Below are 72,089 nucleotides of genomic sequence, written 5' to 3'. Positions count from 1 at the left end.
CCATCAATGGTAGGCCGCAGAGCAACCGAGGAATAAAATCCGAAAACTAATCACATCTGCAGCAAGGTAAGAAACTGAAAAAAAGAATTTTCCCCGACCCCTCCCCCTCTCCCCACATAAAACAAACCGGAGAACATTTACACAGACTTTAACACACACTAAAAGTTAAAAAAAAGACCAAAAAAACCCCACGACTGTTGGCGGGGCTGCCAATCGAGCGGCGCCCCTGGTGGTGGCCCAAGAAATCATGGATGCATTGGTGATCATTTTAAAAAGTTTGCGGATGACACAAAGATGGATGGCAGTGTGAGCTGCGAGGCGGATGCTATGAGGCTGCAGGGTGATTTGGATAGGTTGGGTGAGTGGGCAGAAGCATGGCAGATGCAGCTAAATGTGGATAAATGTGAGGTCATCCACTTTGGTGGCAAGAACAGGAAAGCAGATTATTATCTGATTGGTGTCAGATTAGGAGAAGGAGAGGTGCAACGAGACCTGAGTGTGCTTGTACATCAGTCACTGAAAGCAAGCATGCAGGTACAGCAGGCAGTGTAGAAAGCCAATGGCATGCTGGCCTTCATTTCGAGAGGATTTGAGTTTAGGAACAAAGAGGTCCAACTGCAGTTGTACAGGGCCCTAGTGAGACCGCACCTAGAGTGTTGTGTGCAATTTTGGTCTATTGCTATTGAGGGAGTGCAGCACAGGTTCACCAGGTTAAATCCCGGGATAGCGGGACTGACATACGATGAAAGAATGGATCGACTGGGCTTGTATTCGCTGGAATTCAGAAGGATGGGAGGGGATCTTATAAAAGCATATAAAATTCTTAAGGGATTGGACAGGGTAGATGCAGGAAAAATGTTCCCGATGTTGGGAGAATCCAGAACCAGGGGTCACAGTTTAAGAATAAGGGGTAGGCCATTTAGGACTGAGATGAGGAAAAACTTTTTCACCCAGAGAGATGTGAATCTGTGGGATTCTCTGCCACAGAATGCAGTGGAGGCCAATTCACTGGATATTTTCAAGAGAGGGTTAGGTTTAGCTCTTTGTAGGCCCCCCTCGGTCATGACTGACCATGGGTGATGCATCCTAGTTGTTGGCTGCTTGCTCCAAGCCTCGGCTGGAGCAGCGTCGCTTGTGGTTGAAGAGACCAATGCTGAAGTGACAGTCTCTGTGTCAAAGGTCACATTTGTGTGTGGTCTCTGGTCTGTTGAAGTTGCTGCGCTCCTTTCTGCGTGCCTGCTTGTCTGCCGCTGCGTTCAACAGTTTCTCTTCCCCCGGTTTGAGATGTTGGTTCAGGGTATCTCTCCACCTCGTGCGGTCAGCTGCAAGGCTCTCCCAGGACTCCACATCGATGTCGAGCACCTTCATATCTCTCTTGCTGACATCCTTGTAACGTAGCTGGGGGCGGCCGATGGCTAACCTCCCAGATGTCAGCTCTCCATAGAGGATGTCTTTTGGAATACGGCAATCTTCCATGCGATGGACATGGCCCAACCACCGCAGTCTGCGCTGCCTGAGTAGAGTGTACATACTGGGAAAGCCAGCGCGAAACAGGATCTCGGCGTTGGACACTCGTCTTGTCAGGATATGCCGAGGATACGGCGGATGCTTCTCAGGTGGAAGGTGTTGAGTCTTCTCTCCAGTCCGGCATATGTAGTCCATGTCTCACTGCCGTACAGCAGCATGCTGATGACACAGGCGTTGTAGACTGCTATCTTTGTCTTCACTGTCAGATTTGTGTTTGTCCGCACTCGAGTTGTGAGGCGAGCGAGAGTTGTAGCTGCCTTCCCGATCCTCTTGTCAATCTCTGTGTCCAAGGAGAGGTTGTCGATGATGGTGGAGCCGAGGTACGTGAACTGATGAACTGATTAGCGCTTAAGGCTAAGGGAATCAAGGGATATGGGGAAAAATCTGGAACTGATATTGGATGATCAGCCATGATCATATTGAATGGCGGTGCTGGCTCGAAGGACCGAATGGCCTACTCCTGCACCTGTTATCTATGTTTCTATGTTTCTATGTATGCAGAATGTTTTGTTTATGCATTCATTTTTTGGGATAAGGTGTAATAGAAAATACACTGTATAAGGGTTTCGGTGTCATTGCCTTCAGAAGATTGGGGAGAGTTTTCTTATTAAACTTCTGAAATTCTTCTGGGCAAGATACACTTACGGTGGGGCAGCACATTGGCCCAGCGGTAGAGTTGCTGCCTTACACCGCGATCCTGACTATGGGTGCTGTCTGTACAGAGCTGGTACGTTTTCCGCGTGGTTGAGTAGGTTTTCCCTGGGTGTTCCAGTTTCCGCCCACACTCCCTGTACTGGTTTGTAGGATAATTGGCTTAAGTAAAGTCATTCCCTAGAGTGTAAGATAGAACTAGTGTATGGGGTGATCCATGGTCAGCAAGGGCTCGGTGGGCTGAAGGACCTGTTTCTGCATTGGATCTCTAAACTAAACTAAACTAAATTAATCTTCTTTGATTCTTTAAAATTGTGTTCTCGGGTTGTTGTGTGCCTCAAGACCTTGGCTACCCTTGAACAAGCAAAGGAAGTTAAAACCTGTACTAAGCCAAATTCCACTAAGGTTCAGATGAGAAGGGACTGACAGTAAAGAGAATGAGAGAGGGCTGACGATCGAGGGCTATTTTGGGGCTAGAGAGGCAATGGGAGTGGCTGTCTGGAGATAGCTACCTTGCAGTGGGCACTGTAGCCATGGGTGTGCGGATGTAGAAGTATCTCAGATTAGAGATGGTAGATACTGGGACTTACATGAGTGGATTCCCAGACAGTATGGATGCAATTGAAACATAGTTATCCTGAGAATTTCCACATGAAACTGTACTGGGATGATAAGGACTAAAGAAGCGTTGCACTGAAAATTACTTAAGTTGAAGTGTTTTTTTCTTTTGAAATTGCATCAAATATGCAAGGGGGAATCATAAGTATATCTCCAAAGTTTATGGGGAGAAGGCAGGAGTATGGGGTTGAGAGGGAAAAATAGATCAGCAATGAGTTGTGCAGTCATTTGGATTACTTAGGCAGAGGTAGTCGGGTGAGGAGAGGTACGTGTGTTCATGGGCGGAGAAGGTCAGGGACGATGGAGGGGGCCCTGCTGCAGCCTGGAGTTTACCTGGATCTGGAGCTGCTCCAGTACATCGAGCAAGTGGACTTTTGACTTTTTGTAAATAGCGCCAAAATATGGTGACTCGTGCATGTGTGATCTATGCAGAAATAATTTCACTGTGCAGTGCACACATGACAATGAAGCACCATTGAACCAGTGAAAGCCAAATATTAAGCCATTTCCAATTGCCTCTAACTCTAAAATATCCATCATGAAATAGAACCCTTTAAAGCTGGCCTGTTTGCATTTTGCATTTTGCCATTTATATTAGCAGATGACAGCCAAATTGTTTTCTCTTAAAAATGACATTCAAGTTTCCTCTTGTGAAGAGTGATGTAACTGCTTGAGGGAAATCCTGTGTAAACGTAAACAGCTTCTGATATTGCAAGCTTGGTGAGAAGAAGAGAAATGGACAGTTTCTGCCTCGGAGAATTTTCAAGGAGTCATCTAAGTTGGTTGCCAAATAGAGCCCACAATGAGAAATTAGCATGAAACTCAGTTTTCATCTAGTTGCTAATTAAGCTGTAATCATCTATTCACCAGATAAAACATAGAAAAGTACAGCAGAATGGCAAGGCCCTTTGGACCACAATGTCTGTACCAAACATGTTGCCAAGATAAACTAAACTCATCTGCCTCCATATAAGTTCATGTTCATAAGTTATAGGCGCAGAATTAGGCCATTCGCTCCATCAAGTCTACTACGCCATTTAATCATGGCTGATCTATCCTTCCATCTCAGCCCCATTCTCCTGCCTTCTCCCCATAACCCCTGACATCTGTACTAATCAAGAATCTGTCGATCTCCACCTTAGAAATATCCATTGACTTGGCCTCCACCGCCGTCTGTGGCAATGAATTCTACAGATTCACTGTCCCCTGACTAAATAAATCCCTCCTCATCTTTTTAAGGTACGTCCTCTTACTTTGAGGCTATGGCTTCTGGTCCTAGACTCTCCCACTAGTGGAAACATCCTCTCCACAATCACTCTATCCAAGCCTTTTACTTTTCGGTAAGTTTCAATGAGGTCCTCCCTCATGCTTCTAAACTCCATGATTCATATCTCCCTAACCCCAATATATCCATGTGCCCATCTAAAAGCCTTTTACACACTACTATTGTATCTGCCTCTACCACTGCCCCTGACAGTACATTCCAAGCACCCACCACCCTCTGTGTAAAAAAGCTTGACCCACACATCTCCGTTAAAATAGATGCTACAGTACTTGCACACCTAGATAATTGTTTCCATGGGAGATACAAGTTATTTTCTCAGAGTGAGTGGTAAACCTCTAGAATCCTCTGGGTTGTGAAAGCTAGTTCACCGGGAGATGTAAAGAGGAAGCAGATACATTTTTGAAAGATTAGAGAACTAAGGGTGAATTAGTACAGTAGAGAAGTTGAGGCTGGGTAGTCAAGTCAAGTCAAGTCAATTTTATTTCTATAGCACATTTTAAAACAACTCTCATTGACCGAAGTGCTTTACATTGGTGCAGGTACTAACATGCTACAAACAGTGGTACATAGATTAACAATACATACATAGATAAATACATACAGCGCTCCCTCAGAGGACCTCAAGAAAGGTTTGAGAGTAGAAATAAGTTTTAAGTCTAGACTTAAAAGAGTCGATGGAGGGGGCAGTTCTGATGGGAAGGGGGATGCTGTTCCATAGTCTAGGAGCTGCAACCGCAAAAGCGGGATCGCCCCTGAGCTTATGCCTAGACTGCGGGATGGTAAGTAACCCCAAGTCGGCCGATCTGAGGGACCTGGAGGTGGTGTGGTGGGTAAGCAGACTTTTGATGTAAGTGGGGGCAAGCCCGTTAAGGGCTTTGTAAACATAAAGAAGGAGCTTGAAATTGATTAGGAACCGCACAGGGAGCCAGTGGAGAGAGGCCAGGATCGGGGTGATGTGGTCCCTTTCTCGTGTGCCCATCAGGAGTCTTGCTGCGGCATTTTGGACCAATTGCAGGCGGGACAGGGATGATTGGCTGATGCCAGTGATGGGAGTTGCAATAATAAAGGCGCGAGGAGATAAATAAGTGGATGATCTTTTCGAGGTCGTCAAATTGGAGGAATTGTTTTATTTTAGCGATCGTCCAAAGCTGGAAGAAGCTAGCTTTTACCACGGCATTGACTTGTTTGTCATATTTGAACGCGGAGTCAAATATCACACCAAGGTTTTTGACGTGAGGTTTGAGTAATGGGGTAAGGCTTCCAAGGCTGCCTGCTATCATTTTGATTGAGTCCGAGGTGCCGAGTAGGATGACCTTAGACTTACTCTCGTTTAGTTGGAGGAAGTGCTGGGCCATCCAACACTTTATATCCTCGAAGCAGTAGATAAGGCTGAGTAGATTAGATCGTTTGTTGGGTTTGAGGGGGAAATAGAGTTGTGTATCGTCTGCATAGCAGTAGAAGGAAATGCCATGCCTTGAATTGACTTGGCCTAAGGGGAGCATATACAGGGAGAAGAGAATGGGGCCTAGGATGGAGCCTTGTGGAACCCCGCAGCAAAGGCTAGCTGGGGAGGAGAAAGAGTTGCCTATGTTTGTAGAGAAACTCCTATCTTTGAGGTAGGAGATGAACCAGCTCGGGGCAGTGCCATCAATACCAACCCCGTACAGGAGACGGTCAATTAGGATGGTATGGTCGACTGTATCTAATGCTGCGCTGAGGTCGAGAAGGAGCAGGATTGCACAGTCGCCGGAGTCAATGGTGAGAAGTAGGTCGTTATGTACCTTCAACAAGGCAGACTCTGTGCTGTGGTGGGCCCTGAAACCTGATTGGAAGGTTTCCAGGATGGTATTTTCGTGAAGGTAAGGCATGTTGATTTAAAATGACCTTTTCAAGGACTTTTGAAAGGAAAGGCAGTTTGTAAATAGGTCTGTAGTTGCTAGGCAAGGTGGGGGTGAGGTTAGGTTTTTTCAGGAGGGGCTGGACCACCGCGTGCTTGAAGCAGGTAGGAACCGTGCCAGTGGCCAGAGAACTGTTGATGATGGCGAGGATGCTGGGACCGGCTATTGCAATGACATCCTTCAGAAGGGCAGAGGGGACAACGTTGAGGGGGCAGGTAACAGGTTTCATAGTGGTGACCAGCTTTACAAGGGAGGGTAGAGTAACGGGTTGGAAACAGTCTAATTTTGAAGAACAGACCAATGAGACAGCTAGGTCACGGATGGGAGGGGAAATATTCGATCTGATGTTCTTAACTTTTCTGGTGAAAAATGTAGTAAATTCTTCGCACTTAGCAGGGGACCCAGCTAAGCTGGTACTGGGGGCAGGACATATGAAAGAGGTAATGGTACTGAAAAGGACCTTGGAATTATGGCCGTTTTGGGAAATAAGGTCGTAAAAGTATTGTGTTCTCGCAGACTTTACTGCTTCCTGGTATTTGAGAAGATTGTTTCTCAGAAGTTCGAAGGAGATTTGAAGCTTATCAGATTTGTACTTCCTTTCTGATTTTCTGCACTCTCTTCTTAGGACTCTGGTGGTGTCATTGAGCCAGGGCCAGTCTTTAGGCTTAGGCTTTTTCATTTTAAGAGGAGCAACAGAATCCAAGATGGAAGAGCAAGTGGTATTGAATAAATAAATTAGGTCATCAGTGCTGAGATGGAGGGGAGACGCCTCGATGGTGCAGATGTCGGGGACGGCTATGAGAGCCTCAGAGAACTTACTGGCAGTCAAAGAGTTTACGTAGCGGGAGTAGCGAGCATGGAGATGGGATTTTGAGGGAGAGAAAGGCAGAGATGCATCGAATATAATTGCACTATGATCATTCAGACAGGCATCAATAGTTTCTGTATTACAAATTGGGAGTCCAGACGATAGCACCAGGTCGAGTGTATGGCCAAGCTTGTGCGTGGGTCCAGTGGTAAGTAGAGTCAGATTGAAGGAAAATCAGCCATGATCATATTGACTGAATGGACAAGCTTTGGGGGGGAAATATACTGCTCCTACTATTTTTATTATATTCCCAACAGATAACAGCATTATATTTCACAAGGCAGGCATAGTTCATAGTTGTACAGGGTACAGTTTCCAGTATTGTATCAAAATGCTTGAGAACAAGGAATAGTAAAACCACTTTAAAACTCTAGCATTTTTACACATGGAATAAAATGATGCCATATAATGCGTACATTGCAAAATGGCGTACAAAAAGGCATGGTTTTACACATGTGGTTTTTGGTGTAATTTGAACTGCTTATGTACCTGTGTCTTACAATAACTTCATCCCAAGTACCTATCATTCCATTCCTAATCCTTCCCAGGCTACGTGCTATTTTGTTCCATCAGATTTATCCTGTTGTAATTTGACAGCTTTACTGAGATCTAGTATATCATAATATGCAAGCTATAAGGTTGAGCAGAAGGTGACAGTGTTTGTTTAAAAATACACAATGGATGAATGACGATGTGAGCTAAAAATGACAGGTTTTGTTCACGGCACCTTTTGATGTCTCTACATAAAAATTACAAGATTATTTTCTATTCTGATGCCTATTGTGGCAAACCCAGATTTTTTCATTTAGAATTCATAAGATCTAACAGTCTGAGGACTTCAAGTTGTCCACATGTAATGGCTGGACACGTGATAGGTTGAGATCGTTTTTTCAATATATTTGGTTTATCTTTAGTAACAGCCTACAAATAAGTAACTAAAGTTAGACATAAAATGCTGGAGTAACTCCATGGAACATGCAGCATATCTGGAGACGAATGGGTGACGTTTAGGGTCGATGCCCTTCTTCAGACTGAGAGTCAGGGGAGAGGGAGTCTACAGATATGGAAGGGTATGTGTGAAAATGACAAATCAAAGCAGAATATGTCAAAGGAAATGTAGAATTGTTAGCTGAGAGGAAGGTGACAAGGAGGCAAATCAACAGAAAAAATAATCAGTAGGACATTGAAACTAGTCAGAGAAGTAGGGTGGGGGAAGGACAGAGAGAGAGGGAAAGCAAGGGTTACTTGAAGTTAGAGAAATCAATATTAATTCCGCTGGGTTGTAAGCTGCCAAAGCAAAAGATGAGGTGCTGTTCCTATGACCTCCAAGGAAGAAATGGCCTAAGTAGTTCAAATGAATGCACAAACACAAAGTTGAAAAAGAGAGTCCAGATTAAAATATGGTCGTAGAGGGAGAGCAGTAGGAATCACAGAGGGAGAGCAATGAGAGAAGGTTTTAGCAAGTGTTGTCTAACACGTGGCTGTCTAAAAATAAAAAATGCTTAACCTGGTTAAAAAATGTTAAATGCTTAACACCTTTAATCAAATTCTTACCTCTGGAGTTTTAACACAAAGCAGCAAAAGCAAATGGATCTTTAACAATCTATATGAGTTAGGTGGTGCAGGATTAGCACTGTGTATAAATATAAATGAATAATATTGTGTTTTTATCACTATAAAGTTAAAGCAAGGTAGTACATAAGTGATATCTTATCTTCATTTCACTTTTGGCAATTAGCCTTTCCTCTTAATTTCTGAGAGAAATCCTAACTTTGAATCAATATTCTTCAGACGAGCCTTTCAAAGAATGACACAAAATGGTGCAGTAGCTCAGCAAGATGGCGGCGCCTCGCAGAAGCGGCCTCTGCAGTCCGTCTGTCTTTTAAAAAAAAAATTTGTCCTGTTGAATGTATAGTTTGGTTGTAGTTTATGTATTGTTTTTAACTGTGTATATGTGGGGGGGGGACTTTTAAATCTCTTCCCTTTTCCCTCCGTTGTCGTTGGGGCTTAGCATCGTGGAGCAGCATCCAACTGGAACGGCCTGGGGGCTCCAGTCGCGGAGCCTGCGCACTCATCATCATGGAGCTGGTTGGCTTCAGAGCGTGGAGAGCTGTGGTGGCGCCCGGCTGCGACCCGAATTTGGAGCTTCGGCGGCTCCAGCCGCAGGCCCGGTGGATGGTGACATTGGGAGCTCGCGGGTCCCTGGTGGGAGACTGCTTTTCGGAGCTCCCGCAACAGCAACTTCTCCTGCCCGAATTGTGGGGTTGAAAACGACCCGGAGCGGGGCCTTACATCGGCCGGCGCGGCATTAACGGCCGCGGCACTTGCCATCGCCTGCCGGGAACTCCAACATCGAGACCCGTAGCAGGGCCTTACATTGCCCACCGGGAGCTTTAACATCGGGAGAAGAAAGGAAAACAGGGGAGAGACAATGACTTTGCCTTCCATCACAGTGAGGAGGAGATTCACTGTGATGGATGTTTGTGTAAATTGTGTGTCTTGTTTTTTTTTCCGTGTTGTATGACTGCAGAAACCAAATTTCGTTTGAAATTCATTTGAGGTTCAATTGACAATAAATGGTATTGTATTGTATCGTAGCATCTCTGGAGAAATTAGATAGGTGGCGTTTTGGGACAGGACCTTTATTCAGACTGATTGTAGCGGGGGGGAGGGGGGTGGAATAAGAAACTGGAAACAAGAAAAGACCAGGACAAATTAGGGTCATCAACGGATGGCAGAGTGATTCCCTGTGTTGGCTAGGGACGATGTGATCTCAAGAGGAAGACACAAAATGCTGGAGTAACTCAGCAGGACAGGCAGCATCTCTGAAGAGAAGGAATGGGTGACGTTTCTGGTCCAGATCCTTCTTCAGATCTCAAGAGGGATACATTGTTGCGACCTGTGGAACTGGTTAACCAACATTCAGTGCGGGGGGGGCAAGGGAGGAAAAACGAGGGAAGTGAAGTGCATGTAGAAGTCACCCAAAATTCCCACTGGGTTGGAAGCTACCCAAGCGAAATGGGTACAGGTGTCAGGGGTTAAGGTAAGAAGGCAGGAGAGTGGGGTTAGGATGGAGAGATTGATCAGCCATCATTGAATGGCGGAGTAGACTTGATGGGCCGAATGGCCTCATTCTACTCCAATCCCTTATGACCTTAGAGATACGTGCTGACCTTTGGCAGGCACGTTGGTGCAGCGGTAGAGTTGCTGCTTTACATCGCTTGCAGCACTAGAGACCCGGTTTCGATCCTGACTACGGGTGCTGTTTGTACGGAGTTTATACATTCTCCCTGTGACCGTGTGGGTTTTCTCCGAGATTTTCTGTTTCCTCCCATACTCCAAAGATGTACAGGTATGTAGGTTAATTGGCTTGTTTGTGGATTAAAAAAAATGTCCCTCCTATGTGTAGGACAGTGTTAATGTGCGGGGATCGTGGTCACCACGGACCCGGTGGGCAGTACGGGAATGGAAAGTGGAATTAAAACGATTAGCAACCCGGGAATTCCAATAGCCTTTTACAAACCGATCGCAAGTGTTCAGTGAAATGGTTGGCGAGACTAAGCTTGGTCTTGACCATGTACAGGAGCACACATCGGGAACACCAGATGCTGGAGATGAAGTTAGAGGGGGTGCATGAGAACCTTTGTTGCAGCTGGAATGACTGTTGGGGTCCCTGGATGGAGTTGAGGGAGGAGTAATGAGGTCCTTCTGCAGTTGTACAGGGCCCTAGTGAGACCACACCTGGAGTATTCTGTGCAGTTTTGCTCCCTTAATTTGAGGAAGGACATTATTGCTATTGAGGGAGAGCAGTGTAGGTTTACAAGGTTAATTCCCGGGATGGCTGGACTGTCATATGCTGAGAGAATGGAGCGGCTGGGCTAGCATATTCTGGAGTATTGAAAGATGAGAGGGGATCTTATTGAAACATTATTAAGGGTTTGGACACGCTAGAGGCAGGAAACATGTTCCCGATGTTGGGGGAGTCCAGAACCAGGGGCCACTGTTTAAGAATAAGGGGTAAGCAATTTAGAACGGAGATGAGGAAACACTTTTCTACACAGAGAGTTGTGAGTCTGTGAAATTCTCTGCCTCAGAGGGCAGTGGAGGCCGGTTCTCTGGATCTTTCAAGGGATAGCTTGATAGGGCTCTTAAAGATAGCGGTCAGGGGATATGGGGAGAAGGCGTTGCATCTCCTGTGGTTGCAGGGGAAGTTGAATGATGTAACATTGCACCACATTGTTTTATGTCAATACTGAATTCAAAGCGTATTTATCCTACACGGGGCGGGGCCTTGCCTCCCAATTTCAAAGCCTTCCTGCTATTTAGTAAGGTTCAAGCCAGCAACCCCATAGAACACGACCAACTTGCCCAGTTGAGTAAAATATCAATAAGACTCAAGGAAGCTCAACGCCACTCAGTATAGAACAGCCCATTTGGTGTCAGTACATCCAAGACCAAAAACAATGTCCTCCACCAGCAAATTACACTATGGCTTTGGTGCCGACAAGCCACGGAATTCACTCCATTTACCTACCATGGCTACTCTGACGGCACTTAATAGCCTGTACCACCATGGAGAAGCAGGTGCACAGAACACCATCACATCAGAAATATGTCACAAGTCGTTCAGCATCACAGGGTGCAAATCCTGGAGCTCCTATCCAACAGCATTCCTTCACCAGAAGGGTTGCAGCAGTTCAAGAAGGGTTATTACCACTTTCTCAATGCTGTCTTTAGTAGTGACATCTTCAAACCTATCAACTCCCCCCCACCCCCCAAAAACTAAACATCAATGAATAAATAAAACCAGGAAATCAAAGGCTAATTGGATAATTAGAATTATGATAGATCAGATCAGGCACAGTAGCATAGTGGTGGAGTTGCTGCCTTACAGCTACAGGGACCCAGGTTTGATCCTGCCTAAGGGTGCTTGAGTGTACAGAGTTTGTACGTTCGCCCTGTGACCTGCGTGGGTTTTGTCCGAGATCTTTAGTTTCCTCCCACACTCCAAAGATGTACAGGTTTTTAGGTTTATTGGCTTGGTGTAAATGTGAATTGTCCCTAGTGTGTGTAGGATAGTGTGCAGTGGTGGCTGGTTGGTGTGGACTTTGGCCGAAGGGCCTGTTTCTGCGCTGTATCTCTAAAGCTAAAAAACTAAAAATCCTGTTGCCACTCAATGGATTGTTGAAAAAAAAAGATTAACGGTGAAATAAACACATTCAACGTGCAGCTTTGAAAATGTTTTTCTAAAAATAATTGTTGTCATTGTTAGAAGAGCAGATTGAATGAAAGTTGTAAATCAGCACGTGTTATAGCTGTAAATGTTAAAACCGCTTGGTAAATCAGATCTCAGATTGTGCGATTCAATGGGCTGCATTTCATCTATCCGTTCTAACAAAGGGTCCAATGACCTGAATTATCAATTCAATTTCCGTTTCCAATGATGCTGCTTAATCTTTGATTGTTCCCAGCATTTGCTGACTTTAATGTTTGTATTATACTGCTTCATGGTTCCTTAATTTCACACTCACTAAATTTCACCGTCTAATCGAATGAAGTCCTTGGATTTTTGGCAAGCTGCATCGAGGAGTATTGCAGTCACGTATCAGGAAGTTATTCACTGTAACTTAGGGCAGCATAGTAGTGCAATGGTAGAGTTGCAGCCTTACAGTGCCAGAGACCCGGGATCGATCCTGACTACGGGCGCTGTCTGTGTGGAGTATGGACATTCTCCTTGTGACTGCGTGAGTTTTCTCCGGGTGCACCAGTTTCCACCCACACTCCAAAGCTGTGCAGGTTTTGTAGGTTAATTGGCTTCTGGAATTGTAAAATAGTGTGCTGACAATTGACAATTTGTAAACACACTGTTAGATAGTGCTAGTGTATAGGGTGATTACTGGTTGGTGAGGACTTGGTAGGCTGAAGGGTCTGTTTCCACACTGTATCTCTAAACAGTGTGGAAACAGACAGATATCAGGAGGTGCAACTCCAGAGCCAACAATATCATGAGAGACCCCATCCACCCCTGCAACGGGTGCACAGAACACCATCACATCAGAAATATATCACAAGTCGTTCAGCATCACAGGGTGCAAATCCTGGAACTCCTATCCAACAGCATTCCTTCACCAGAAGGGTTGCAGCAGTGTTCCAGCTGCTACGGTCAGGCAAACGCCTCCGTTGCCATGCGGTGAGAACGGAGAGGTTGAGAAGGAGTTTCTTCCCAGAGGCCATTCGGACTGTAAACGCCTATCTCACCAGGGACTAACTCTACTGAACGTTTTTCCTTCCATTATTTATTATGTAAAAGAATATGTGTGTTATGATTGTGGTTATAGTTTGTTTGGTTGTTTGGTTGTTTGTCTTTCGCACAAAGGTCCACGAGCATTGCCACTTTCATTTCACTGCACATCTCGTATGTGTATGTGACAAATAAACTTGACTTGACTTGACTTGACTAAAGTATAAAGTCTAAAGTCCAAAGAATGCTGGGCAAATATTTAAAGCTGCGACTGGAGTAAGGAAACCCAGATTTGGGAGAAGACATGACAACTAATTACAATTGGATTATACTACTAAATTGTTAGCATCAGCATGAAGGATTGAGTAACATCCTCACCACAAATCCATTGGACACACTGCTTATTTTTTACTGTGGTCGTGCAGGTCATGTTTCTTTTATCAAAATGTTCAGTTAAGGGTCTGTCACTCTCTTCCTGCACACTGCAAGATTTGACACAATTGCCATCCACTACTGTCTTTGATAATTAAATGGATGGCACGGTAGAGTTGCAGAGACCCGGGTTTGATCCTGACTACGGCTGCTGTCTGTACAGAGTGTATACGTTCTTCCCATTACTGCGTGGGTTTTTGGTTTCCTCCCATACTCCAAAGACGTACAAGTTTGTAGGTTAATTGGCTTGGGTTTGTATACATGGTATAAGTGTAAATTGTCCCTAGTGTGTGTACGCTTGTGTTAATGTGTGGAGATCGCTGGTCGGTGCAGACTTGGTGTCCAGGTTTCCAAAGGGCCCATTTCCGCGCTGTATTTCTAAACTAAACTAAACCCTGCGAACCCAACCTGCCATGATAATGATGGACTGATTATACCGCTCCCTGTTTCTCGTTGTGAGGACACTAAGTAGTAGCTTTAATATATGTCATTGACGATATCCGGTAAGAAGTGAAAAAATAACATTGGCATAATTCCATATCTTTCATTTATAGAGACATAGATATAGAACAGTACAGCACAGGAACAGGCCCTTTGGCTCACATGCCGCCTCGGCAAGGCCAGCAGCATAATCAAGGATGAGCCTGACCCCAGAGAATCCCTCCTCTCCTCTCCCATCTGGCAAAAGGTATTGAGTTGTGAAAACGCACTCCTCCAGATTCAGGGAAAATTTATTTCCTGCTGTAATCTGGCAACTGAACCATCCTAGCACAAAAAGAGAGCGATGGGAAAAATCCTCTTGTTCTGTGCAGCGGAGGGGGACTGAGTAAGATGGCCAAAAATCACAGCCGTAAGTGGCAGCATTTTTTCTAAAATCAATATACAGAACAACAGGAAGTGGTCAAGATCAGACTTTTAGTAATATAGATATCTGGTCTCCTCTCAACCGCCGACATTCCAAATTTGTCTGATCGACTTTATCATGCGCTGCCAGTCTATTGTTTAAAGAATGAACCTCGTATTAGCTTTTTACTTTGCAAGACTTTTTCGATTTCCAGGAAGAATTTACTGGCTGGTTTCAAGGTTGCTGGCAAAATATTCTCTCAGGCTATTAATACACACTCAGCTGGATTTTATATCCAGAAAGTGCAACTCATTCGACATTTTTTAGTGGAAAGTTACATTAAAAATCATGTACACTGAGGATTGTCATCTGATAATTACTTGTGTGCTGTTTTTATCTTGACAAAAATAAAGTGCCTTTTTTAAAAAATATGCTTTGCGTTTTAAGGAAATATTCAACGTTTGATGAGTAAGCAGAAGATTTTTGAAAGTCAGTTCTTTATTGTATCAATGCTTCTTTCATCTGTTTGCTTATGAAGATAAATGTTCAAACACAGAAGTTTTATGGCTGCAAATCCAGCAGCAATTTATGTGAGGGATACTGTTAAGCAAAAACATTTTTTTAAACTGACGTTCAGATGTCTTTCAAGCCTCAGGTACTACATGACTCAAATGCTGGTGCATTTTTACCTTGTTTTAGCCATGCTGAAGATTGTAATGAGTGATTACCGCATATAAAAGCAAAAATATTCTTACAAGGAAGTAGAGATTAATACCAATGTCTGTAGTTTGCAGATTAAATATTTTAATACTCTTTCTATAACTCAAGAATTTCCTTCTTATTTCATCTAACTCTCATCAACTCCTTACATATGTTTTTTCTTGTTGCAACTTAAGCAATAAGGAATACAAATATTTAGAGATGCAAATAAATGTATTGCTCGTACTTTCAGCTATCAGTCTGTAAGTAATTTTCACTGGCTTGACTGATTTTGCATCCTACTTTGGAAATGCAGAGGCTAAACTGAATGTTCAATCCATAAGCAAATTTGTTTATCTGGGAGAAAATAAACCAATTTAAAAGTTATAATTTGGCCACGACAGTGTGCAATATTTCTGCATTGTGTTGATTTTGCCAGACAATAAAAGTGTCATTGGAGAATAATGTTGTTAGGATCTGGAACTCTTGGGGGTTCGTGCTCCCAGCAGTGATCAGCTGCTGCTTGCCAGCATAAAGATATTGTCATAAGGTTCCACACTAGGGACAATATACAATTTTACCGAAGCCAATTAACTTACAAACCTGTAAGTCTTCAGAGAAAACCCACGAAGTCACAGGGAGAATGTACAAACTGCGTACAGATAGCACCCCTATTCCGGATCGAACCCGGGTCTCTGGCGCTGCAAGGCAGCAACTCTATTGCTGTGCCGCCTTGCTGTCACTAATGTTGTCTATTTTGTCGACCCCATTTGCCACCATCTCACCTCTATCCTTCTAAAATTTATCTAACCACGTACCTCTCGTAATGTCTATAAAACATTGTAATTGTACCTATCTCTATCTATTCCACTGGCAGCTCATTCCATGCACGCACCACCCTCTATACAAATACGTTTTCCCTTGGCTTCACTTTAAATCTTGTCCCTCTCACCTTATATCAATGCCCTCTAGTTTTAGACTTCAACACCCTGTGAAAAAGACTGGGAACGTTCACCTGATCTGTACCTTCTTTTGATTCCTCTTCTCCCAATATTGTAGACATTCCAATTTCAAAATAAAGTTCAGGGCTTTTTCACAACCCTGCTATGCTCTTTCTGACATGATCAGAGCTCTTTGTGAAAATCACGGATGATGGACCTAGCCCACATAGACTCCTGATTTCCCCAGGAAATGGTGGAATATAAAATTAGGACATAACAAGGTTCCAACACGCTTCCTGGGTCCACAAAGGAGAATTACCAGGACACTACTGCAAATCTACAAATCTAATTTTAATATTCACTTAATGGGCAATGCTCTTAATATGGAGTATCAGTACTGTAGTTATTTAATGAGCAACATTCACAACTATACGTTGGATTTATCCAGGTTTTATTTCTACAGTCAGTCATATACATCACAAATTTAGTCAGGAGATATTTCAGTTGAAATTTTAACATTAATTCTGAAGTGGGAATGATGAAAAAAGCGTTTATCAACAATTTTTTTTTAAAATGGTGCTTACAAACTGGGTATATTCATTGCCACATACATCTAATCTGAACGTTCGGTAATGTGGCGTCTTGACACCTTTAAATATATTACCAAACATTTGCTGCATTTATGTCCTTTGGCCATCTCTTGTTAGTTAGTGTAATGTTTAACCTGTCAGATGGGTATAGTCAGTTTTAACAACTATTATCATAAAATGCCTTTAGAAAATTCCTTGCAACCTGTATATTTTGTTGTGGATAAATTATGTGGGAAGCGAGAGTGTTTCTGTACCAATAGCAATAACGATCCATGCTATGGCCATGTCATGATAATTTTCGGTCCTTCACAGAAAACATGCTTGCATCAATCTGTAGTGTGCATGGTTAAGCATATATGTTATCAAGGTCCAGGATTTATTGACACAGGTTGATCATACGCTGAATAATCCAACCACATTTTTGTTTGGAAGTGGAAAGAAATAATAAAAATTGCATTAATTGCAATGTGTAAAAAGAGTTGAGATACCGTATTATAATTTTGCTGCATGTCATTGTGGTATATATCATGTCTTGATTGGTGAATATGTTAGTTTGTGACTTTATTTGAAGCAGAAATAATATGTGAATGCTTCATTGAGCATAATTCCGACTGGTAACTACGCACTTCGTCCGAGCATGCGTCATGCAAGCCATCTTAAATGACCATCTAAAATGTCATTTGGCAACCTAAAAAGCTGCCAAGGTTGCCCGGCTGGCAACAGGGAAAAATAGTTAAGCGAGAGCCCTGTCTTGTCTTCCAACATTTTTATATTTGTATTTCTAATTATTCCCCTGAGTCTGTATATTCATACTATATCTTTTGAGCACAACTTTAATAATTAATAAATATATATGGCTGGGATCACTTGTGGAACGCACACAAATATACAACTTTCATACCTGAAATAAATGTATTTCCTGTCCCCATATTTATCTCATTATTTGAGTAGAAAAGTAGCTCATGCTGTGAGCCTAAAGCAAATGCTAATGTGCATTTTAAAGCCAAGAGTACATTTAATGACATTTTTCCAGGAGGGAAGATTAAAATGCCTTGGTTCGTGCAGATTACAGGTTCAGTCAGTAATTGTTCCAGATAGAGAAGTTTCAAGGATGCATCAAAGACAGTCGGATACTAAAGGTGTACAAGCAATAAAAATTAAAAAAACTTCACATAAGATGTGCAGGAAGGAACTGCAGCTGTTCGTTTACACCGAAGATGGACATAAAATCCTGGAGTTTATTAATCATTTATTAATTGTGATAAAGAATAATGGAGCAACACAGTTGGACAGTGGTAAAGTTGCTGTCTTACAGCGCCAGACACCCGGGTTCCATCCTGACTACGGGTGCTGTCTGTACAGAGTTTGTACGTTCTCCCCGTGACTGCGTGGGTTTTCTCCGGGTGCTTCAGTTTCCTCCCACACTCCAAAGATGTACAGGTTTGTAGGTTCATTTGGATTTGGTAAAATTTGTAAAATTATCCCTAGTGTGTAGGATATTGTTAGTGTATCGCTGTTAGGGATCGCTGGTCAATATGCACTCAATGGGCCGAAGGGCCTGTTTCCACGCTGTATCTCCAAGCTAAAGCTAAATCTGTTCCACTCTTGCTGTTGTGAAAGGCATGCAACAGCTCCCTCTAGTGTCTATGTTTGGATTATAGTTTGAATTTCATTTTCTATTTAATTTTATTTGAAATCTTCTGTTGATGTAATGTATTAATGTAATGTAAGAAAAGGCCTACAGTATGAAAAGCTTTAATGTACCATAGTTGCAGCATGCAAGAAAATTGAACCAATGTCAAACGTCTCTTTAATGTTCTCTGTTGTGACGTATTTTAAACAGATTAACATCATGTGAATGTTTACTTCGAAATCCAGTTTTACGGTGACATAATGGCACAGCTGGTAGAGTTGCTGCCTCACTGCGCCAGAGACCCGGATTCAATCCTGACTTCAGGTGCTGACTGTGTGGAGTTCTCCCAGCAACTGCATGAGTTTTTTTTGGGTGCTCCAGTTTCCTCCCACATCACAAAGACTTGTGGGTTAGTAGGGTTTATTGGCCTCTGTAAATGACCCCCAGTGTCTTGGGAGTGGATGCGAAAGTGTGATAAAATAAAACTATTGTGAACTGGTGATCGATGGACGGCGTGAACTCAGTGAGCCAAAGGTTGAACTGGTGATCGATGGACGGCATGAACTCAGTGAGCCAAAGGTGAACCTGCTTCCAAGCTGCATCATTTAATTCATCAATTTGAAGATTTAGGGTTTCAGAGGAAGTGTCCGAGGAAGGGTTCTGACCCAAAATATCACCCATCCTTTTTCTCCAGAGTTGCTGCCTGACCCGTTGAGTTACTCCAGCACTTGTATCTATAAAAGGTTTTAGAGAATGATTTAGAACTGCTACAAATGTATTTCGTGGGAGAACGCATGTACTGAATAAGTTCTTTCTGCCAAATTAAAGGGGGTAGTCTTTTGAAAGACACAAAATGGAAAAAGACCCTACGGCTCACCCACCAAATTCAAGTCACCCATCGATCAACTGTTCACACTAGTTCTATGTTATCCCACTTACCATTTCACTCCCGATACACGAGTGGCAATTTACAGAGGCTAACTAGCCTACAAATCTGCACATCTTTGGGATGTGGGAGAAAACTGGAGCACCCGGAGAAAACCCATGCGGTCACAAGGAGAACGTGCAAACTCCACGCAGACAGTACCTGAAGTCAGGATCAAACATAGGTCTCTGATGCTGTGAGGAAGCATCTCTACCCACTACACCATTGTGCCTCCCTAGTCTTCCAAAATGTACTTTTTTGCCTAATTTCTTGGTAAAATTGGTGTTGGTGGGAGAGAACCGTTTATGGGGATTTTGTTTAATGTATTTCATAATTGTGTGGAAATTATTGGGAGAATTGTCTGGGAAAGACATATTGGTTCATACAGAATGAAGAATTTAGTTTAGTTTAGTTTAGTTTTGCTTAGTTTAGTTTAGAGATACAACACGGAGACAGGCCCTTCAGCCCGCAGAGTCTGCACCTACCAGTGATCACCGCACATTAAAGGGCCTGTCCCACAAGAGACCTCCACATCGACCTCTGGTGACCTTAAGTGACTTTTTTTTTAAATCAAAGTCGCGGTGACCTACGACTTCCTAGGACCTTCCACGACTATGTGTACGACCTCCTACGACTATGTTGAAGACCTCCCATGACTATGTTGAAGACCTCCTACGCCTTCTTTGACCTCCTTCGACTATGTTGAAGACGGGCTTCGACCATGTGCGTTTTACACGAGGATGGTCTCTGGCAAATTGGTCCGTGAATGAGCACGACCCCCTTCCACCTCAAAGGACCACACCGAAAACCAACAATGACCAGTGACGAGTGTTTACAGCTCAAATGATCACCTGATAAATGATGTCATGTCTGCATTTTTTTCTCACTAAAAAAATGCCTCCCAGGTTTTTTTTTAAATCATTCTGAACCATGCAAGCAAGGATGGAGCTAGTTTGGAGGATGTTAGTAACATCCCTTTTGTTTCAGCAGCCTTTTAAGAAAGGCAGAAGGGGAAGAGCAAGGGTAAAGAGGAAGCACAAGGAGAGGTCTCAATGGGTGAATGAAGACGATGTGATGGACTGTCCCAGTACACCAGATGACTGGAAGAGAGTGGCGCTGGGCTTTGATAAAAGATGGAACTTTAAGCACACATGTGGGGCAGTGGATGGCAAGCATGTCATTCTTGTCCCTGTCCCTGTACCCCTCATTTTCCTTTTCGTACAGGGTGGCATTCTGCTGGAACCATTCCGCAAGGTCCCCGTTCTGCTGCCTGGTGAAGGTGTAGGGCATAACCTCCTCCAGCCCTCCCTCACCACCAATGTGGCATCTGCCTCTAATGCTGTGTCAGACAGAGGAGAAAGGACTGCTTTGTTGCCTTCAAATGAGGCAGTGAAGGATGGGGTGTTGGTGGGGACTTATACTACCACTCTGGTCTCCTCCTCCAGGGGTCTCTCATGCAGGGCTACCTCCTCCTGCACTATCACCTCCTGTGACATCACCTCCTGCCACTCCTCCTCCTGGGTGGGCAAAACCTGCATGGCCAGTTTTTTTTTAGGGTTGTGCCCTCCCCCTACGCTGCTGCCTTTTTGGTGCCATCTCTAAAACACAAGTCTCCTCTCCAAAAAACTCTCCAGCTATGAATGAACATGCCTTGGAGTGAAAGAGGTGACGTTCTGCTGTTTAAATTACCTTCTTTTCCGACTGGCCTTTTTTTCACCCCGGAGCTATTACCTTCGACTACCTTTGACCACCTTCGACTACCTACGACTAGCATCACGACCTACTACGACCAGCTTCGACTAGACATACAACTAATAAAATATTGATTTTTCCCACAGCGACCTATTTTTAGTCGCGGTCAATTTTTAACATTTTGAAAAATATGCCGTGACCTAGCTGAAGCCTCGAGTACACGGAGACCATGAAGGAGAGTGACGAAGACCTCCTACGACCTTGCCGCGACTATGAGCAAACTCACCAGAGGTTACGGTGGAGGTCGCCCAAGTGGGACAGGGGCTTTACACTACCCAACACACACTGGGGACAATTTACATTTATACCAAGCCAATTAACCTACAAACCTGTATTTCTTTGGAGTGTGGGAGGAAACCGAAGACCTTGGAGAAAACTCATGCAGCTCACGGGGAGAAAGTACAGACAGCACCCATAGTCAGCATCAAACCCAGGTCTCTGACCATACAGAGGCCATGCTGCAGGATGCACTGAGCGATGTCGACTGGAATATGGTCCATGCAAGTTTCAGAGACGTCAGTGAGTTTGCGGAAGCGGTCGCGGACATCATTGCAACAATAGCGAATAACATCGTCCCCACGGTAAGGGTTATCATCTTTCCTAATCAAAAACCCTGGGTGGACAGGTCCATTCGCGTTGCCTTGAATGCTCGCACCGCTGCTTACAACTCCGGCCTGGCATCCGGCAATATGGATGACTACAAGTTGGAGTCCTACAGACTGTGAAGGGCGGTGAAGGATGAAAAAAGGAGGCACAGGGACAAGATGGAGTCGCAGATGGAGCTGCAGGACACCAGACGCCTCTAGCATGTGCTACGGAGTATAACTAACTACCGGAGCAGCCCCCCCCCACAACCAGAAGTGCCGGCACCTCCCTCGCTGATGACCTGAACTCATTCTATGCACGGTTCGAGACGGGCAACATCACCCCTAGCTTGATGGCTAACGACAACAACACCAGCGTGCTGGCTAGTGAGGCTGGAGGGAGGTCCTCCGCTGGGAAAGTGCACACATTCTCGGTGTCCGAGCACGACGTGAGGAGGGCCCTGACGCGTGTGAACACGAGGAAAGCTGTAGGCCCAGATGCTATATCTGGGCGAGTACTAAAGCCTTGTGCTACTCAGCTTGCTCCAGTGCTCACCAGAATATTCAACCTCTCCCTGGCCAAGTCCGTGGTCCCTGCCTGCTTCAAAAGAACCACCATTGTACCAGTGCCAAATAATGCCTCTCCAGCTTGTTTGAATGACCGATGCCCCTCACCTCAGTAGTCATGAAATGCTTTGAGAGGCTGCTCAAGAACCACATCTGCACCTTCCTCCCTCGCAACATGGACCCGCTACAGTTCGCATATCGTCCGAACAGATCCACGGACGATGCGGTCTCCCAGGTTCTGCACACCGCTCTCTCTCATCTTGACAGCCAGAAGGGGGGCTATGTGAGGATGCTGTTCATTGACTTCAGTTCAGCTTTCAATACCATAGTCCCCACCAGACTTGCTGAGAAGCTGCTGGAACTGGGACTGAACACCCCCCTGTGTGCCTGGGTCCTGGACTTTCTGACCGCCAGGCCCCAGGTGATCAATATGGGGAGACATACATCGAGCACCCTCACCCTGAACACAGGATCCCCCCGGGTTGCGTCCTCAGCCCCCTACTGTACTCCCTGTACACACATGACTGTGTGGACAGGTTTAGCTCCAACTCCATCATCAAGTTTGCTGATGACACTGTGGTGGTGGGCCTGATCTCCGATAACGATGAGAAGGCCAACCGGGAGGAGGTGGCTGATCTGGCCCTCTGGTGAGAGGACAACAGCCTCCTCTTGAATGTCACAAAAACTAAGGAGTTGATCATGGACTTTGGAAGGGCTCAACATCCGAGGACGTACACGCCACTGGAGATAAATGGGGCTACTGTGGATAGGGTGAACTGCTTTAAACACCTGGGAGTCCACATCACAGAAGATCTGACAGGGACATCAGCCGCTGCCACACTGGTGAGTAAGGCAAGGCAGCGCCTTTACCACCTCAGGCAGCTGAGGATATTCGGAGTCTCTCTGAGGATCCTTCCGTGCTTCTACTCTGGGCTGTAGACAGCATCTTGTCCGGCAACATCAAAATCTGGTTTGGGAACTGCTCTGCCCAGGACAGGAAGGCTCTGCAGAGAATAGTGCGTTCGGCCGAACACACTATGGGAACTACACTCGCCCCCCTGCAGGACCTATACACCAGGAGGTCCAGATCCAGAGCCAGCAACTTTATGGGGGATCCCTACCACCCCATCAACAGACTGTTCCAGCCGCTACGGTCAGGCAAACACCTCCGCTGTCATGCTGTGAAAAGAGAGAGGATGAGACGGAGTTTCTTCCCGCAGGCCATCTGGACTGTAAACTCTAATTTACTGTTGTGTCTTTTTTTTTAAAATTCTAACATGTAAATACTGATTCTGTTCTATTGTTCTGTTGTTTTTGCACAATCTGCAGGCATTGCCACTTTAATTTCACTGCACATCTTACATATAAACATAGAAAATATGTGCGGGAGTAGGCCATTCGGCCCTTCGAGCCTGCACCGCCATTCAATGTGATCATGGCTGATCATCCAACTCATCATCCTGTACCTGCCTTATCTCCATACCCCCTGATCCCTTTAGCCACAAGGGCCACATCTAACTCCCTCTTAAATATAGCCAATGAACTGGCCTCAACTACCTTCTGTGGCAGAGAATTCCACAGATTCACCACTCTCTGTGTAAAAAATGATTTTCTCATCTTGGTCCTAAAAGACTTCCCCCTTATCCTTAAACTGTGACCCCTTGTTCTGGACTTCCCCAACATCGGGAATAATCTTCCTGTATCTAGCCTGTCCAACCCCTTAAGAATTTTGTAAGTTTATATAAGATCCCCCCACAATCTTCTAAATTCTAGCGAGTGCAAGCCGAATCTATCCAATCTTGCTTCATATGAAAGTCCTGCCATCCCAGGAATCAGTCTGGTGAACCTTCTCTGTACTCCCTCTATGGCAAGAATGTCTTTCCTCAGATTAGGAGACCAAAACTGTACGCAATACTCCAGGCGTGGTCTCACTAAGACCCTGTACAACTGCAGTAGAACCTCCCTGCTCCTATACTCAAATCCTTTTGCTATGAATGCTAACATACCATTTGCTTTCTTCACTGCCTGCTGCACCTGCATGTCTACTTTTAATGACTGGTGTACCATGACACCCAGGTCTCGTTGCATCTCCCCTTTTCCTAATTGGCCACCATTCAGATAATAGTCTACTTTCCTGTTTTTGCCACCAAAGTGGATAACCTCACATTTATCCACATTATAAATCTTGTATGTGTATGTGACAAATAAAGTTGACTTGACTTGGCTTGACTAGCGCTGTCAGGCAGTAGCTCTACCACTACTCCACCGTGATGCCAAGAGATTGAACACAAACCACAATTATCAGGCTATTCCAATTGTATGTGTTTAATTCTACTCTTACATGACAGAGTGGATCACGTCAACTTGCTGTTATCTCTCTGATTATGTAATGTTTCATAAAGAATTGAAAGAAATAGGCAAAAGGAAATCCCAGAGACAAACCTCAAGATCACTTCCCATTTATTGTAGGCATACTGGTGGTGGATACTGCATTTAACATTCAGCATCTTCTTTGCACAGTTAAAAATTCAGATGTGCTCACAGTTGTATGTGAATAAATGAAACAGACATGAGTTTTCATCCTCATAAAAACAATGACCATTTCTTGTACAATGTGCTCCTGCCCCAGGCATTCCACATAACAATGCCATGGTGGCATGCCTATGCTAAAGCTGGATTCTAGTTTATTGCCATTGTGTAGAATTTCAATAGAAAACTGCAGCTATTGGTCTTATTACATGTATCTGTTTCCTGACACACCAAACAAGGCCACATTTCAGTGGCATCTCTTACATTTAATCACATTCCGGAAGTGGCAGCACTGCCTTGCAGCTGCGGCTTGCCTGCAGTCCGTTTGTCTTTTCTTTTTTTTTCTTTTGTCCTGTTGTTACAGTTTATTTCAGTTTGTTTTTTGAGTTGTGTATGTGTGGGGGGGGTGGGAGAAACTTGTTTTAGTCTCTTCCTTCGGGGGGATGCGACCTTTTCTTGTCGTATCTCCTGTCTCTGCCTCCGTCTGCGCTGAGGCCTAATGGCGGAGCTGGCGGCCTCCAACTGGGACCGACCTCGAGGCTCCAGAGGCAGAGCCAACCAGGACTTACCAACACGAGGCTGGCCATCATCGGGGCTGTGGCGGCAGCGGCGACCCGACTTCGGAGCCTCGGAGGCTCGGCCGCGGGCCCACTGGACTCGGCCGCGGGCCCAGTGGATGACAACGTCGGGAGCTCGCAGGTCCCAGGTTGGTGACCTGTCTTCTGGAGCTCCCTCAATGCCAGCTACGTCCGCTGGACTGGAGGGTGGCAGCTACGGCAGCTTCTACCGCCCCGGGCCGCGGAGTTTGAACCAGCCCGTTCGCGGAGCTCGGATTCAGCCGCGGGACTTACCATCACCCGGCGGGGTCATAACATCGGAAGCCTGGATCACCTCAACGCAGGGAGAACAAGGAGGGAAGAGACAAGGACTTTAAGACTTTTGCCTTCCATCACAGTGAGGAGGTGCCTGGTAGACTCACTGTGGTGGATGTTAAATCTGTGTTTATTGTGTGTTTTGTTATTTTATTCTATGTTATGACTGCAAGGCACAACATTTCGTTCAGACTGAAAAGTCTGAATGACAACAAAGGAATACAATACAATACTGGCACATTCATTTACAGCCTTCGGAACGTGCCTTTAGTGTTGTGATAATTCCTACTGATTTGTTATGTGCAATTAATGGGCTGTTGTTTACAGATAAAATAAATCTAACTTTGCATCTTCAGTAAAAGATGGTAAAACAATATTAAAAGACCCACTAAGAGGGACGTATGTTATCATGTTGACCTGGTCATATGGATTCAGAACAGCCTTACTCACAGAAGACAGCAAGTTATGGTGGAAGGACAATATTCAGGCTGGAAGTTTGTGGCCAGTGGAGTTTTGCAGGGATCTGTGCTGGGCCCTCTGTTGTCCGTATGCACATAAATGACCTGGGCATAAATGTAATAGACACAAAATGCCAGAGTAACTCCACGGGACAGGCAGCATCTCTGGAGAAAAGGAATGGGTGACAATTCGGGTCGAGGCCCTTCTTCAGTCTGAAGACCCTTCTTCAGTCCAGCATTTTGTGTCTATCTTCAGTTTAAACCAGAATCTGCAGTTCCTTCCTACACACCCTGGACATAAATGTAGATGGATTAGTAAGTTTGCAGTCGACACCAAGATTGCTGGAGTTACGGACATTGAGGAAGGCTGTCCAAGTATACAGCAGGATTTACTACAGAAATGTGTGGAGACATGATAGTTGGGGTTTCATCTGAGCAAGTCATGATGCAACTCTGTAAGAATTTGAAAAAAGACAAAGTGCTGGAGTAACTCAGTGGGTCAAGCAGCATTGCTGGAGAACATGGATCGGTGACATTTCGGGACGGGACCCTTCTTTACACTGATTGTGGTTGGTGGAGGAGAAAGCTGGATGAGAGGAGGTACGACAAAGCCTGGCGTATGATAAGGGGAGACTTCTTTGTAGACAAAGGAGAGAAGTTTGCAGATGACACTAAAGTGGTGATATTGCAGATAGTGACAATGGTTGTCAAAAGAGCCCTTCCTGTGCTGTACTTTGTTCTATGTTCAGTTGCAATCTAATTTAGACCCCTGATTTTTTTCCAGAAAGATTCCTTCCTGATTCTTTTTTCCAGTGCACCTCATTGGTTTATAATTTAAATCTCGTTCATCTAAGAGGAGGAGCGGCTTTTTCTAACTTGAAGATGAGCTGCTGATATGTTGGGGAGTTCCTCGGCGCATCTGTGGATTAAATGAAAATAAAGATCTGGCAGCATGAAACAGGAGTCTCCAAAGTGGCAGGTACTAGTTGACAATGTCATGGCTATCAGCTCTCCCGATTTTGATAACCAGACGCTGGCTGTTTTATGGGGTAGAATGGTCTGATACCTGATGAGGTCTCGAGAGATCATATTGGGTCAAGCCACAAAAGATAATCAGATTTGTGTTGACCTTTCTTTTGGAACCAACATGGACATTTTCCAGAAGGCAAGGTACAATAAAGCTGAAGACCTATGGAGACCTCTTCATTGCCAATGAAGGTCGACGTCCCATCAACATCGATGGCAGGCCAGTACTGAATAGAAATAAATTGAAATAGGTTTAAGGTGAAGGGGAAAAGAGGGGTAACTTTTTCACACAAAGGTTGGTGGGTGTATGGAACAAGCTGCTGGAAGAGGTAGTTGAGGCAGGTACTATTGCAATGTTTAAGAAATAATCAGACAGGTACATGAATAGCAAAGGTTTAGAGGGATATGGGCCAACAACAGGCAGGTAGGACAAGTGTAGATGGGACATGTATGGGCAAGTTGGGCCAGGGGCTGTTTCCACACTGTATGACTCTATGACTCATTAGAAATAAATTATAAAACATAATCGGATTGCTTCCAGTGTAAATTGGCTAACATTGTTATCTATGAAGTATCCCGCCAATTTACAAATAGAATATAATAAAAAAATTAAAAATTAAAACTGAATCATTATAGATTTTGGCTGTTGTGACAAACAATGCAGTATTTTATATTTATCACATTATGACCAAAACTGATTCTTACCATCATTCTTCATCAAAATTCAACTGCTCGTGTCAAACAGAAGTATTTAATTGACGTAGTTTGTGACCATGCTTGAGCATTGGAGGCTGCTCTCTGAGCTTTGATTACACACATATCAATTGTTAACAGTTCATCATTCTTACTTAACTGCAAATCACACACAATTCGTTGGTTAAACATTATCGAGAGAGAAAAATACAGCCTTACTTTTACTTTGCTCGTGGAACTCGCTGTCAAGATTTATTTAAAATGACAATGTTTTATGACTTGAAGGTTTATTGACAGTAGGCTCCATTGTTAATTCTTGAATGGCCTACATTAGTCGTTCCTTTTAACTTGCTACGTAACAATTAATTCTGACAGGACTCGTGCAGTTCAAATTAAGCGAACAGTAAAAGTATTGCTGGTGTGTAGTGGTGAGTGAAGAAGGGAGCAAATTATGACTGGGTCTCTTCTGGGTCAGTCGCCACTTCATTGTGAAAGATATGCTGTAAGTGACTATGCAAGCTGGCACATGGCAAATGCTCATTTGATGTATTGTAATTTTACATTACACCAGTATTTGAGGGCATGAGCACATCCAGTCATCGTTACTTGCTGTTAGGAAAACCATGTCAAGATTGTCATTAGCTATCTGATTATCCCTAGTGGGCCAAGTTGGACATGAAGCTGAATTCATACCTGACCAAGCAGAACAATAGATGGCACTGTTCACCAGCAATTTGAGCCCAGAATTACAAATTCCGATGGGCAATAATCATAGTCAAATTCTTTGGGCATACCAGAGTTTACCTTCACTGAGGATTTAATTTTTCAGCTAAATTACTTGTCTCAGGATAGTCAGTTAGCTGTCACCAGGACTGGAAAGATAACAAGAATAAAAAGATACAATACAGCTTTATACACATAAGTAATCTTGAAGTGTAGATGACAAGAATTGATTTCCATGAGCAACTTCACCTCTTCAAAGCATTGTCCTGAACTCTAAAAATCCCTTCTCCAATCCAATGGACCCAGACTGTAGCTCGGTACATGAGATACTATAGGTAGCACTGAACAAACTCTCGTCAATTGCTTCAGTCCCACCAACCCCACCAAGGGGTTACCGGGATCCTTGACAAGGATTGCAATATAATTGTTTAGCAGTTGCTGAGCATATTTGTCCGTCTTGTATTATGGTGGTGTTTTGTTTTATTGTAGTGTCAATACTATTTTAATATTTGAATAAATATTTTTGATTTTAAAAAAAAAAAAAAAAAAAAAAAAGGGGTTACCGGGTGAGGGGGGGGGGACCAGTAGAGCGTCCCTTGTAGCTAATGTCCGGAGAGTAAAGAGCACCGCCACTCCACCGAGGTCCATAGGGGAAGTAGTGGCTCTGCTGTCAGCGACCGAAGGACTAGTGACGGGATCCAGGGAGAGGGTAGGGCTGAAGATGTCCTGGTTGGGTTGCTCCTAGGCCTGGCCAAGCTAGCCATCTGCGAGAGACGGCACCAGGCGGAAGAGGGCTTCGCCCAAGCCAGATGCTTGCCCCTTTACTGGGGTTATGTCCGTGCCCGGGTGATGTTGGAGAGGGACATAGTTGTACAGTAGTTATTTAGCATATTTGTAACATAGTTGTTTGCAAATGTAGTTTCTAATTAATTTGGTAATTTTGTGATATGTTGGTGGGTGGGTCACCACGGTTTGGTTTTGTATCCTGATAGTAATTAAATAGATTATTTTTTATACAAAAAAAGTGGTCTACGGGGAGAAGGCAGGAGAATGGGGTCTTGGGTTTAGTACTGTCTCCAATACATTAATAAGCTCCAGTAGCAGAATTAGGCTATTCCGCCCATCAAGTCTCCTCACTACTTGATCATGGCTCATCTATCTTTCCCTCGCAGCCCTTCTCCTGCCTTCTCCCCATAACCCCTGACATCCTTACTAATCAAAAATCTGTCAATCTCCACCTAAAAAATATCCATTGACATGGCCTCCGCAGCTGTCAGTGGTAATGAATTCCTCATTGATCCAGTCTTCATCTATGATGTCCCACATGTGCTTGTCCTAAGCCAAACCTCTCATTGCCATGGAGTTGTTACAAAGGCTGGGCCATCCTCTGACCACGAAGAGAGATTTTCTTTGTGTGCATCCCAGTGGGCTGTTTAATTGCTTAATGTAGCTCAGCTAGAACCATCTTGAACCATCTCAGCTAGAACCATCTTGGCGATGTCATCTGGAGCAACACTGCTGGTAGGGCCACCAATGGCAGTAAGGTCAAGGGGGAGGTCTCTGACAAAGAGCAATCCAACCAAGACCTGAATGGTGGAACAGGCAGAGGATGATGGCTGATCTTGGTGGAGCATCACAACGAATGGGAAGGTGGATGAAGGCTGCAGCAGAAAAGTGTCCCCGGTCGTCTTAGACTCCACACCACTGGATCCTGACCCAGATCTGTCAAGCGGTGGCTTTCTGTGCACCAGTCTCCCCACGCTAAACAAAGTCACATACAGGCATCCTCCATATAGGAAATAACACCCTGGAGACACCCATGGTCACCCATGACCGAGGGGGGGGACTAAGAGAACCATCTTCTAGATCAGTTACATAAAGCAAGTATAACACTTGAATACTCAAAAATGTACTTTGATTTACAGTGTATTTTCACATCATGACCTACCCTTAATTTCACATGGAACTATATATTGGAATCTCAATACAAAAACAATTAGTACTGGGAATACATGTGGACAATGTTTTGAAGGCGATACTGCAGGTTGTGAAGGCATTTCAAAAGACACATAGTGTTTTGGCCTTTATAGACGAGTTGAGTAGAAAACGAAGGAATTATGCTGTGAAGCACTGATTTGGCTACAGCTAATCATAACATTTATGGACACTATACTTTGTGGAAGACGTGATGGCTTTGGAGAAAATACAGAAAAAGGTTAATCAAAATGGACCCAGATATATACAAAGACTAGAAACGTTGGAGATTTTCTTTTAGTAGCGAGAAAGTAGAGTTATAGAGTCATAGAGTGATAGAGCATAGAAACAGGCCCTTCAGCCCAACTTGCCCACACCAGCCAAACATGTCCCAGCCAGACTAGTCCCACCTACCCCTGTTTGGTCCATATCCCTCCAAACATATCCCATCCATGTAACTACCTCCTCTGGCAGCTTGTTCCGTACACCCACCACCCTTTGCGTGAAAAAGTTTCCCCTCAGATTCCTATTAAGATATGAAAACAGTGCGCAAAATCATGAAGGCTTCAGAGGAAGTGAATATAAAGGAACTGGTTACACTGATGGAAATGTGACAAACCAACAGGCACACATTTAATTATATAAGCATGATAAAAACTTTATTTTCAAAAATATTAAGCTTTGCTTTGCAGATATATTAAGTTACGTGTTATTTATTTGAAAAACAAGAGCGTGTGTCAGAGCCCAAATACTTTCCCAAATAGCAAGCACCGACAGAAAGACATAATTCTCCATTAAGACTTTCTGTACTTCAAATAACACGAACATTATTTTACACGTAGTCACATTTACAATACAATCTCAGTTAAAAGCCCCTATACACAAAACAACCCTATAACAGAGGAGTAGATAATACAAAATATTTGCATTTAACAAACTACATCTAAGGCACTTCAGATTTCCTTTTCATTACTCAGACATCGAGAAAACCACAGCAATGATTTCTATGAGGGGTGAACCTCTACATTATGGAAATAAATGTTCCAAATCAAAAATCCTCCTGAAATTATTCAAAATTCTAGGAAGAAAATAAAACTGGCCTCTTTAGCAAAACTTATTTATCATTCTCCGTCATCACAATTGATATCTGAACAAGCAGGCAATACTACAAAGTGAGCAACAACAAGTTAGGTAACAGTGACCTGAGGAACTGCAGATATTGGTTTACCCCAGAAAAAACACAAAGTGTCGGAGTAGCTCAGTGGGTCAGGTAACATCTCTGGAGAACGTGGATAGGCGAAGTTTCTGGTCGGGACCCTTCTTCTCCCACTCCATCAGTCTGAAGAAGGGCCCCCGACCCAAAACGTCACCTATCCACGTTCTCCAGAGATGCTGCCTGATCCTCTGAGTTACTCCAGCACTTTGTGTATTTTGGAAGGAATATATCTGAAACTAGAAATCCGTAAGGGTACCTTCAGGAAGTAAACGGAAGCAGATTTAATAACAACTTCCAAAAGGGAATAGATTATGAATTTTAAAAGGAGTCTTTGGCAGGACGATGGGCAAAGGGTGTCAACTCTGCAGGGTGTTGGGATTGGAGGAACAGGGCGAGCTGTGCAAAGGGTGGAAGGGTGTGGAGCGCACGGGGTAGTGTGCGGGGTTTCTGACAGAGGGTCTTCTCAGATATCTTCAAAGGGCCTCAAGGACATAGAAACATAGAAAATAGGTGCAGGAGGAAGCCATTTGGCCCTTCGAGCCTGCACTGCCATTCATTGTGATCATGGCTGATCATCCACAATCAGTAACCCGTGCCTGCCTTCTCTCCATATCCCTTGATTCCGTTAGCCTTGAGATCTAGAACAATAGAGCAAATCTGCTGTCTGGATCTATGACTTGCATCTGAGAGAAGTAGCAGAACTTTGTGCACTATGTAGTTGTGTTGCCCTCAGCACATAAGCCATTAAGAACTGTAATATTTACAATTCTATTCATCAGGTAAATATAATTTGCAATAATATTTTTAAATGCTGATTATAACATTATATAAAAATCTAAAACAAAGATGAATTCAGAATTTCATGTGATATATTTTTATTATGCACCAACTAACATGTTAATAATTACAAAATACAACTAAAACTAATTCCTCAACTAATGATAGTTTGCTTTTGATTTTTTCGCTGTTAAATTGTGATAATATGGCAATTATTAGGAGTTATAAACTGGGAGTTATAATTATGAAGTTAATTAACTTGAGCTCTTGATTATTTAAAAACATCATTATTTTGGGAATTTGTTAGACTTTGCAGAACCTGTCATCAAGCTACCAAGCCATTTCACACTCTATGAAATAGAGCAGCTCTTCTCCCATAGGAATAAACTGCCCCAAAGTAACCGTGATGCATTTTCCACAGCTTTTTCGATTGTCAAAGTAACAACAGTTTCCTTTCAGGAATCAAGGAAACGCTAGATACATTAAAAATTTCAAATAATATGTAACACCAGTACTACAATATAAAGTTATATTTTGAATGTAATCAAAGGCAGTCCATATTATCATGTCTCTTTGTTGATGTATTTTGCCGCTTCAGCATAATAATGACTCTTTCCTCTTTAAAAATATATAAATTGGTTGCATCCAAAAAATATTTAAATGATTTCACCACTTTCACTGCGTTCAGGGGCAGACAATTTAATGAAAAGACCACCTGCGATTACAGAGAATAATACGGCAAAAGGAGCTGCCATGAAAGACCAACCATAATCCACGCCATATTTCGTATTGCCATTTGCAGATTTGCAATTTGCTATTTCTTTTGCAATCATCTGAGATATTGCTGATATCCAGCAGGCGTACATGATAATTGACAAGGTGAAACAAATGCCTGAATACAAAAGAGAGGAAATGTGATGATCAACATAAGAAACAATGATCACATCACGTTCATTGGAGTTTAGTGTTTGAAGATGTGATATTGAAACAGGCCCTTCGACCCAACAAGTCCATGCCAACCAGCGGTCGCCCATACACTAGTTCTATCCTACACACTAGGGACAATTTACAGAAGCCAATTAACCTACAAACCTGCATGTCTTTGGAATTTGGAATCCCACTCAACAAAGCACCGGTGAAAACCCACGCGATCACAGGGAGAACGTGCAAACTCCGTACAGACAGTATCCATAGTCAGGGTTCTTCTGGCTTATGATCCTACACGGGAATTGAAGTTGGTATGTGATGCAGCAGATCATAATGAAAGTGCAGTAAATCACATGATGAATGATGGGCTAAAAGAAAATTTCCCACGAAGGAAAAGGTGGATATATTTTGCTTTGTGTGAGGACAAGCTTGGATATATCTGTACTCAGGCGGGTGAATGGTACTACAATAACAAAGCGTGCTGTCTAATTCACGTCTACCCCATTGCAAACATTGGACTTTGTTGATGGAACCTTTGCGCTACAATACTGAGAACTATATTCTGCACTCTGTGTCTTCCCTTTTGCTCTATCTGTTGTACCTGAGATTGACAAGATTGTATTCATGTATACTATTAATACTATTCATTCTATTAATGCTATTAGTACTATACTATTAGCCTGTCCTGTTGAGTTACTCCTGCATTTTGTGTCTATTATTTGATCTGATAGCCTGCAAAACAATGCTTTTCACTGTACCTGGTACATGTTACAATAATAATAAACATAAATATTATATAATTATGTAAGTGGACTTGCATGGATATACTGTTCTTCATAACCATGTGCATGGACATAGTGCACTTTTGCACGGCGGCACAGCAGTGCAGCTGCTGCTTACAGCGCCAGGGACCCGGGATTGATCCTGACTACGGGTGCTGTCTATACGGAGTTTGTACGCTCTCCCCATGACCACGTGGATTAACTCCAGGTGCTTCGGTTTCCTCCCACACTCCAAAGATATACAGCTTTGTAATTAATTGGCTTTGGTAATATTTTAAATTGTCCCTTGTGTGCAGGATAGTGCTACTGTGCGGAGATCGCTAGTCGGCGCAGATGCAGTGGGCAAAAGGGCCTGTTTCCACGCTGTATCTCTAAAATAAACAGAGAGTTGTGCTGTTTACCTACTTTAGAACAATGGGACAGAAAGAGGCACATGGTCAGAAGCAGGAACTTGGGTCTCCATGTTCTTTGGAGTTTAGAGTTACAGTGGAAACTGGCCATTCGGCCCACCAATTCCACGCCGACCAGCGAATGCCCGTACACCAGTTCTATCCTACACACTCGGGACAATTTACAGAAGCCAATTAAACTACGAACCTGCACATCTTTGGAATGTAGAAACCGGAGCACTGATATTGTCCAAATAAGCCACAACATTTTTGAAATATATGCACTTTACATTAAAGCATTAGTGAAGATATTATAAATCCCGCTCAACAGTTTATTAATGGAAAGAAAGGAAAATGGGCTCCATTAATGATGTTCATCAGACCCCTAGCTTAATTGTCCTCGCAATGACCCAGACACAAAATTAAAAAACAATGCAGGCGAAAACCTCTCAAAATGTCTCCATTCGTCATTACTCCTTCCATTTGAGATAAAACAAGTTCAGTAGAATTCGGATATACATCACACTGGCGCAGCGGTAGAGTTGCTGCCTCACCGTGTCAGGGACCCAGGTTCGATTCTTACTACAGGTTCTGGCTAGACCGTTCTCTGTGTGACCGCGTGGGTTTTCTCTGGGTGCTCCGGTTTCCTCCCACACTCCAAAGAAGTGCAGGTTTGTAGGTAAATTGGCTGCTGCAAATTGTGCCAAGTGTGTGGGATAGATCTAGCGTGCGGCTGCTCGCTGGTTGGCACGGATTCGGTGGGCCAAACGGCCTGTATCTTTAAATTAATCTAAACATGAGACTGAGGTAATATTTTAAGACATAGGACTTAGCCTGGTAGAATAGGTAGACCCATGACAGATTAAGGTCAGTATGTGAGTGTGATGTGATTTGATTATATTTTGGCAGGAAGATTGACAGATAATACTAACCAATATTTAAAAAAAAAACATTTAAGAAGGAATTGCAGATGCTGGAAAATCGAAGGTACACAAAAAAGCTGGAGAAACTCAGCGGTTGCAGCAGCATCTATGGAGCGAAGGAAATAGGCAACGTTTCGGGCCGAAACCCTTCTTCAGACTGATCGGGGGTGGGAGGGGGGGGTGGCGGGGACAAGAAAGGAAAAAGGAGGAGGAGCCCGAAGGCTGAGGGATGGGAGGAGACAGCAGGGGGACTGAGGAAGGGGAGGAGACAGCAAGGACTAACAAAATTGGGAGAATTCGATGTTCATGCCCCCAGGATGCAGACTCCACAAGCGGAATATGAGGTGCTGTTCCTCCAATTTCCGGTGTTGATTGCTGTGGCCATGGAGGTGACCCAGGACAGAGAGGTCGGAGATGGAGTGGGAGGGGGAGGTTTACCTGCATCTCCTCCAACCTCATCTATTGCATCCGCTGCTCTAGATGTCAGCAGATCTATATCGGTGAGACCAAGCGGAGGTTGGGCGATCGTTTCGCCGAACACCTCCGCTCGGTCCGCAATAACCAAGCTGACCTCCCGATGGCTCAGCACTTCAACTCCCTCTCCCACTCCGTCTCCGACCTCTCTGTCCTGGGTCTCCTCCATGGCCACAGCGAGCAGCACCGTAAATTGGAGGAACAGCACCTCATATTCCGCTTGGGGAGTCTGCATCCTGGGGGCATGAACATCGAATTCTCCCAATTTTGTTAGTCCTTGCTGTCTCCTCCCCTTCCTCAGTCCTCCTGCTGTCTCCTCCTATCCCCCAGCCTTCGGGCTCCTCCTCCTTTTTCCTTTCTTGTCCCCGCCCCCCCCCCACCCCCGATCAGTCTGAAGAAGGGTTTCGGCCCGAAACGTTGCCTATTTCCTTCGCTCCATAGATGCTGCTGCACCCGCTGAGTTTCTCCAGCTTTTTTGTGTACCTTTTTTTTAAAAACAACAGGTTGCAAGTACAAATAAATGGGAAAGTTATACAAAGATTTCACTCACCACCAATGAGGAAAATTACTCCCACTGTTTTATACATCTCGTGTTTCTGACGGCATGCTTTGTAAATGATGCATATGAATCCAATTGTAATTATGATCACTCCCAAGAACATTAGTGCACTCCAAAGTTTACGATAAACTGGAAAAATAGAGCACAAATTGGCATTAGTCTAATAAAATGGCTGGTACAGGTAGAGTAGCAACCAGCAATGTTTATTTCTAACAGATTCAATAATCCCTAACAGATTAATTTACCAGGCAAAAGATGTGGATTATATGCTAGATTATATGCACATCAGTTCATAAGACCATAAGACATAGAAGCAGAATTAGTCCATTCGGCCCATCGTGTCCACTCTGCAATTCAATCATGGTCCATCAGTCTGAAGAAGAGTCTTGACCCGAAATGTCACCAATCCATTTTCTCCAGAGATGTTGCCTGACCTGCTGAGTTACTCCAGCATTTTGTATCTATCTTTGGTAAAAACCTGCATTTGCCGTTCCTTGTTACTGTATTAGATATTTGCTAGTGTTTATATCACGGGAAAACTCCACTGATAAGTTTTTAAATTACAGATAAACACAAGCTTTTCTTCTGAAAAGGCATCCTTGTCATGCACAAAAAGCTGCAAATGGTAAATTAAAAGTGAAGTTTGTGTCAGATAGTTATTGGTCAAGTTTTGAATGTAAAAGTAAAGAAGACTGAGAAGAAAGGGGACAAGTTGCAAGAAGCTACAGGCAAAACACCCTGAGTGTCTGGCATGGTGAACTCTCCCTAAAATTATTTAGCGTTAAAGAACAACTGTTCGGTTTACGGCAAAGATCATAGAGCGGAGCACGATACTCCACTCCTGCGTAATCCAATGCACTGACCGTTAACAGAGCATAACCGTCACCATTTTAGAATGCAAAACGCGACTTCCGTTATGCCTCTCGCAGTTTTATAGGGGAATGTTAAGTGTGTGATATATCAATTCACATATTTTAGTTAATTTTCTTTTAAAATGTTTTCCCCTGCTTAATCTATCTATTTCTGCCCATTTCCCTCTCATCCCCAGTCCCCTCCTTTATGCAGTTTCCCTTGTATTACTTTAACACACACTATGCACACATATATATAAACATGCACACTATGCACATATATTATATATAAACACTTAAAGTAATACAAGTAATATGAATGTGTGTTGGTGTTTGTGCCTGTGTGAGAGGCAAGTGAGATAAATAGATCTCAAAGTTCCTTCTCATGGATCAGAAGCAACTTTGACTTAAAGCAATGCTCTATTTCTCTCTTTATCTTATTTCTCAGATGATGTACATAAACCATGAAGACAATTATATTTATAAATATGTACATAAATATATGCATATATAAATATATGCATATATATATATATAAATAAGATAAATGTGTGTGTGTGTGTGTGTGTGTATATATATATACACACACATATAAATATATATATATGGACACACACACACACATGTATCTCTCTCTAGTTTCTTTCTTGTGATTTCCTTTAATAATTTTAGCAACATTTTGCCTTCAATCTCTCTCTCTCTCTCTTTACACACACACACACATATATTAGGATTTTATATATATATATATATATATATATAATATATATATATACTAGGCCAAGTGCAGACCCGTTGGGTCTGTTCCCCCAACGTGCGGTTGTGTGGGGGGGTGGGGGGCGGCATGCAGCGTCACACACACTAACTATCTCCCACCCGCCCCCCTCCCCCCCCGCACTCACGCTAATTACCCCCCTTGATATTATATTAATATTATTAATTTGCTCCTTTTACCCCATTACCACCCTTTCTACTGACGCATAGCCCCCAACTTGCAGTCACATCTAGAGAGGGAGGGGGGGGAGCGGGGTTAGAGAGTGAGGGCAGAGAGAGAAGGGGCAGAGACAGAGAGAGAGACAGAGACACAGAGAGGGGCAATAGGGATGGGGGGTGGAGAGGAGGAGAAGAGGGAGGGTGGGTGAGGGGGGAAAGGTGGGGGAGGAGGGGAGGAGAGAGAGAGGGTGAGAGTGAGGGGGAGAGAGAGGGGGTGCTGAGAGGGGGGTGAGGGGGAGAGGTAGGGAGGGTGGAGGGAAGAGGTTAGGGGGTGTGGAGGGGAGGGGGTTTAGGGGAGGGAGGGAGGGAGGGTGGGTGAGGGGATGGAGGGGAGGAAGAGGGGGGAGAGGGGGGGAGGAGAGAAGGGGAGGAGAGAGGGGGAGGAGAGAGGGGGAGGAGAAAGGGGGAGGAGAGAGGAGGAGAGAGGGGGAGAGAGGGGGAGAGGGGGTGTGCTGAGAGGGGGGTGTGGTGAGGGGAGGGGGAGAGGTGGGGAGCAGGGAGGGGGAGGGAGGGTGGAGGGAAGGGGTAGGGGTGTGTGGAGGGGAGGGGCGTTTAGGGGAGGGACGGAGGGGATGGAGGGGAGGAGAGGGAGAAAAAGAGGGGGGAGATAGAGAGAGAGGGGAGAGGGAAGAGAGGAGAGGGGGAGAGGAGAGGGGGGAGGGAGGAGTGGGGAGGAGAGGGGGGAGGAGAGGGGGGGGAGGAGAGGGGGGAGGAGAGGGGGGGAGGAGAGGGGGGGAGGAGAGGGGGGGAGGAGAGGGGGGGGAGGAGAGGGGGGGGAGGAGAGAGGGGGGTAGGAGAGGGGGGAGGAGAGGGGGGGAGGAGAGGGGAGGGGGGGGAGAAGGGAGGGGGGGGAGAAGGGAGGGGGGAGAGGAGAGGGGGGAGAGGAGAGGGGGGAGAGGAGAGGGGGGAGAGGAGGGGGGGGAGAGGAGGGGGGGGAGGGGAGGGAGAGGGGGGGTGGGGGGGGGGAAGAGGAGAAGGAGGGGGGAAGAGGAGAGAGAAGGGGGGAGAGAGGAGGGGGGGAGAGAGGAGAGGGGAAGGGGCGGAGAGGAGGGGGGAGAGAGGAGAGGGGAGAGAGGAGAGGGGGGAGAGAGGAAAGGGGGGGAGAGGAGAGGGGGGGAGGGGATAGGGGGAGGAGAGGAGAGGGGGGAGAGGAGAGGGGGGTGATGGGGAGAGGGGGGAGAGAGAGGGGAGAGAGAGAGAGAGAGAAAGGGAGAGAGACAGGGGGGGAGAGAGAGGGAGAAGGAGAGAGGGATAGGGAGAGAGAGAGGTGGGGAGAGAGAGGAGAGGGGAGAGCCAGAGAGGGTGCCTTTTTACTTCAACCCAAACAACCATTTGCAGGCAGTGCTTTTTTCCTCAAACTAACCATAGTTTCATTTTCAAACCACATTATGGTACTCACAGCTGTGGAGACATTTGTTCAGTGTTATTCAGAGCTCTGATTGAGGCACACCACTTGCAGAGACTGGTTGAGGCACACCACTTGCAGAGACTGATTGAGGCACACCACTTCCTGGTGTTATATTCCCTCCCCCTCCCTCCAGCAGGGGCAGCAGAGAGAATGGGGAATTTTGTAAAAACATTAATACCTCTGTCATTTTTCATCGACGGGAAAAATCCTCGGCACACATGCGGCGGAGGGGGGCTCTGAGCGAGGTGGCCAAAAATGACGGCCGTAGGTGGCGGCGTTCTCTCGGAAATCGCAGCACAGAAGGCCAAAAGCGGTCAAGAACAGAGATTTAGTAATATAGATATACAGTGGCTTGCAAAAGTATTCATACCCCTTGAACTTTTCCACATTTTGTCACGTTACAACCACAAACGTAAATGTATTTTATTGGGATTTTATGTGATAGACCAACACAAAGTGGCGCATAATTGTGAAGTGGAAGGAAAATGATACATGGTTTTCAAATTTTATTACAAATAAAAAACTGAAAAATGTGGCGCGCAAAAGTATTCAGCCCCCTTTACTCTGATACCCCTAAATAAAATCCAGTGCAACCAATTGCCTTCAGAAGTCACCTAATTATTAAATAGAGTCCACTTGTGTGTAATCTAATCTCAGTATAAATACAGCTGTTCTGTGAAGGCCTCAGAGGTTTGTTAGAGAACATTAGTGAACAAACAGCATCATGAAGCCCAAGGAACACACCAGACAGGTCAGGGATAAAGTTGTGGAGAAATTTAAAGCAGGGTTAGGTTATAAAAAAATATCCCAAGCTTTGAACATCTCACGGAGCACTGTTCAATCCATCATCCGAAAATGGAGAGTATGGCACAACTGCAAACCTACCAAGACATGGCCGTCCACCTAAACTGACAGGCCGGGCAAGGAGAGCATTGATCAGAGAAGCTGCCATGGTAACTCTGGAGGAGCTGCAGAGATCCACAGCTCAGGTGGGAGAATCTGTCCACAGGACAACTATTAGTCGTGCACTCCACAAATCGGGCCTTTATGGAAGAGTGGCAAGCCATTGTTGAAAAAAAGCCATAAGAAGTCCTGTTTTCAGTTTGCCACAAGAGATGTGGGGGACACAGCAAACATGTGGAGGAAGGTGCTCTGGTCAGATGAGACCAAAATTGAAGTTTTTGGCCTAAATGCAAAACGCTATGTGTGGCGGAAAACTAACACTGTACATCATCCTGAACACACCATCCCCACTGTGAAACATGGTGGTGGCAGCATCATGCTGTGGGGGTGCTTTTCTTCAGCAGGGACAGGGAAGCTGGTCAGAGTTGATGGGAAGATGGATGGAGCCAAATACAGGGCAATCTTGGAAGAAAACCTGTTAGAGTCTGCAAAAGACTTGAGACTGGGGCGGAGGTTCACCTTCCAGCAGGACAACGACCCTAAACATACAGCCAGAGCTACAATGGAATGGTTTAGATCAAAGCATATTCATGTGTTAGAATAGCCCAGTCAAAGACCAGACCTAAATCCAATTGAGAATCTCTGGCAAGACTTGAAAATTGCTGTTCACAGGCTCTCCATCCAATCTGATTGAGCTTGAGCTATTTTGCAAAGAAGAATGGGCAAAAATTTCAGTCTCTAGATGTGCAAAGCTGGTAGAGACATATCCCAAAAGACTTGTAGCTGTAATTGCAGCGAAAGGTGGTTCTACAAAGTATTGACTCAGGGGGGCTGAATACTTTTGCACGCCACACTTTTCAGTTTTTTATTTGTAAAATAATTTGAAAACCATGTATCATTTTCCTTCCACTTCACAATTATGCACCACTTTGTGTTGGTCTATCACATAAAATCCCAATAAAATACATTTACGTTTGTGGTTGTAACGTGACAAAATGTGGAAAAGTTAAACGGGTATGAAAACTTTTGCAAGCCACTGTATATATACATAAAATCCTAATATTGTGAATAAAATATCCATGAACACATGTCAAGATATGTTTTCATTTTCATTCTATATTAGTGTAATAAAATGTAGTGCATACATACCAACAGGTGGAGTGCATAATGTTTAGTTTAGAGATACAACTCTATCTATCTATCTATCTATCTATCTATCTATCTATCTATCTATCTATCTATCTATCTATCTATCTATCTATCTATCTATCTATCTATCTATCTATCTATCTATCTATCTATCTATCTATCTATCTATCTATCTATCTATCTATCTATCTATCTATCTATCTATCTATCTATCTATCTATCTATCTATCTATCTATCTCTCACTTGACTAGGCATTCCTGGAATCATTTGGCATTTTGCAAAGACAACTGCATCTGCAGTTCCTTCCTATTGAAGAAGAACCCTGGCTCGAAACAACTCCTAATCCATTCCCTCCACAGATGCTGCCTAGCCTGCCGAGTTCCTCCAGCACTCTGTTTTTTATTTAACTCTGAAATTGAAGAAAATTGAACATAGACACAAAAAGCTGGAGTAACTCAGTGGGACAGGCAGCATCTCTGGATAGGAATGGGTGACATTTCGAGTAGAGACCCTTCTTCAGACAATCACAAGTACTCTCACCGATGAGAGTTCAGTTCAGTCTGAAGAAGGGTCTCGACCCGAAACGTAACCTTCTCTCCAGAGTCACTGCCTGTCCCGCTGAATTACTCCAGAATTTTGTGTCTAATCACAAGTGCTCTTTGTATCTTTGTGGAATATAGACCCCGTGGAGGCGCTGTATGGAATCATAAAACTGGTTTGGACTGATGGTGGGATGGGAAAGGTGGAGTGTCTACTGTCCATATGCTTTCTGTAAGAGCAGTCGATTTACGTATTTACGTGTTTATGTATCTCCCATAACCTCAGTTCAGATGCTTGCCAAATTGCATATAAAAAACATGATTAAAGCTCCTTCTACCTCGTCAGGCTTTGGATTCAGATCCTAGTTACTCATTAAGTTTTTTCTTCGCGACATCCCTGTTTCTTTTGACAACCACTTAAAGTATATGGTCTCCAGTTCTCAAGTCTAGTTTATTTTCGGATGCGCAAGTGTATTGGGGTAAAGGAACAATGAAAATCTTGCTTGCAGCAGCATCGCAGGCACACATAGACAACACACAAAAGCATAAATTATATATAAATTGTACAAGACAGTGAAAAGAAAAATACTGTGCAATGAAATCAAAACATTAGATCAAACAGCCCAAACTCCGGTGCAACCCGTTCCACCTTAATCCCTCTGCCCGCGATGATTTTGAACCAAATCTCCTCTCAGCCTTCGCTCTTCCTAAAAGACATTCTCCAGCCTTGAAACCAAAGTTCCAGGTCGCAGGGCTGTTCTAAGAAATAGACACAAATTACTGCAGTAACTCAGCCGGGACAGGCAGCATCCCCAGAGAGAAGGAATGGGTGATGTTTCGGGTCAAGACCCTTCTTCAGACCGAAGAAGGGCTCGATGCGAAACGTCACCCATTCCTTCTATCCAGAGATGCTACCTGACCCGCTGAGTTACTCCAGCAATTTGCGTCTACCTTCGGTGTGAACCAGCATCTGCAGTTCCTTCCTACACTATTCTAATAAAACTTGTCTGCATTCTCTGCCGTGTTTTCTCACTGTACAGTGCAGTGCCCAATATCCCAGCCTTAATCAAAACAATTTTTTAACGAAGTTCAACACGACCTCCCTGCACCTTCAGTTACAAACCCGTGCAAATGATTGGCATTGTTCATACTGCATATTTTTTACAATTTCCACTATCACCCTGAGTGTATTTCCTATTGGAAAGCAAAATATAGTTGATGCGGTCGGTTACCAGACGAAAGCTGGTTCAGATTTTTTTTTAATTTTAGCCCAATGCATTTGATAAAGGTTTTCTCTACAACTGACCCACTTTCCCAATCCGAAGGAAATCGACGAGCGCAAAATGACCAGTACTGTCATATCACTGAACTGACTCAGGAAGCTAAGATATTCTTTAAAAAAAGTTATATTTTTTCATCTGGTTCTCGATTCACACCCAAACTGGCCTCTTGAAGGCCACGATTCACTGGCCTTCAAGATGCACGGTAGTGTATATATTGTGGTAGTCAAAATATAATTGTTACAGCGTTACAGTTGGCGCAAATATCTATGAAACAAATTTGGATTATCATTTTGTTAAATCAACCGAAAGTTCCAACACACGGTGTTTTATTTTATATTCAGGAAAGTCCAAAAGCGGTGAAGGAAAATTAAAAAAATATATATATATATTGCAGCGACCGGACTCCTGCCATGACGGTAATTACGAGGCAGCACATCAAGATGGCGCGAAAAATTACCCATGACTTACTCCGCTCTATGATCTTTGGTTTACAGTTAGAAGAATACCTTGCAAAGCAGCTGTAAACGAGAGAGCGAGATGTATTTGCATAAAATGTCATTTGTAGTTTTTTAAAATATATATATTATTTATTTACATTATTTTACTTGTGGAACGTGCTTGGGTTATAATAAATGTTTTACGTGTCCTGGGTTATGCTTTTTTATGAGAATTATCTGATTTTCCCATCTGCAGATTTCAGGTCAAGAGAGTAAAAGTAGATGAAACTGCAAGCAAATATGACTACAAACAGAGTTTTATAATCATCTTAATTCATAAATGAAATATGTCATATTCAATCGCTGAATATAAATGTATCGAGTGTTGCCCCACCCTGTAAAACTTGAACTAACCAGCAAATATCAGTGGGTTAATAACATAAAAACACTTATTTTATTAAGTGCAATAAGTTGCAAAATGTTAAGCACTTACCAAGTGAAGATTGAAATTCGGCATTAATGATCTCTGGATTGCTTGGAAATGGGGAATAAAAGGCGTGCACACAGCACTTTACAGGTGGTTGATAAACTAAACAGAGAAAGCAAGACATTAATTTCTGACTGTTAAACAATATGCCCATAATAACAATAATAAGCCATATAAAAGGACTAGACATTCCCACAGCAGCAGGCATTTTCTTTCCCACTCCAAATAAGCACACATTTTAAATGAGCACTCGATGGGAGATCAAATATAGACATATTTTGTCATTGAGTAAATTCCTCCTTGATATAGAGCCTTTCTTGATTTCCACATCTTTCAGCGATATTGACCACAGATATATGTCCTTCAGAGATGGCTGCATTTGGCCTAAACCTCGCTAAACCTATTTTATCCATGTACAATACCTTCCTAAATGTTTCTTAAAAATTGCAATTGTAGTTGCCTCAACTACCTCCTCCGGCAGCTCATCCATACAATCATCACCTTTTGTGTGAAAATGTCACCCCTTAGGTTCCTATTAAATCGTTTCCTCCTCACCTTAAACCTATGTCCTCTGGTTCTTTATTCCCCTACTCTGGGCAAGGAGCTTTGTGTGTCCACCCAAACTATTCCTCTCATGATTTTGTACATCTCTTTAAGATCACCCCTCATCCTCCTGGGCTCCAAGGAATAGAGTCCCAGCCTGCTCAACCTCTCCTTATAGATCAGTCTCTCGAGTCCTGGCAACATCCTCGTAAATCTTCTCTGCACCCTTTCCAGCTTGACTACATCTTTCCTATAATATGGTGCCCAGAACTGAACACAATACTCTGAATGTGGCCTGATCAATGTCTTATACAACTGCAACATGACCTCCCAACATCTATACTCAACTGATGAATGCCAATGTGCCAAAAGCCTCTATGACCACCCCATTTACCTGTGGTGTCACATTATCAGACTTATATCCTGGAGCTCAAGTACCCAGGCATGAGTGAGAAGCAGGATTCCAGAACATTCTTGATAATCATAGTCATACAGCATGGAAAAATGCAGACAAAGGTTTATGAAAATGGACCCAGATATTTGAAAAGACTTGAAACGTTGGAGATTTTCTGTTAGTAGCAGAGAAAGTAGTCATATAATAATACAGCATAGAAACAGGCCCATCGGCCCAACTTGCCCACACCAGCCAACATGTCCCAGCCAGACTAGTCCCACCTGCCCATGTTTGGTCCATATCCCTCCAAACTTGTCCTATCCATGTACCTGTCTAATTGTATCTTAAATGTTGCAATACTCCTTGCCTCAACTACCTCCTCTGGCAGTTCATTTAATTCACCCACTACCCTTTGTGGAAAATCATTAAACCTCTTCAACAAAGCCTCTTTTTAAAGCTGTTCAATACCACACGGAGTACCATCCAAACAAGAGGGTAGAAAGTCAGGACAAGAGTCCAGCACGGAATTTAAGCCAACAGCAGGCATTACACTAGATGAGATAGCAGCCCTGCATTAACCCTGTGGTGCCCCAGAACATCACTCACCATCTAATAATCAATCCTCCCCTCATCTGTATCCACCTATCACATACCAGGCTTTGTCCCCAACTTTCTCCCCCCTATAACAGTCAGTTTGAAGAAGGGTCCCAACACAAGGCATCATTTATCCCTGTCTTTCAGAGATGCTGCCTGACCTGCTGAGATACTCCAGTACTTGTTGCCCTACTTACCGTGTACAGAAAACACAAATGGTGTAACGAGTGAGTACCTAGGCTCCAAAATCCCAGAGCTGCGTCACATTATCCGATGAGCCCCCAATCAACCAAAAGACAAAAGATTATAACTCTACAAAATATAAGTGTTCACTCACTGGTAATAAATTTTGAATGTTGATTTCCCGCCTCTTTATCGGTAAATGAGCATCTCCAGGTGAAGCCCTCGTGATGGTAAGTTACCCTGTTATCTTTCTGTAACATCACACAATATAAAGAAAGAAGTTGATGAAGGCTCTTGAACCAAAATGTCACCCATTCCTTCTATCCAGAGATGCTGCCTGCCCCATTGAGTTGCTCCAGCATTTTGTGTCTAACTTCGATGTAAACCTGCATCTGCAGTTCCTTCCTAGCGTTTAACTTTATCATTTAACTTTATCATTTCTACCTTTTTTTCTAAAACTGCAAATAATAACTTGTTTCTGTTAATGCTGTTCAGTGTTTTTTTTTAATTTACATTGTAAACAGATGTCTCCAAAGAAGAAATGCAAAATTGTCAATCCAAAAGCCCAGACAGGCATAGCTAGAGTTCAACTTGAAGTGAAGTTCTCTGTCATGCCCGAGTCTAAGAGGGATCTTAAAAATGGACACACCCTGTACTTGTATACCTCATTTGGAAAAAGTCTGTCTGAAACAGAGAAATCGCTGAGTTCACATTTCTCTTTGTTGGATGCAGAAGGCTATTTATTTGGTACTGTGAAGTTAAGAGTGAAGGCTCTCGTTAACCGGACTTTGCTTAAGTTTAAAAAACTCACCAATCCCAAGGAACTTGGGAGCATTTATGGAAATTTGTGATGAAACTTTTAAACTTCCAGAAGGCAGTCAACACATTTCTTTAGACATTCCACTGCCTGGTGCTCAAGATCCTGAATCCTTGACATCTGCCGAAAGCCAAGTGCCCATATTTCAAGACACTGAGGACATGGGCGATGACAGTCATAGTCTGCATCCTCCACTGAATCTAGCAACGCCAACGACAGCTGCTGCCTCACCTGAACCAATGCCATCGACATCTAGTGCTTCAACAAGATGTAGCAGAGAATTTCAACAAAGTATCACACAAAGATCAGTGAACTTAGGGCACGAATGAAAACTCTCAAACGTATAGTTAATCAGGCCTTAAAGATAAAGTAAAACCAAATAGATATAAAGGACAGAAAGATTCAGGAACTCAAACCAAATTACGTGGGAATACTTTGACACAAGAGCTTGTTGACACCAAGGCAGAGCTTTTGAGACTTAAAAACACACAGACAATTGCTGATGTTTCGTGGCAGTACGTAAAAGAGGGAAACTGTTTCAATTCACCAGCATAGAAAAGTTAATGAGTTAAAGTTAAAGGACAGGGAAGAGGATGTTCAAGTTCAAGTGAGTTTATTGTCATGTGTCCCTGTATAGGACAATGAAATTCTTGCTTTGCTTCAGCACACAGAACATAGTAGGCATTTACTACAGAACAGATAAGTGTGTCCATATACTATGGTATAAATATATACACACATGAATAAATAAACTGATAAAGTGCAAATAACAGATAATTGGTTATTAATAATTAAAGTTTTCTCCGAGCAAGGTTTAATAGCCTGATGGCTGAGGGGAAGTAGCTATTCCTGAACCTGGTTGTTGCAGTCTTCAGGCTCCTGTACCTTCTACCTGAAGGTAGCAGGGAGATGAGTGTGTGGCCAGAATGGTGTGAGTCTTTGATGATACTGCCAGCCTTTTTGAGGCAGCAACTGCGATAAATCCCCTCGATGGAAGGAAGGTCAGAGCCGATGATGGACTGGGCAGTGTTTACTACTTTTTGTAGTCTTTTCCTCTCCAGGGCGCTCAAATTGCCGAACCAAGCCACGATGCAACCGGTCAGCATGCTCTCTACTGTGCACCTGTAGAGGTTAGAGAGAGTCTTCCTTGACAAACCAACTCTCCGTAATCTTCTCAGGAAGTAGAGGCGCTGATGAGCTTTCTTGACTATTGCATTAGTGTTCTTGGACCAGGTAAGATCTTCAGAGATGTGCACGCCCAGGAATTTGAAGCTCTTGACCATTTCAACATCGACCCGTTGATATAAATGGGGCTGTGGGTCCCCCTCCTACTCCTTCCAAAATCCACAATCAGTTCCTTGGTTTTGCTGGTGTTGAGGGCCAGGTGAGACGCCTCAAATTTGACAATCTTGTCCTCAAAGAAACAATCGAAACTCTGCAGGCTGCCAGTATTGTCAAGGCAAAGGTGGGCCAGAAAACTTACTCCTCAACAAGGATGCATGTGTTTGACTGGATTGTAAACAAAACTCCCACAGCAAACATTCCAATCCTGATAAGCCAGTCCTACAAGCGGAGTGGACTTCATCTGGATTATGTTCCTCGACGCAGTGCAGTTGAAGTTATGGCCCGAGAATTGGGAACATTTGCTGAGTTGCAAACAGCAGAGATGCTCCTAGCCACAAAGGGTTTGACTGTGGGTTTTGATGCAACCACCCAGGAAATAACAGTGTTCATTTCACCACCACAAACAAATGTCTCTCTGCAGCAGTCGATGAATTGGCTGGTGGGACTGCTGAGGACTACATATTTGCGAAATAATTGACAATTTGTGTAAAACTTACACTTATTTCAATGAGCAAGCAAATTTTCAAGATACCAGACAAAAGATAATCAACAACATTTCAAACACAATGAATGACAGGTGTGCAGCTAATCATGCTGCTATTAGGATTGTGAGTGGTGAGTGGGGTAAATCTTTGAACAAGCTCTACTGCCACTTGCATCCTCTTGACTCCATTGCTACATCAGTTCGCTCAGCCCCAAAAATGCAGAAACAATCCGGAGGACAATTCTTGTTTGGGAAAGACTGTCTAGCAGTAAATGCCATTCTGCAGATGAGCAAACTTCGGTACAAAAACGGAAAATGGGACCCAAAAGGATTTGTCGCATTTTTAGATGACAGGAACAGCCCCAGAGGTGTCCCTCCACAGTACCGTGGCAACAGATTGCACATACTGTTTCATATTAGTAGCAAGCTCATAGAACATTATGATGACTTTGTTGCTCTGCTGAATAGCAGAACATCCGGTGGGGGGTTGAAAAACAGCATCCTCCATGACTTCTCCCAGGCTAAAGCAAAAATAGAACTTCAGATATTAGACTTACTTGGCAAATATCTGACTGGGCCTTGGATGAAGCACTTCTACACTTCAAGCCAGAATCAGATCAACCGTGTAGATGGCATCAAAGTGGTTAAAGGGGTGATGGCTTCTCTAAAGGAAGCCACAGAAAATCCAGAGAACTTGATATTGGCAAGGGAAGATTTCTTCGGTGAGGAGGTACATCTTGACGCCACATTGAAAAAACTTTGGGAGCTACCAGTACATCCACAGTTCAGTTCAAAGATGAGGAGCCGTCTTCAAGCTGTCATCACTGTGTTGGAGAGGCAGTATAGTAAATACTTTGAACTTGATGTAACTGAGAAACTGAAGGAGGAGACTACATCAGCAAGATCACACAACATTGATGCGGAGGAGATAATGGGGATGTTTAGCTCATTGAAACAGAAATCTCCCAATGCCACCTTGTGTTATTTGTCATGTAGGATGCGGGCCTGCAAGAATAAAACAGTCAATTACCTTGATAATCTCAAGGAGCAATGTAGGGAGGAGGTGCTCTGTAAGGCAGTGACATGGGGGAGAGTGCAGAGGAACAGACGGAAGAAAAAAAGAATTGAGAGCAGAAATTATCAAGCGACAGAAAGGCAAGGAGCATGCTCGGGACACGAAAGAGATGAAAAAACTAGGGAAAAAATTGAAAGAGAGACTGATTCGCAGAGATTATCCAAATTTGGACTACTCTAAATGTGATGATCTACAGGACATTCTTAATGGGAAAGTAGTGGGCAGAAAGGCATGTCATGCGTGGTTTGAAGAGCAAAAACTTGTAGTTTACAATGCCAAAATTGAAAAGTTGAGGAAAACAATGTGTACAGAGTTGCTTATTGGTTGCAATCTGAGGAGTATGATGATGCTACTGATTTTGATTTACCAATGTACCAGCTAGCAACTGATCTTCTCCATAAAGACGTGGTCTTTTGCTAGAAATTGTAAATTATTTACCTATCTATAACAGACTTACAGCATATAATACAATAATATTAAAGTTCTGATCATGAGAATATCACATTTTTGAATTTTCAAGGCAGTCTGGGTGTTTATTACTATTTCCGTCACAATGGTCAATTTTGTAATTAGCTACAATTAAGTAACTAACTAATTATATGCTTTAATTTCAGGTCATCCAAGTAAGATTGTTTTATATTTGTTTCAGAATGCTTCAATTTATGATAACTGAAAATTTCATTCAGTTCTCTTAATTTTTAAGAAAGTTATGGGCTTTTGACTGTCCACGATCACAGCTTTTGAGTCATTGAAAAAGCAAAAGGGAACAAGATGCTAATTTCCGAGTATGAAAATGACCATATCTTTTTTAATACTGAAGATATGAAAGTGAATTAGGTGTCAAATTAAACTTCTTTTAATGCTTTATCCGATGGGATAAATTGCAGACTTGATTTTTTAAATCTCAAAAAGTTGTAAAATTGCTACATATTACTCACCAATAATAGTGTATGTTCAGAAAATAGGTAATAATCAGAATATCTTTTTTTCCTCTGATGTTGTAAAGTTCCATTTTCAGGCATTGATGAACCCATCGGACTTGATTCGTCTCTTCCAGTCAAAAATCTCTGAAACAGAACCATTCAGTTAGTCCCATTCACAAAGGGAGACCCGGTGTGGTGGTGGGGTGGGGGGAACCGGGAACAAAGGGGGACTATTGGGGACTAAATGTCAGCCCTATTTATGTGCTAACTGTTTGCATGCTTGCATGTACAAAACAAAGAATCTCAATATGACATGCCACGTGTGATATTAAAATATCATTCATTCATCATTATCAAGTGCCTATTCAGTTCCTGTTTGAAAACTCCAATTGATTCTGATCCTGTTTCCAACATGCTTACGGGCAAGGAATTCCAGACTGTAATTACGCTCAGCATACAGGAAGTTTATCCTCTATTCCCATCCATACCTGGTATCAAAAATTGTACATCTATGCCTCTTGGCCCTACATGCACTAATGGGGACAGCTTCCATCTATTTACCTTATCTAGACCAGTCATGACCTTGGCATCACTCAAATCTCATCCCAGCACTCATCCCATCCCAGTTCGGCCAAACACAACTATGGGAACTACACTCGCCCCCTGCAGGAAATATACATCAGAAGGTGCAGATCAAGAGCCAGCAGAATTATGGGAAACCCCTACCACCCCAACAACGGACTGTTCCAGCTGCTACGGTCAGGCAAACGCCTCCGCTGTCATGCTGTGAAAACAGAGCGGATGAGACGGAGTTTCTTCCCACATGCCGTTAGGACTGTAAACTCTTATCTCACCAGGGACTAATTTACTGTTGTGTTGTGTCTTTTTTAAATTGCTGTTTTTTTCTAATAATCTAAACACTGATTCTGTTCTATTCTGTTCTGTAGTTTTTTGCACAATCCGCAGGCATTGCCACTTTCATTTCACTGCACATCTTGTGTGTATGTGACAAATAAACTTGACTTGACGACTTGAGCAGTCTCCGCTGTAAAGAAAGTAATGCCCACTTCCAAGCTTGACGCAGAAAATGTGCATTCTAGGAATCTTGCCAATAATTTATTTTTCTCTGCAGGGCTTCCATGTCCTTCTTAAGAGCAGGTGACCAGAAATTGATGTGATGCTATGTTTGTTCACTGGTCATAAGTATATAGTTTATTAGTCATAGGAACAGAATTAAATACAAAAAAGAAATGTGATATCAGAATGCAACAAACACAAATTAGGAATTGACTCCTGCAACATCTGGCATGCTCTGATCTAAGTCACAGGACAATGTACAGAATGCACAGCAATGTTGCCCAATTTATTCAACCCTGGGGCGACACGGTGGCGCAGCAGTGGAGTTGCTGCCTTACAGTTCGATCCTGACCTCAGTTGTCTGTACAGTTTGTAAATTCTCCCCGTGAGCACATCTCTCTGGATGCACTGGTTTCCTCCCACATCCCAAAACCATACAGCTTTGTAGGTTAATTGACTTTGGTAAAATTGTAAATTGTCCCTAGTGTGTAGGACAGTGCTAGTGTACGGGAGAGATCGCTAGATGGGATGGACTCGCAAACCGTAGGGTCTGTTTCCGCACTGTATCTCTGAAGTCTCTATATTTGTTGAAACAATCTTTGAAGCCGACTCTCAATCTACTATGTTTTCTGAAGAAGGGTTTCGGCCCGAAACGTCGCCTATTTCCTTCGCTCCATAGATGCTGCTGCACCCGCTGAGTTTCCCCAGCAATTTTGTGTACCCTCAATCTACTATGTTACATCTCGGGGAATGTACTGTTTGAGTTGGAAAGACTATGTTGTAAAGGTGACTCAAAAATAGTGGTGTGAATGAAGCAAGTCGGATGCCATAATACAGACTCTATCCAGCATGCAGGAACTTTTCATTCAATTGACTGAATGATTCATTGATAGATACAGCATGGAAACTGGTCCTCTGCCCACATCATTCATTCATTCATTCACCATTATCAAGTGATTATTCAGTTCCCGTTTGAAAGCTCCAATTGATCCTGTTTCCAACATGCTTACGGGCAAGGAATTCCAGACTGTAATTACGCTCAGCATACAGGACGTTTTTCCTCTATTCCCATCCATACCTGGTGTCAAAAATTGTACATCTAAGCCTCTTGGCCCTACATGCACTAATGGGGACAGCTTCCATCTATTTACCTTAGCTAGACCAGTCATGACCTTGGCATCACTCAAATCTCATCCCAGCACTCATCCCATCCCAGTTCGGCCAAACACAACTATGGGAACTACACTCACCCCCCTGCAGGAAATATACATCAGAAGGTGCAGATCTAGAGCCAGCTGAATTATGGGAAACCCCTACCACCCCAGCAATGGACTGTTCCAGCTGCTATGGTCAGGCAAACGCCTTCGCTGTCATACTGTGAAAATAGAGCGGATGAGACGGCGTTTCTTCCCACAGGCCATTAGGACTGTAAACTCTTATCTCACCAGGGACTAATTTACTGTGCCAATTTACTGTTGTGCTGTGTCTTTTTTAAATTGCTGCTCTTTTTTCTAATAATGTAAATACTGATTCTGTTCTATTCTGTTCTGTAGTTTTTGCACAATCCGCAGGCATTGCCACTTTCATTTCATTGCACATCTTGTATGTGAATGTGACAAATAAAGTTGACTTGACTGGACTTGACTTGAGCAGTCTCCGCTGTAAAGAAAATAACGCCCACTTCCAAGCTTGACGCAGAAAATGTGCATTCTTGGAATCTTGCCATTAATTTGTTTTTCTCTGCAGGGCTTCCAGGTCCTTCTTATTAAGAGCAGGTGCCCAGAAATTGATGTGATGCTATGTTGGTTCACTGGTCATAAGTATATAGTTTATTAGTCATTGGAACAGAATTAAATACAAAAATGAAATGTGATATCAGAATGCAACAAACACAAATTAGGAATTGACTCCTGCAACATCTGGCATGCTCTGATCTAAGTCACAGGACAATGTACAGAATGCACAGCAATGTTGCCCAATTTATTCAACCCTGGGGCGGCACGGTGGCGCAACAGTGGAGTTGCTGCCTTACAGTTCGATCCTGACCTCAGCTGTCTGTACAGTTTGTAAATTCTCCCCGTGAGCACATCTCTCTGGGTGCACTGGTTTCCTCCCACATCCCAAAGCCATACAGCTTTGTAGGTTAATTGACTTTGGTAAAATTGTAAATTGTCCCTAGTGTGTAGGACAGTGCTAGTGTATGGGAGAGATCGCTAGACGGCATGGACTCGCAAACCGTAGGGTCTGTTTCCGCACTGTATCTCTGAAGTCTCTATATTTGTTGAAACAATCTTTGAAGCCGACTCTCAATCTACTATGTTACATCTCGGGGAATGTACTGTTTGAGATGGGAAGACTATGTTGTAAAGGTGACTCAAAAATAGTGGTGTGAATGAAGCAAGTCGGATGCCATAATACAGACTCTATCCAGCGTGCAGGAACTTTTCATTCAATTGACTGAATGATTTTGATAGATACAGCATGCAAACTGGTCCTCTGCCCACCACATCCATGTCAACCATTTATCATCCGTTTACATTAATTCTATGTTAGTCCACTCCCTATACACAAATGGCAATTTACAATTAACCTACAAACCTGCACAGCATTGGGATTGAGAAGGTAACAGGAGAACCCGGAGAAAAATCACTTGACAGTGAGGACGTGCAAACTTCATAAAGGCAGCGCCAAAGTCAAGGTTGAAACCAAGATGCCGGCACTCTGAGGCAGCAGCTCAACCTAGATCAATTTTTCTTTGTCAGAATTACCCATGAGATGTAATCTGCAAATTGTTTCTCTGAAGGTGAACAAATAGCAAGAGATGGCCGTGATCATGTAGGAAACCTATGAAAATATTAGGTAGCCAAAATAAAATGAGATTTGAGGTTGTGATGACTGGAGAAAATATGACACGGTCTGATCTGACCGAAGAGGGCAGATTAAAAATTAAATTGAACCCTTCCTGAAAAATGTAGAATTGAGGAGGAAAGAACTACTAAGCACAGTGACATTATTAAGACTCTGTTTCCCTCCGGGATACTTTTTGCATTCAATATCACTGTTGGATAGCTCCAAGCATTGAATGATAGAAAATAAATAATGCACAAATTTTATTTTCAAACTGCATGGGGAACCATTCACAGAACACAAAATACTGGTGCAACAGCCACAGAGATGCAGGATAGAAAACATATTTTTGAGATGCAATAGCTTGGTTTGAGAGCTGCTCTGCCCAAGACTGCAAGAAATTGCAAAGAGTTGTGGATGTAGTCCAGTCCATCATGCAGACCAGTCTCCCCACTCCATCTACAATTCACAAAGCCTTGGAAAAACAGCCAACATAAACAAAGACTTGTCCATACCTGTCATTCCTTCTCCCTGTTCCCATCCAGCAGAAGTTACAGAAGCTTCAAAGTGCACACCAGCAGACTCAGGAACAGCTTCTTTCCCTTTAGTAGCAGGTTTCTGAATGGTCCTTCCGTAAGCTAAGGTAATGTTTGATTCACCTCTACATAGAAACATAGAAAATAGGTGCAGGAGTAGGCCATTCGGCCCTTCGAGCCTGCACCGCCATTCAATATGATCATGGCTGATCATCCAACTCAGTATCCTGTACCTGCCTTCTCTCCATACCCCCTGATCCCTTTAGCCACAAGTGCCACATCTAACTCCCTCTTAAATATAGCCAACGAACTGGCCTCAACTACCTTCTGTGGCAGTGAATTCCACAGATTCACCACTCTCTGTGTGAAAAATGTTTTCCTCATCTCGGTCCTAAAAGATTTCCCCCTTATCCTTAAACTGTGACCCCTTGTTCTGGACTTCCCCAACATCGGAAACAATCTTCCTGCATCTAGCCTGTCCAACCCCTTAAGAATTTTGTAAGTTTCTATAAGATCCCCCCTCAATCTTCTAAATTCTAGCAAGTACAAACCGAGTCTATCCAGTCTTTCTTCATATGAAAGTCCTGACATCCCAGGAATCAGTCTGGTGAACCTTCTCTGTACTCCCTCTATGGCAAGAATGTCTTTCCTAATCTACCCATTGAGTACATTAGACATTGGGAGGAGGTTGTCCCCCTCCGTTTGGTATGGAACTTTTGCATTTTTCAGCTTGAAATTGTGCAATATGGTGCATACTGTAGCGACTTTTAACTTACACTTGAATGCAATATATATGCTTTAAATTGGATTGGAGCGTTGTTGAAAGAGGGAGGCTGAACGATCACTAATCACTGGCCTTGGGGGTACCCGGTGAGGGAGTGGAGCAACCGAGTGGGGAGAGGGTGTGGAAGAAGGGTGTCCCCCCTCCCAGGGTAGGAACTTTTTGAAATTTGATGTATTAAAATCATGTTTTAAAGCTGAGTCTCACGTTGCGAGTTGACACAAGAGGTACCCCGAGTGAAAGACTCGTGGTTGTGTACGAGATTGCAAGTGTATGATCAAGAGTTTAACCGAGTTCCCACGGGTATGACAAGTTTGCCGTTTACTTGTCATTTCTGCGATGTTCCAAGTTCGTCTCCCGAGTTACTCTTGAGCCAATCCTGATTGAAGGTTTGTTTTAATAAGCAACAGTATTATGTTTTAATAAGCAACAGTGTTAAAGAAGACCTCTCCATCCAATGGCTTTGTTTTAAAGATAGACTTCAGCGCGGCCGCATCTATTGATGTGACCTACAAAGGGAAAATGCGCAGCATCCAGTGCCAGAGCAGTTATACTTATGATTTGTTTGATATGTTTTAATTGAATTTACTGCCATGTCTACACACTGCGGGGAGACGGGAGATTAAATCTTTGAATGTGGACGGATGAGCCGCTACGGCGACAAATGGGAGTTCGCCCACAGCCCGAGCTGCGACACCTCATCCGCCACCCCAAGAACAAGATGTACCTTGCACACCATCAGCTTCTGCCCCTACGGGGAGCGGGTTCCTCTGGAGTTGGAGCGGGGCTGGAGTTGCTGCTGGCTGTGGGTCTCTGGGATCTCCGTGCTTGCAGTGGGCCTGGTGGGCCTGGGGGTCGGTGTCCCGTTGGTCCTGACGTCTCCGGCCACCCCCCTGGACAGGAGCTGAGACTGGGAACTGTACCACCCTTGCCCCCTCCCTCTGCAACTGCAAACAACCCCACTCTCCTGCTCACCTAAACACCGCACCCCCCCCCCCCCCCCCCCCCACCTTTCCCTCCCAACTCCAGTCCCGTCCCGACCCCATGGGAAACTGAAGGGAGCGACTGCCCCGGGGCGACTGGCATCGACCTGCTGGCATCGCCGACGTGAAGACAGTGCAAAGCCCCCGCGCCGGTGCAATGGGCGGGAGCTGGAGAGGGGAGGGAAGGGGTCACACACATGGCCGAGAAGCAGAGAGGTGTAGGTGGGGGTGGTGATAGATAGGGCCAACAATGAGTGGAGAAAGACAGAAACACCGACGTGCAAAGGAGACCTACAACAGTGCATGATCTCTCTCGCGTTATGGCAGGTGATTGTCGCTGGGAAACTGAAGGGAGCGACAATCTGCTGCTGCCTGCCCGCTGAGTTAAAGAGTTCCCACGGTAGACTCACGATACACTAAGGTAAACGCACAGGCCACTACGTTCTTACAACGAGTTAAAATGTTTCAATTCTTAACCACAAGAGTAAAATTGACTCGTGGAAAATTTTAAACATGTTTGATTTTTTGCAAGAGTTGACAAGTACCACGAGTTCCGTACGTTAATCGTACGTTATTACCACGTGTTTTAACTCGGGGTACCTCTTGTGTTAACTTGCAACGTGAGACTCAGCTATTAGTGCATTGTAGAAGTATGATTTCAATGTTTTTTGTATGAAGTATTTTTAAGAGGTAACTTTTTAAGGGGTATCTTTAGCCACACAAAGGGTGATGGGTGTATGGAACAAGCTGCCAGAGGAGGTAGTTGAGGCAGGGACCATCCCAACATTTAAAAGTTAGACTGATACATGGATAGGACAGGTTTGGAGGTATGGACCAAAAGCAGGTAGCGTAGCTGGGACATGTTGGCGGGTGTGATGTGGGCAAGTTGGGCCGAAGGGCCTGTTTTCACACTGTATCACTCTATGACTACATTATACCTCCACCATGCATGAATGCTTCAAAATCACGTGATCGAGTTTTATTGCCATATACTCAAGCATAGAAACATAGAAAATAGGTGCAGGAATAGGCCATCGGCCCTTCGAGCCAGCACTGCCATTCAATATGATCATGGCTATTCATCTAAAATCAGTACCTCTTTCCTTTTTTTCCCCCATATCCCTTGATGTCATTAGCCACAAGAACTAAATGTAACTCTCTCTTGAAAACATCCATTGAATTGGCCTGCACTGCCTTCTGTGGCCTCATCTCAGTCCTAACTGCCCCCCCCCCCCCCTTTATTCTTAAACTGTGACCCCTGGTTCTGAACTCCCCCAACATCGGGAACATTTTTCCTGCAGTTACAGTAAGTGAAAATATAGCAGGGAAGCAGGATGCTTTCTCCAACCACCCCTTTGAAGTCCACTATCTTCCACCGTTTCTACCCAGTGCTTGGTACTTACTTCCAGCAGCCACTGATTGTCCTCCTGGATGCACTGAGCCGCAGCCTGATCCATGCCGGTCACCTGGGCGAATTTGGCACAGAGACTCTCATGGCAGTGGCGCAACGCTTCCGACGCCTTGCACTGAGGCTGCTCCATTGCCGGAGCTGCAGTGAGCAACTCGCCAGTCCAGCAAGCACTCGCCAGCCCCGCTCCCCGTTCGCATCTGTCCCTGCCGCTGCTTCTGCTTCCAACACCCACGGCCCATGCAGTTGATATGAGTTTTGAAATTTTCATTGATCACAGAATTTCTCACAACAGAAATTTGTGATGAGCGTGAGAATTTGGCGAAATGCGTGATTCTCATGCTCAATGCATGGGAGTTGGCAGCCCTGCCTCTATCTCCCCCTCTCTCTCTCCCCCTCTCTCTCCCTCCCACCACACTCTCATCCCTCTCTCTTCCCCCTCTCTCTCTCCCCCCTCTTCTGCTCTCTCTCCTCTCAACCCCCCTCTCTCTCTCCCCTTATCTCTTCCCTCCCCCCCTCTTTCTCCTCTCTCTCCATCTCTGTCTCTCCTCTCACTCCCTCTCTCTCCCCTGTCTCCCCCTCTCACTCTCTCCTCTTCCCTTTCTCTTCTCTCTCCCCCTCTCTATCCCCCCCTCTCTTCCCCTCTCTCTCCCCCCTCTCTTCCCCCTCTCTTCCTCTCTTCCTCTCTCCCTCCCACCTCACTCTCCCCCCTCTCCTCTCTCTCCCTCCCCTCTCTTTCCAGTAACTCTCTCTCCCCTCTTTCCCCTAACTCTCTCTCCCCTCTCTTTCCCCTAACTCTCTCTCCCCTCTCTTTCCCCTAACTCTCTCACCCCCTCTCTCTCTCTCCCCTGTCTCATTCTCCTCTCTCTCTCTCCACCTCCCTTTGAGAGTCTGTCCCTTCGGCACAGAGACTCTTGAGGCAGCGGCGCAACGCCTCCGATGACTCTGGCGGCCCGGGACTCTCCATGGCCGGAGCTGCAGCGAGCGACTCGCCAGCCCCGCAAACACTCGACAGCCCCGGCTCCCCGCATCTGTCCCCGCCGCTGCTTCCATCCCTCCCTCAGCCCCGGCTCTCCAACATCCGCGGACTATGCAGTTTATCTGAGTTTTGACATTTTCGTTGATCACAGAATTTCTCACCACAGAGCGTGAGAAATTTCTGATCAGCGTGGGGCGTGAGAGTTTGCCTGAGGGCGTGATTCTCAAGCGTGAGAGTTGGCAGCCCTGACTGAATGGTGGAGTAGACTTGATGGGCCGAATGGCCCAATTCTACTCCTATTACTTATGAACTGATGAACTTTGGTTTGATTGTATTTCTGATTTGATTGGATAGCATACAATGCAAAGCTTTTCACTCTAGCTTGTTCACGTGACAATAATAAAAACTAAACCCAAACATACAGACAAAGATAAATTGCTAAGCTTCAAGAAGACAGAGAGGGATATGGATAGGTAGAGTGCTTAAAATGTTTAAAGACCTCTTCATGCATTATAATAGTTCTGTTCTTTAAAGAAGGTTGAAACTGAGCATCCGTAGCTAACACTCACTGCAGTTTACTTTAGTCAGATTCTGTTGTCTGTTGTCAAAGTACAAATGGCAATCATAAAACAATAAAATAAGGTTGAAAGGGTAACAGGACATTTGTCTATCTGTAATGGGGTGACATTTAGCTGTGTTTACTGTTCTGTGTTTTCTGAAGGTGAATGGTCTGTGTGTTTTAAAACCATTTGGGAAGAAGGAGAATTCCGAAGGTGCTTGTTATGGAAAACAGGATATCAAAAGTCTGTATATAAGGAGCAGATGACATTTTGTTCGTTGGATTGCTCCCAGTGATCTCTGTATTTGGCACTTTTGAATAAAGTCTTGATTTTCTTGCCAGATCTTTGTGTTATGTTTTAAAGTTTTCTTTAACAATACAGGGATTAAAAAAAAATGCTGACTTACTGCGGTCCCTCGCGAATCTGTGCCAGATTTCAGCTCCGTTGCATTGTCAGTCGGTGTTTTCTGCATCTGTCTGTCTGACAACTGGGTCTCAGCAGACTAATGAGCACAAGAGATAATTACCCCCATTAAATTAAACAGCGACAGCATAATTCATTTTTAATATTCAGACCGTGCATTTGGAGTGAAGACTGGGTTTCAAAATCCAACAGACACATTAAAAGGTAATGACGTTAAAATACTGTGCTTGGATTGGGTTGAATAAGGTAATCATTTCCAGTTTAAAGTCAACATTTCAAGAGTAAAAGTCTGTCGGTTCAAGTCAGCAGAACTGTTGCTAGTAAAACACACAGGCACTGGAGTAACTCAACGGGTCAGGCAGCACCGCTGGGGGGAGTGGATAGGTGATGTTTTGGATTGGGGCCCTTCTTCAAACTGTAGTAGGGGAAGAAAGCTGGAAGAGAGAGAGATGGGGATAGAACAAAGCCGGAAAGTGATAGATGAGAGGGTTTGTTTTCAGGTGAGACAAAGGCCAGAGATGAAGAGACAAATGTGTGCCTCTTCTATTATATCACTGACAAATGGCAGAGGCCCAATTAAGTTGCTAAATAAGCAACAACAGGACCAAAAAAAAACAGGCGTCAAAGCGAGAAAATCCCTGGGGACCCCTTATTTGTCATAGCGACCCTGTTCATAGACGGAGAAGAGGAGGAACGCGACCTAGAATGGGCTTGGTCAGGCAGATACGAGGATCGAACCGGCGGTGGTTAGGTATAGTAGCGGGAACTGTAATTGTGTTTTGTCAAAATAAAGATTAGTTGCGCAAGTGCTTGACTCAGTAATTTTTGACTGAAACAAAAGGGGGGCTTAGAACGAGCTATTTACAACTTCACACTGCTATCAGTGAGGCAGCCAACATCACTCTCCATCAGCAAGTCCAGGTTTACGCCCAGCATTTCATTGCAGCGCTCCTCACCACCGGACAAACAAGGTACGTCACGCAGGCCCGACTGGGATGCTATGAGGTCACCCTCTTGACTAATCCCTACCTTACCTTCCACAATTGCAGAACTATCAACCTATCCGCCTTCCTCACTTCTCCACCTGATCATCAGGTGGGGCCACAGCATGATTGCCTTCAGCGGAACCAACTGTTGACCATCACACGCGAGGACTTGCTGGACGTCCCCCTCCCAGAGGCCGATGCCACATGGTTCGTGGATGGCTCATCTCTTTTCTCGGACAACAGACAACGACGGATAATCCGGATATACCATCGTCCAAGATACGACCCTAGTCATTGAGGCTACCGCTTTCCTGTCTCCCCTCTCTGCACAACAGGCAGGACTCTTCGACCTCACCCGAGCATGCATCCGCGGCAAGGCCCACCAGTTGAATATCTGCACCGATTCCCAATACGCTTTTGGCGTTGCCCGTGATTTCGGGGCGCTGTGGCAGCATCGCGGGTTCCTCACCTCCACCGGCACCCCCATTAAGAATGTTGTTTTCATCCACAACTTGCTGCAGGCCCATGCCCTTCCCGTCCACCTGGCAATAATTAAATGCAGCACCCATACTGGAGCCTCCGATCTGTTCTCCCAGCGAAATGCCTTTGCCGACACCACAGCAAAGGCCGCCGCACAAACGTACCACCTTACGATCCCCGTAGGGCCACAGATCCATGTGAATAGAATGGCCTAGCCACATATGGGAGAGGTTAGGGCTATGCAGAGAGCCACCTCTGCTGCACAACATGATTTATGGAAACGAAAGGGATGTGCCATAGATTCCCGCACCGATTTCTGGCTCGCCCCTGAAGAACAAACAGTGTGGCCGGTGACCACGTCCTCGTCCGAAATTTGGATCGGAAGAAGTTAGGACCATGGTGGAAAGGTGCTCCTAACTACCCCCACTGCAGGTAAGGGCCTGTCACACTTGCCGATTTTTTCTGCGACTGCCGGCATCATTGATGGACGTATCAGGTCACCGAAGAAGTCGCGGCGTGATGCAACGTGATGCGGCGTGACGACGTATCGACGAGCGGTGTTTCCTCAAGTGTTGCAACATTTTTTTTGAAATGTTCAAAATCTTTCGGTGACCCTGATAAGTCAGTCAATAACGCTGGCAGTCACCACAAAAATCAGCAAGTATGACAGGCCCTTTATGGTCGAAAATCATCCTCGTTGGATACACTTGACGGACGGCAAGCGAATCGGTCAACCAACAACAAGTGAACTCGCAGCTGAAAGAAAAACAGACTCCCTTATCTGATTAGAATGTTGGGTTTGTGCCCATATCTCTCCGCATGCTGAAAAAGGTATCCTTTTGCGAGCCCAAGGACGGGTTCCTACCAAATTATAATCCGACACGTATGCCTCCATTTTTACAACTAATTAATGAGAGAAAATATTAAAATCCTTTCTTTCTACAGTATAAATGTTGAGCACAAGGATCAACAAGGATGGAATGTGAAGGAGGATGGGGGTTTCAGTGTTAATGTGAATGTGACAGATTGCATGTTGCGTGTGATGAGCCTGTTTTACTTACTTAGAATTGCAAGCTAATTAATAACAGGAGGTTTTGCAGAACTGCAAAGGGTGTCATGACTAAAAAGGGAAGAGGCCCGATACCAAGTAGAATTGCAGAGAAAAACCAAGTCTGTTCTAGACAATAAGAATCGGTGCAGAAATGTGCTGATTGTGTGATTAGCTGGACCCGTGACTACTCATGTGTAAATATACTGCCCGTGTGCAGAATAATTGAGTGGGACCGCGAGGGACAATGAGTGTGCAACCATGTTCGGGGTTGCTCTCCCACTCCCAGTGCGTAATTAAGAGGAGTTGTTATTTACTTAAACCAACTAATGTATTTTGTTGTCTGACAGAGCGGATAGAACTTTAACAGCTGAGGAGAGAAGAAGAGAGAAATGTAAAGCCAGAGGGTGGGATATAGATGCAAGGGGACAGTGGGACAGTGGGAGATTTGAAAGAGGGGCGTGTTAGTGGAAGATATAAGTGCACAGCAGGAAGAGAGAGGGCGGTGCCATAGGAAAGAATAAGCGGGTACGGCAATATTACTTAAAATTATAGAATCCAATGATGGTTCCCTCCGCAAGTGCTGCCTGACCTGTTGAGTTACTCCAGCTCACTGTGTGTTTGGCTCAAGATTCCAGCAGCTGCACTTCCTTGTGTCTCCATGTTGCTAGCAAAAGCCAATTAGGTCAATTGATGGCATGCAGAATGTTTCAGTTCCAAGAATCCAGGCACTTTTCTCTCACTTTTGACAGTTGTCGATCAAGATATGGCAAACACGTGTTTTGTCGACTAATTGTAGGAAGAGTAGAAGATAGTAGCAGCCTTCACTTGGTTTTGTCTGTTAGATTAAGGATATGCCTACAGACCTGGAAAATAATACTAAGGCAAAAGAGACTAATGCAGTTAAATGAATTCCCCAATCAGTAATAAGTAATTACTTATTAATTAGCAGTACAATCAGTAATTTTCCCTGTCAGTTTGCTCCAGGGCCTGGCCAAGATGGCCATTCACGAGTTCATGCAGCGGACATTGAGGGTTCTGCCTGGGCCGACTGCCTGCCCCTCTTCCAGCTCAATGTCCGTGCCCACATGTCCCTGGAGAGGGAACACGCAATGTCCATGGGGACTCTGGAGGCCTTCCTTGAACACCGGTCACCGCGGGGTGTGTAATGGATAAGGATAATAATGTTGCAATTTAATGATTGATTGATTGATTTATGTTTGCAGACTGAAGGGCAGTTTTAATCTTTCCAGTATTTTGTAAATGAGTTGTTTGGAATAAAATCTTGTTAAAAAAAAAAAAACTACCAACCTCTCCCACAATACGTCATTGCACTCTCTCGGTAACTTCACTGGCTTCTCCTTTGCAGCAGAACATAAAACTGTTGAGCAACTCAATGACAAAAGGAGTTTGTGTGACAGTACAGGAAATTCAGTACCAAATCAGCCTAGCTCTTTGCCCTCTGTGTTTCACAACTCCTCCATTCTTTTGTCTGAGTTCTCATGCACTAACTGATCCCAATCACTCTTTAGACTTTAGAGATATAGCGTGGCAATAGGCCATTTGGCAAACAGATCCATGCTGACTGGCAATAGCCCAGTACACCAGCACTATCCTGCACACGAAGGACAATTTACATTGTTTTTATCGAAGCCAATTAACCTACAAACCTGCACATCTTTGGAGTGTGGAAGGAAACCCCATACAGACAGCACCCATAGTCAGGATCAAACCAGAGTCTTTGGCGCAGCAAGGCAGCAACTCTACCGCTGCACCACTGTGTCTCCCCGCTAACAAGATACCTTGTTTATCCCCATATTCACCCCAATTTCACCCCATCAGAGACATCCCCTCCCAGTTGGTATTTTTCATTCTATGGAAAGTACCTTCAGGAGTATTGGAGGGAGTGGAAGGCACTGTTTTAAATGCCGGTCTATATTTTGCAGCTGCTAGGGTAAGCTCAAAGGCAACAAGTAACATCTGAGACACAAGAGACTAGTGTGCTAGTGTGAATTGTATACGAGTGACGATTCTGGAGTGTGACTCACTGTCCCCAATGCTGTTCCAATGTCAATGTATTCTTTGTAGTGCTTCAGGAGGACCTTAAGGCCAATGTAAATATGTGCAAATCTGCACAAATAGACCAGATAAGGATGAATCAGTGCTGAAATGAATGATATACAGCAGTTCAGCAAGCACCAAAGGGAGAGAGAAATCAAGCTGTAGACACAAGGACCTGCAGCAAGGAATATTGAGCGGTGCTGGAATAAGTGCTAGAGTAAAAAGTGCTGGAGTAACTCAGTGGGTTAGGCAGTATCTCTGGAGAAAAAGGACCGGTGATGTTTCGGGTTGGAGCCCTTCTTCAGACTGCGGCACTTCGTGATTATCTTCAGTATATACCAGCATCTGCAGTTCCTTTCTACACAAGTGCTGGAGTAACTCAGCTGGTCAGGCAGCATCGGTGGAGGGAATGAATAAGCAACATTTTGGCTCAGGATCCTTCTTCAGACTAATTGTAGTAGTCGGGGGGAGAAAGCTAGAAAAGAGGTGGGGATGGGACAAGGCCTGGCAAACGATATGTGGAAACAGGTGAGGAAGCTTTGATTGGTAGATGGGTGGAGTAAGTGACAAGGGATAGAGATGGAAAGGAGACAAGAGGGTGGCAGATAAGGAGAGAAGAGCGGGTGAAATATAAAGCTAGAGGGAGGGATATAGGTTAAAGGGGACAATGAGGAGGGGGGTAGGGAGGGAAAGAGGGCTGGGATTGTGGTTGTAATGGATACACATCAGATTAGGGGGCATGGGAAAGAGAGATGAGAAGGGGGATGCTACTTACAATTGGAGAATTCAATGTTCATACCATTGGATTGTAATCTACCCATGTGGAATATGAGATGCTGTTTCCTCCAGTCTGCTCTGGCAATGGAGGAGGTCCAGGATAGAAACATCAGTACAGTAATGGGTCAGAGAGTTAAAATTATTAGCAACTGGAAGTTCCAGCTGACCTTGACAGACTGAGCGCAGATGTTCAGCGAAATGGTCACATAGTCTACGCTTGGTCTCGCCGAAGTAAAGAAGCTTACATCAGGATCAACGAATACAGTATCAAGTTGATCATGACGGAGCAATACCATAATCCTGGGCCGACCATGTATGTCTCTGGATGCATACAGTGTGGATGCTTTGATAGTGCTTCGGGTAGGGAGTGGATCTTAATGAGTGGTCCTGCTCGAGCAGAATTAGGAGAAGGGCATGTCTTAGGAACAGGACCGTCAAACTGATGATAATGATTCCATGTCACTGGGATGGAAGTTGTTTGGCAAAATGGCAGAAGGGAAAGTTCACGCCAGCAAGTGCTCCATCAGATAACACATTAGCAGCGTTAAGAAATAAACAAAGTTTGAAGAAGGGTCTCGACCCGAAACATCACCCATTCCTTCTCTCCAGAGATGCTGCCTGTCCCGCTGAGTTACTCCAACATTTTGTGTCTAGCTTCAACCAAAAGCTTTGGCTGCTGTCCAAGAAAACAAGTCAAGGTGTGCCCAGAACAGATTTAATATGCAAGGCCTTATTAGAATCGAAGATAGACGCAAAAAGCTGGAGTAACTCAGCGGGGCAAACATCAAATCTGGAGAAAAGGAACGGGTGACATTTCAGGTCTAGACCCTTCGTCAGACTGACACCTGAAAAAGGGTCTTGACCCAAAACATCTTTTTCTCCAGAGATGCTGTCTGTTTCTGTCTATCTTTGGTTTAAACCAGTATCTCCAGTTCCTCCCTACACTTATCGGAATAGAAACGACACAACATTTCCAGTAAAATGAAAACATAGGACCTTAAAATCAAATGATGGATGGAAGAAGGAGCAGAAAATCCAACGACTATCTCACAAATCCTCCATTTCAGCACCGATTCATCTTTATCTTGTTCATTTTGTACAGATCTAGTTTAGTTTATTCAGTAAAGTCCAAAAGTAGATAGTCCGAGGGTCTCCAATGACGTAGATAGTCACTCAGGACTGCTCTCTAGTTGTTGGTAGGATTGTCCGATAAGATCTATATGAATCTATATTGGTTTTGAACTCCCCTTAAAGGATAATGAGGAATACTCAGCACCACATTTAAACAGCGTTGTGGAATGCAGTTTAAATGCCAACACTTTCCTTGCAGCTCCTTAGGGGGAGCTAAAAGTCAACACAGATTTGCACAGAACTGTACACAATACTCTTAAGTGCTGACTAACTAATGTTTTGCACCTTTGCAACACATCCTATCCATTATGCACAATTCCTCAGCTTATAAGGGAAAGCATAACGAAATACCTTAATCACAATCCAATCCATCTTTGTCATTACTTTCAAGGGATCTATGAACATGTACTGCAAGGTTGCTCTGGACACCACAACTCCTAAGTTCCTCCCTATTTACTCAGTATCCCTGCCCTGAATTTGATCTCCCAAAATGCATTATGTACTTTAGTTTAGTTTAGAGATACAGCGTGGAATCCTGCCGTTCGGCACACCGAATCCGTGCCAACCAACGATCACCCGTTCACACTAGTTCTATCCTACACACTAGGGACAATTTACCGAATCCAATTAACACACAAACCTGCACGCCTTTGGAATGTGAGAGGAAACCGGAACGCCCGGAGAAAATCCACGCATCACAGGAGGAATGTGCAAAATCTGTAGAGGCAGCATCCATAGTCAGGATCGAACCCGGGTCGCTGGCACTGTTAGGCAGCAGCTCTACTACTACACCAATCTTACTTGTCTGTACTAAAATGCATCTGTCACCGCATCTTTCCAGCTGATCTATGTCTCAGTGTATTCCTAGATAGTCTTCTACACTATACTTCTACAATTGGTGGTGCAGCGGTAGAGCTGGTGCTTCCAGCGTCGGAGGCCCGGGCTCGATCCTGACTACGGGTGCTGTCTGTATGGCATTTGTATGGTCTCCCAGTGACCACGTGGGTAAACCCTGGCGATTTACTTGCTCTATGCTCCCCTCATACTTCCTCCTTCCTGATACAGATAAACTCCAGAATATCAATATAGTCCACCCCCCCTCTCCAACCTCCGTTTCTCCCCAGTCAATACCTTGAGAAATGTTTATATAGGAACTCCCTCATATCCTGTGGCTCTACAAATAGATTACTTTCCTTAACTATTCTTGTTCTTTCTTCAACTACTGTCTTGGTTCTAATATACTTTTAAAAGATTTTGATACTCTTACCCAAGAGTGGGGGAATCATAGGTTTATGGTGAGAGAGGCAATTTTTAATGGGAACCTGGGGGGCTACGTTTTCACTCAGTGGGCATATGGAATCCAGATGAGCTTTTGAGCCAGGTACTATAACACCATTTAAAAGGCACTTTTCATAGATTGGGACGTTTTAGACGGATATGGCACAAACGCGGGAAAATGGGACACCCTTGGATATGGGACCTGAGTCGGCATGGACGCTTTGGGCTGAATGGCATGTTTCGGTGCTGTCGGACTCAACACCGCCAACAAACCTCGAGACGCTTCCCTTTTCACTTATTCTTACGTACACGCTCTGAACACGCCTTTGTGTAGGTATGTTACAATACTTACCTTCAGCGGTGCTGTAATTCTGCCATTGGCCGTGTGCGCGATTTTGGCACCTTTGAGGGGGGGCGGGGTTAAAACACGTTTCTTACCTTGTCCTGGATTATATTTGGTTGGAGTGCAAGCTTTTGCTGACGAATCGTTCCGACGGGCGTTCTGTGTATTTTTTTTTTTTTTTTTTTAAATCGGCCGACTAGTTCAGCGCTGGAGTCATTTTAAAATCAGCTTCTAAAGCCGTCAACGGGGACGGATTTCAGGTAAACGAAAGCCGTTTATTTTATGTATAAAAGTGGTCCTTAATATGCCTTTAGTTCACATTTTAAGTTGCAAAACTGTGATTTAGTCCCCATACGAACCAGCAGTGTTATTCATGCCGATATGGGGACTAAATCACCGCAAACCGCAACGTTCCAAATGGTCGCATTCCAGAAAAACCCACTCGCAAGTTGATTTAAATGGCCATTAATTTACAGGTATTAAATATTAAATTCCTTCCATTTGGCCTATAAATCCATGACAATGAGATTTAAAAATTATGTTATATTGTGAATTCTTGTGTGAATGTTATTTGGACACTTAGGCTATTTAAAATTGTTAATCTATTCTTAAGAAATTGATAGATGTTTAGATCTAGTAATTGAATTTTGTAATTAGCTACAATTAGGTAACTAACTAATTATATGCTTTAATTTCAAGTCATCTAAGTAAGATTGTTTCTTATTTGTTTCAGAATGCTTCAATCTATAATAACTGAAAATTTCTTTCAGTTCTCTTAATTTTTAAGAAAGTTATGACCATTTGACTGTCCTCGATCACAGCTTATGTGTTAAGTCAATGGAAAAGCAATAGGGAACAAGATGCTAATTTCCGAGTATGAAAATGGCCATAACTTTTTTAATACTGAAGATATGAAAGTGAATTAGGTGTCAAATTAAACTTCTTTTTATGTTTTATCTGATGGGATAAATTACAGACTTGATTTTTAAAACCTCAAAATTTTGTAACATTGCTACTTTGTGGTTTTTAAATGCCTTCCTCTTATCCCAATCTCTTTTCCCCCTTCTCTCACCAACTTTAACTTTATCTTAATTTTTCTAATGAGACATGGGTCGGTGTCTAAACAAGTCAGAACTCATTCATCGCCAACTCTGTGGAATTTCCGTTAACCTAATGTTAACCTAATGTTAGGTTTCCGTTCAGATGTCCTAAATGGTACAGGGGCATAAAGCGACCTGTCTGAAGAAGGGTCTCGACCCAGGGATGTGTCGGAAGGAACTGCAGATGCTGATTTACATCGAAGATAGACACGAGATGCTGGAGTAACTCAACGGGACATGCAGCATCTCTGGATAAAGGAAATGGGTGACTTCGGGTCGAGACCCTTCTTCACTGCCTGACCCGCTGAGTTACTCCAGCACATTTGTATATTCACAATTTTCTCTCCCCCCCCCCCCTTTCTCCCCCTCCTCTTTCTCTCTTCCACCTTCTCTCTCTCCCCCCTTCTCTTTCTCTCCCCCTCTCTAGCCAGCCCCCACCCACCCTCCCTCTCCTCTCCTCTCCTCCCCTCTCCCTTCACCTGTGTATTGTTGTCGGACCCGCAGGTCACAGCGTGGAGCCAGTAGTTGGTGCAGGACGTTAGGTAGAAAAAGATCAGCGCCGCTCCCGCGAAGAACCGCGCAGTGATCAACATCAGTCGCTGCCGCTTCATGGCGAGGGTGGGTGAGCTGCGTTGCGTTGCGGATAAACCAAGGTCCCCACCGGCTTCACACACTCAAGTCAGGGACAAATTCCCCAAGCGTGTGCGTCCAAGAAGTAAAGTCTGTGACCCTGCGGACAAAATTCCTCTGCACCTCCTAGGAAGAGAGAGATCCGAGTGGCAATAGGGGCGCTGGTAGCGGAAAAGAGTGGGTGTGTGATGTTTGGGAATGTGATACTAACCAGCCGATTGGATATGTACACGGGGCACTCCCATTTCCATAATGCTCTTTAATTTCCCAGGAACTTCGATGTGGTCGAGGGCTGGAAGCAATTCAGCGGGTCAGGGCAGAACTGATCGGACAGATCTTCAGAGATTTAGTAGTAGTTTAAACACGTGTGGGTTTAAACTAAATAGTGGGGGGGGGGAGGGATTGACAAATTGGGAGTATAAAGATGGAGTTGAAGGGGAAGTGGCTACAGGAAAAATTACAAAAGATTCTCGAATTAATGGGAAGGAAAGCTCGAGAAGGGACAACAGAGTAAGGTCAGGGCCAATTGTGAACGGTGCGAGGGGAGAAGTGAATACAGAGGTCAAAGTTCTGTATATGAATGTGCGAAGTATAGACAATTAAGTGGACGAGTTTGAGGCTCAATTAGAAATTGGCAAGTATGATGTTGTGGGAATTACAGAGACTTGGCTGCAAGAGGGCCAGTGCTGGGAACTGAATATTCAAGGGTATACCTCCTATCGAAAAGACAGACAGGTGGGCAGAGGGGGTGGGGTTGCCCTGTTGGTGAGGAATGAAATTCAGTCCCTTGCGAGGGGTGACATTGAAACAGGAGATGTGGAGTCATTACGGATAGAACTAAGGAATTGTAAGGGTAAAAAGACCCTAATGGGACTAATCTACAGGCCCCCAAACAGTAGCCTGTACATAGTGCGCAAGTTGAATCAGGAGTTAAAATTGGCATGTACCAAAGTAATGCTGTGGTTGTTATGGGAGATTTCAACATGCAAGTAGACTGGGCAAATCAGGTTGGTACTGGACCCCAAGAAATGGACTTTGTAGAGTGCCTTTGTGATGGATTCTTAGAACAGCTTGTATCGGAGCCTACCAGGGAGAAGGCAATTCTGGATTTAGGGTTATGTAATGAACCGGATTTGATAAAGGACCTCGAGGTTAATGAGCCATTAGGAGGTAGTGACAATAACATGGTCAGGTTTATCTACAATTGGAGAAGGAGAAGGGTAGATCGGAGGTGTCAGTGTTACAGTTGAATAAAGGGGACTATGGGGCCATGAGGGAGGAGCTGGCCAAAGTTGACTGGAAAGATATACTAGCAGGGATGACAGTGGAACAAAAATGGCAGGTATTTCTAGGAATAATACAGAAGGTGCTGGATCAGTTCATTCCTAGGAGGAAGAAAGATTCCAAGGGGGGAAAGGGGCGACCGTGGCTGACAAGGGACGTCAGGGACGGTATAAAAATTAAAGCGAAGAAGTACAATGTAGCAAAGATGAGCGGGAAGCAAGAGGATTGGGTAATGTTTAAAGAAAAACCATTGAGACAATATGGGGAGAAAATATGAGGTTCTAAGGTAAGCTAGCCAAGAATATAAAGCAGGATAGTAAAAGCTTCTTTAGGTATGTGAAGAGGAAAAAATAGTTAAGACCAAAGTTGGACCCTTGAAGACCGAAAAAGGTGAATTTATTATGGGGAACAAGGAAATGGCAAATAAGTTAAACAGGTACTTTGGATCCATCTTCACAAAGGAGGACACAAACAATCCTCCTGATATAGTAGTGGTCAGACGATCTGGGGTGACGGAGGAACTGAAGGAAATCCACATTAGGCAGGAAATGGTGTTGGATAGACTGATGGGACTGAAGGCTGATAAATCCCC

At 44.1% G+C, this 72,089-nt stretch overlaps 1 protein-coding gene across 1 annotated transcript; it reads right to left on the bottom strand.

Moving 5' to 3' along the window:
* Positions 1-32,397: 32,397 nt before the first annotated feature.
* Positions 32,398-70,508, bottom strand: LOC116974285 (transmembrane protein 182-like). The gene is made up of 7 exons (XM_033022603.1): positions 70,063-70,508; positions 60,363-60,458; positions 50,801-50,929; positions 46,297-46,393; positions 44,435-44,530; positions 36,369-36,506; positions 32,398-33,215 (listed from the first exon to the last, which is right to left on the bottom strand). The coding sequence occupies exons 1-7, from the start codon at positions 70,192-70,194 to the stop codon at positions 32,980-32,982; spliced, it is 924 nt and encodes a 307-aa protein (XP_032878494.1). The 5' UTR covers positions 70,195-70,508; the 3' UTR covers positions 32,398-32,979.
* Positions 70,509-72,089: the final 1,581 nt, after the last annotated feature.

The sequence above is a fragment of the Amblyraja radiata genome, chromosome 6 (genome assembly GCF_010909765.2).
Source record: "Amblyraja radiata isolate CabotCenter1 chromosome 6, sAmbRad1.1.pri, whole genome shotgun sequence".
In the NCBI taxonomy this organism is placed as follows: Eukaryota; Metazoa; Chordata; class Chondrichthyes; order Rajiformes; family Rajidae; genus Amblyraja; species Amblyraja radiata.
This window is presented reverse-complemented; position numbering and strand designations above follow the sequence as displayed.

What these genes read in the sequence shown, in the direction of transcription:
- LOC116974285 (XM_033022603.1), bottom strand. Translation starts at nt 70,194, where the DNA reads ATGAAGCGGCAGCGACTGATGTTGATCACTGCGCGGTTCTTCGCGGGA. An exon ending in CTGAACATACACTATTATTG is followed by an intron (nt 46,394 to 50,800) that starts GTGAGTAATATG and finishes GTGATGTTACAG; the next exon opens with AAAGATAACAGGGTAACTTA. An exon ending in CGAATTTCAATCTTCACTTG is followed by an intron (nt 36,507 to 44,434) that starts GTAAGTGCTTAA and finishes CTATTTTTCCAG; the next exon opens with TTTATCGTAAACTTTGGAGT.